The sequence below is a fragment of the Larus michahellis genome, chromosome Z (genome assembly GCF_964199755.1).
Source record: "Larus michahellis chromosome Z, bLarMic1.1, whole genome shotgun sequence".
In the NCBI taxonomy this organism is placed as follows: Eukaryota; Metazoa; Chordata; class Aves; order Charadriiformes; family Laridae; genus Larus; species Larus michahellis.
In genome coordinates, this window is record NC_133930.1 from 7457140 (window position 1) to 7529228 (window position 72089).

Genomic DNA, 72089 nt, shown 5'->3' on the forward strand with positions numbered 1-72089 from the left:
TAATGGATGTTGGATTTATTTCCTTTCTTATCCCTGTTGACTGCTGTCCTGATTGTGACAATCTTGTTTTTGTAGAATGAACCTAGAGATAGGGCCCCAGTCAGCTGTTCAAGGCATGGGGAGCAACTGTCTGTCCTCGGCACTCAATACATTCTTTTCCTCTCTCCACACACGTCTGAGGAAACAGGCAAAGACCTTAAGCCTTGCCAGAACCGTAGTTCAGCTCCCTCCGGTGCCCAGATAAACTGGTGTGTAGCAGTACTCTGTGCTAAGACTGCGTTTTGCAACTGACCAATTGCTCAACTCAGATTATTCAGAGGAAATTTCCTGAAACCACATAGGCATCTAGAAAATAACCTGACAGTGAAATGTGTATATATATGTATACATGTATTTGGGCACAGAAGGTTTGAGATTCCTTTTCTGAAGGTAAGAAAATGCTGCCCTGATCAATTTAGACTGAGAGTTCAGGGCAGTCTTACTTGCTGATATTACCTTGCAATTTATTTTTAATTACAGGCATTAGTGGGAATTCTTAAAGAAATTTACTAAAATACAGTTCTTTTAGAGCTTTTCTGTGCCAGTCCAGTTTTTCTTCTGTGTCTCCCTTTGTGACATCCCCCAAACAGGCGAGGTTGACATTTGTGATTACTGTTACCACCTCTTTACCTTTATACTATTGTCTTAAACAATCCCAGGGCTGAATTTCAGGCCAGTGTGCTTTCTATAGCGTCTCACCACCAGACAATCCCTCGGGGTATGATGCACAGAGCAGATTCCCCCCCCTCCCAGGACAGTAGGGTACACATTGTACTACCACACGACTGTTCCCTACCCAGAGATTCATTTTGCCCTGAACTCATTCATGCACTGGAGCAGAAAATAAGAACTAAAGAAAAAATATAAGTACATAAAAAAAAATAAAATTAGACTTACATATAGTGTAAATCAAAGTAATTCTACTCAAGTCAATACAGCTATGCTGATGTTCACTAGATGAGGGTTCAGCTTAAAATTTCTAGCTGTAGAAGCAGCCGTGTTTCAGCATTACCTGCAGCTTTCTCAGAGTACCAGTATTTTAAGCATGCAACAAAACAGCAAACCACAGTGTAGCCATTGCTTCCTTGTCACTGGTTGCTTATTTTAGACAGGAAGAAATCTGTTCCTTTCAAAATATAATGGAAAAGATTACTAACCACCAAATATACAGCAGCTGGAGATGCCAGTTTGAATGCAACACACAGATCAAAACACAAACATTTTTAACAGGTTCTAGTCCACAACCAAAAAAATTAAGAAACTGTATATAGACAGCAATGCACTTGTTCTATCCATGCTGTCTGCTTTCATGTGTTTTGATCATTTAAGGATATTTAAAAAAATAAATCTGATGAATGCATAAAAATAAAAGGATTCATTTTGCAATTGTAACCTAATCAGTTCCAAATCTCTGCAGGTTGTAGGACACACCACTGAGCTGAAGTCGTGTTGAAGAAACAGCTTAAAATGACTCACAGTCCCCTGTTTCTGGGAAGATTAGGTATTTGGAGGGAGAGGGAGAAAGGGCAGGTGCTTGGGATTTTTTGTCATTCTTTCCCCAAAACAGAAAGGAACAGCTCCAAATGCTACAAGCATCCTGTTTGAAAAGGTGACTTCAGAGTGCAGGACTACCTGGATTTATTTTCCCAGACATGGAAAGTGGCACTAGGTGGGCTGCGTGATCTCCTGGCAGTTGTGCTCTTTCTTTGTGAAATGCTTTGAGATTTCCAATTTCAAGCCACTGGTGCAAACAAAAAGTCTTAGCAAAATTAAGATAGAGGAATAAGTTTTCTATAGGATTTTTAAACCAATCTGAACAATTCTATTTGCAGGGATATTATTGTCCCTTCAGATTTATCATATGATGTGAAAATTCTACAGAAGGGGTAGCATCCATTATTAAATTAAGTGGCTATTTAGAGCAATTTCTATAGAATCCAATTTAATTTCTATAAACCCCTATAGGTTTCAAACCTTTTCCATTCTGTAGGATTTCTCCATAGGGACAGTTATTAGTGGCTGCAGGATTTGATTCACAGCAAAGTTGTTTTGTGGGAAGGAAAAATGGCTTCACTATGAAAGATCTCAGTGTAAAGGAGGGTCTGCTTTTGCAGACAACAGCCCTGGGCTGATGCAACTCCTGCAGCTGGAGTCAGGCTGGATACATCCATGGTGGTGATATAAAGCTATATAGGGGGTCAGGGACACTTCACCCAAGTGACATTTTGAGGGTTCAGCCCCCAGGCAGGTCACTCCCCCCCCCACCTTTTTCTTTATTTTTGAGGGAAACTTGTAGAGCTACCAGCTGAATGGGAAATCATACTGCTCATAGTGAGTAACTCAGGTATAAAAGCAAGTTCTTTCACAGGGGAAATGGCTCCTTAATCTGCCATTTGGTAGATGCTGGTAGTTTCTCAGCACCAAGTTACACTCTATCGGTCTAGCTGTGATCGTGTGCAGCTCTTATTGCCCTCCCCATTACCCGACTGCTTGCGAACCATTTGAGGCTGCATTTTATGAGGCAGCAATACACACAGTCTCCCTCAACACCGGTTCAGGACAAAGTGCAGAAGAGAAGCAACTCTGCCAGAAGCAATAGTTCCCCCACCCTAGCTCAGATGACTAGCTAGATAGAAAAAAACAGATTCACCATCTCTCTTAAACACTGAATCCCACTCTTGTGCCTAAAGTACTTTGCAAACACATGTTCCCAGTTGCCTTCCTAGCACACCGTGGCCCTTAGAATCAACAGCAGCGAGCAGCAGCGCAGACCGAGGGTTTCATTTTGCCAGCAGCCTGCAGCATTAAGAGCGTGCAAGTCGTACACACCTTAAGTTTTAACGGTTGCTATGGCGATGAAAGGAGGCATTACAAAATGCACAAGCTGTTGAACATGTTGCCGGAGCTGAGAGGAAGAGCTAAGAATAAACTTTCAGCTAATTCTCCGTAACAGCGCGCTCCAAGCAGCTGCTGCTCGGCCAGCATCACATCCCAGTCAAGCAGCTCGTTAATACGAGGCAGATTGGAGCAGGAGGGTGTCGCCCCGCCAAGAGCTCCCAGGGCCTGGTACCTCGCAGCCACACCGCTGCTTCCAGCGTGACGGCTGCAAATGGAGGCTTCTAAAGAAAGAAAGGGCTAATTTTATTATGATGATTATTATTACTATTTAATTCCTCATTTCCGTGGGGCTGACGGATAAAATCACGCCAGCTGCGTATGAATAACCCTTCTTTATTTTAATGCTAACTGCCAAAGTCCCCTCATGACGAAGGCTTTGGTGATCAGCTGGAACAATAGAAAAGGCGCCTGCCTGGCCCTACTGCCGAGAAAGGAGCAGGAGTTTCGAAGGGGGGACAAGGGGTGAATGTCACCCGTCATCATTTGTGTAGCCGTGCATGTGCACTCCCACCCGGGCGTACCCGAGGGGAAACATGTCAGGGGTCCTGGCCCCTAACACAGAGGCAAAGAAGGCTTCAGGGATTTTTTGCACGCAGAGTAGCCCTGCCTCCCGAAGCATCCTGCCGCACAGACACAGGATCTGAGTGAGGCCCAGCGAGCAGGTGACCGCTGCATGTGCTCCCCCAGAAAGCTTGCCTGGGGGGCAGTTTTTCCTTTTTCATTGCCCTCAAATGTGCGTCTCCACACTTGCTGATCTGAGGCTAAATTTTCTCAGCAGCCGAGGGTGGGAAGTCTGTTTCTCTGCCTGATAAATACCCACTAGATGGCAACATCCCTCGTTCCCTCACCCAGCACTGCAAGGGCCGGATCTCTCTTGGCGCAGGGGTGTGTGTATGGGGGGCGGCAGATAAGACACGGGGATCTGGGATGCTATCGTGCGCTGAGAATTTCCGAAGCACAAAGAAAAACAGATCATCAGAATATTCATTAGCAAACTTATCCTAGTTTTAAAAAGAAAATTAACTGTCAACAACAAAATCTGCATTACCTGTATCTGTTGAGGACATAGAGGGGTATTTCTGAGCACCTGTCCAGAAGCAATTTCAGGCCTTGTAACTCAAATAAACACCTCCATTAAAGATACAAAGAACCATAGTCTCCAACACAATTTGATCCCCATACTCCTTGCCCTCTGTTCTCCCAGACTTTTTCTGCTGCCTTGTCTTTCTCACAAGCATTGTCTTAAACTAGTTTTGATTAGAAGCATTTTGTGTATGTATCTGTTTACATATCTGTAAAGTGCTCGTCAAACTTTGAGTATAACATACAGAATGACAGTTAACTATCCAGGCTTCCTTGTGTACAGAATATATTCAGTCTCTCAGTCTCAAATCTACGTACATATATTCTCATGCATGCATACACATACTTGGAAGCACTAGACATGCACCTAAAAACATGGAGGGAAATAAAACTTGTTGCAGAAGACAGAAGACAGGATGGGATGGAACTTAAAAGAAGAAACAAAAAGTGGATATGCATTTCCACAGAGTGCTATAGTTATTCAGCATTAAAGGGGACAGTGCAATAATATCACCATCTGATGTGACAGCTCATCATGAAGTAGAAAAGATCAAGTTTTGAGTCTCCCGTGTAGGTCAATATATGGCAAGTTTCTCAGAGATATTACCCTAGCCCTGACACAGGTATCTGGTAGTGATGTCCTGGGTGATGAGGCACCTGTGATTCAATGCAGAGAACCAAGCACTCAACGCTATGACACCCCCAGCGCGGGCCTTGCTTCACAAACTGATAACCTTCAGTCTTCAGGTTTTATCCACCTTCTTAGTTTCAAAGGCAGGGCAGATGTGTCTCTCATGAGAAAATTAGCTTATTGGTATGTGTTGAATTTGGTTTGCTTGTTTCTGTTTCCTATTCATTTGAAATACATGGTGCTTTTGATATTACAGTTATAGAACTTTCCTATTTGTTTCCTGCAACATAAGCAAATATGACGTTCAAACCAAACCCGTCTGTTTAAAAAGGGACAAAGGAAGGAAGCTTGGGGAAGAAGTACTGCAACCATCTCTACAGAAACTGAGGCTGGGAATGAAAAAGATGTGAGGAACTATGAGATTTGACCTGTTGGCTTATGCTTTCAAGTAGGGACCTACTAGACAGAATGACATCCCCACCTGCCAAAACAGACGTGGGAAGTTGGGGAATGAGAGGAGGTTCCTTAAATACGGTGAACTAGAGTGTGCCTGGTACAGAAATGTTTGTAGCTAGATTGGCTGGAGCGCTGTAGTGTGAGGAAGACCATCTACATGACAGATAAAACCCAGAGGAAATATGCACAGTGCAAGAAATACTGGAACTGTGCTTTTGTAATGTTTAAAGCTAATGTAATAAGAAGGCCCTCAGCTTCAGTAACTCATCCGTAACGCTCCGGTGTAGCTCATTTCAAGTCTTACAAGAAACAAGAGACTGGTGATGTTTTATCTCATGCTGACCACTCTCATCTTTAATCAGCAAGTGAAATCTGTGCCATGGCAAATCATAGACTTACAGGAGCACAGGACACTTTGGCAATGGATTCAGATAATTTTCCTCAAGCTATTTAAGAATGGTCACTTAGGACATATGTACACTGAATGGCGAGGGAAATTAACACTGCCACATATTGGTTATCCACACCTACTCCTGAAACGAACATGTTTCCAATTAAAAGTGAAAGAGACAATTGTTGAAGTCACTTTGGCAGTGAGAACTCTCCAGCTGCCTCTAGATTCCTGAATAAGTGAAATGTTTGACACAGAAGCATATGTTTTTGGCAACGTTGTTTAATCGTTGTTTTAAAGGGAAAATTGAAATTCTACAAGGTGTGAAAAAAAAAAGATCACTGGAACATTTTCTGTTTGGAGTGACAGAGACTATGTCACCCTTCTACTCCTTTTCTCTGTAGACTTTCATTTTGCAAGAACTGCCTTACAAACGAACAGATAGGGAACACACAGGGTAGGCACACAGCAAGAAAAAATAAAGGTAGCTGCAGCCTCACATAACAGAGTCCTGCTCTGCAAAGTGCTGGAAAGGGTCTTGGAAGAAACAACACAGTCTGAATTTAAATATCAATGAAATCTCTTACAAGATTAAGCCACATTTTTAAAAATTCAGTCTTTATATCAGTTGTTGAAACTGAAGAGGTGGGGTGTGGATGACATAACCTATAAATATAAGCTGGTGAAGAGCTAATGGTTTACAGGCATGCCACAGCTCTGCCAAGGGTCTTACGTCTCCCAACCTGGCAACCAAACCTAGACTGTCTCTCACTTCATCAAACAAGAAACTTGCAGAAACAGCACCATCTGAGTCATCTAACATTGCCTACTGCTAACAACAGGTAGCCTCTAACTGGTAAAAGACCTAGAACTTTGTGGCTACTGCACATGTTCCCATAGTGCATAACAGGGTTTCGTTCTAGAAATGAACACTTGTCTAACTTCCTTTTTAAAATCTACCTTTACTTTGTGGAAATATAAGTATTTTTTCCATCTTTCAAATGTAACATTAATGGATAATTTTAATTTCATGGCACAAAAAAATTCAAGAAAGTATTTTCTCAATTAGCAACTGATAATAACAAGGAAAAAAAAAAACACCAAAAAACAAAGTAAAAGCACACCAAAACAGTAAAAACTGAGCACGTATCAAGTGTTCCTTCCAAGTCCTGCTTAAAACGAAGCTTTTATTCCCCTTCTTTGCATTCAGTTTCTTAGCCAGTCTTTGCCCCATTATAATGTGTTTTCCTTCGTATTCCATGACGGCTTAGTTTCCTTAACAGCCTTTTGTGAGAGAATTTCTCAAAAGCTTCTTGAAAGTCCTAATAGATTATGTCAGCCAGTTCTCCTTTATCCAGTATTTATTTGACACTTTCAAAGAATTCTAGTAAATTAAAGAAGCTTGAATTTCCTTTACACAACACACATTTCTTTGTCTGTAACATATCATGCTTATCTAGGATTTTTTATAATCCTACTTTTAATTATCATTGCAGTCCATTTGCTGAAGTAAGGCTCACTGGTGTGTAATTCCCAGGATCATCCCTAATGTCTTTTTAAAAGACAGATAAAACATCTCCAGTGGATGATGTTAATGAGATATTGTACATTTCTGTTAGCAGCCCAACCACTTCGTCCTTAAGTTCCCTCAGCATCTGGTCCAGGTGGCTTGTTACCCAGGTTGGAATCTAGCCAGGACAGAGGGGTTAACACCTCTACCCATGAGAAAAGTGCTTTGAAATCTTTAATGGCCAGATGCATCGAGAACATCAACCTCTATGTATCTGCTGATGTTCAGCTTTTCCAGGAGCACAGAGCCCCATGCTGGGAAAATATCATGGCTTTCATCTGTGGACTCAAAGGGCAGGATTTTCTTGCAGTTTTATAGACTAAAAAACTGATAGAACCATTTCAGCCATTTGTATACAAATATGCAGCAATTAGAGTGAATGAATGAAGCTCATTCCATAATTCCACTGAGCACTATAGTATCATGTAATCAGTTTATTCTACCTGCAACATAAAATTCTACTTAGTTACACAAGAGTACGTTTTATCAATTATTGATTTATGAACATCTAAGGCTTTCTTCAGTCACCATTTATGCTCCTGGTTTTATCATCTCTGCTGTGCTGAGAGTAGTGTCATACAGTGGCATAGTCTATACTGTTTAAAATTCCACATACTTCAGTAGATTACCCCATTAACCATTATGTTTTCCAGGCTGTATAGATTAAAGTAATTAAACTTGTCCTCAAAGACCTAGCTCTTTGATTATGGGATCATTCTACCGCCTGCAGCACATTTGAGGTGATTTGCAGTAATATTGTCTTTGGGAATTTAGTGACCATATTACACTGACAGCCGTGAGAGCTGGTGGCCTTTGCAAAAAAACAAATTTCATCTGTGCCCCTTAGAAAATATCTCACAGAGACATGTTGGGGCAAGGCCCAGTGCTATGGATGGCTGGACGGCTTTGGGAGACTGGCACTGGTCCGTGTAGCCCCCTAAATCAGGGTTTACTGTTTCAGGCTGTAATGAACTTGCAACTGTGCTCTGGTTGGAAGTGACTGAAAGAGGTTTTCGAAAGACTGTACATTGGCCCATGTGAAACGAGTTGGATAGCATCAGCAGAGAGAACAGGTGCCCACATCATACTTAAACCAAAGTATCCCACTCAACTCTCAGGATAATAATTTCAGCATCAAGGCCAAGGATAAAATGAGAATGGTGCCTAAACTGCTTTTCCCTCCCGCAGAGGTGTCCCTTCAGGTCAAATGAAGGCATGTTGGCCTGAAAATCTGAGGAAACCTGCATATTTTCTGACTATGCTTTATGTTTTCTACGGATAAAAGGGAGATTTAAGAATGTCAATCCTGCATCTTTCACTGGCATGAAATTTGCTAAAAAATGTGTAAAGGAGGCAAAAAAATTGATGCTTGCAGACAGGCTGCTGATGCATTGTGGAGAAATTTTCAAAACCATTCCCTTTAGAAATGATTCATCTTATGTGTCATATATTTTCTCTTTTTCTCTGTACTTTTTCCTTCTTACAAAAGACTGGAAAACAGGATCCTCGCTGCTTAAGAGTTAATCTGCTTTGGCTACCTATTTCTCACCTGCAGTCAATATTCTCCCTCTGTGACAACCATAGCTATGAATTTACTTATACAGCAGCAGTGCCCAGGGGGCCCAGTAGGGATCAGCATTTCATTTATAAGATGCAGCAAAACCCAGCACTGTCCCAGTGCTGACTTTTTTGCTTAATAAAGAAAGGATGAAAGATTGTAAGTAGTTATTCCCATTTTACAGATGGAGAACTGAAAACCAAAGAGATGAAAGGCAGATGCAGGAAAGGATTTAGACGATATACTGACTGCCACTGAGCCTACAACCCATTACCCTGTCTTGTGGCCATCTGCTTTTGGAATGATCTATATATATTTCATGGGTTCTTAAATTTTTGACTAAATTTACCTTGATACATGTATTTCTGCCATAATATAACCTAAGTCTGTACCTGCCCAGCAACTATTTCAAGCAAAAATTCCCAATGGGATTCAAAACCTAGTTTTCTTTGCTTAGCTCATCAGTGTGCCTACTGGATTGAGCCTCTCATAAAATAATGATGGTAGACCTCTTCTACACAAGAACAGGAACCTGGATGACTAATTCAGGGTGATGCTCTGTATTCCTTTTTTTGTTCCATGATTTCACATTAAATCGAGAATCTGGATGTAGGCTTGTGTCCAGTTTCGCCACTTAAGGGAAAGGTATAAAGGACTGATTTTAAGTCTATTGTTGTCCAGACAAGCCATGAGGAATTGAAATGATGGATCTTTGCTTACATCCCTGAATATAGCAGTTGGACACAATTCCCATGGTACAAAGGCCTATTTTTATTCAAACACTACCTTGAGAAATACACCTCAGAAATGGGGTTGGAATCAGACAGATATGGTATTGATTTAAACACAGTCTGTCTCATTTAGCACTGCTGATCCAGCATCATGGTCTAAGCTTACCTGAAACAGGACACACATGCTTTGAACTAGTAGAAATACTACTTCAGCAAGACCATTAGAAATTAATTCTACCAGCTTCAGACAGAAATTCTTGGAAGCGACAGTGGAAGGAGATAGCTGTAGGAGACTGCTGCATCTCCATTTGCTTTTCTCATTTTTGTCCCATGTAGCTGGGTTTACAAACTCTGCCACCTTTAGAAAGTTCCTAAATTTCACTCTGACCCTGGCTGCAGCTCTCAGTCTCTTGTTTTGCAATACACCATGAGGACACTGTCCCTGAGATTTACAAAGGGCTGACGGGTAAAACAATAGTTCCCAGCAATTCTACAGCTCATACCAGTGAAGATTATTTTCTTTATTTTATGAGTTCCTCTTCTCAGCAATTATCTGACTGTTGTCTTCTCCAGTGTAAAGAACAGTCTATGGTGTTACCTTTGATAATAAATTAATCAGTGTTCAGGAATGTTCCGAAGTATCAAAGCTCAAATACTATGAAAGAGTCTCTGATATGGTTAACTCAGGGAAAAATTACTTTTTCCCAGAATTCCTGGGCCTATTCAGGACTATTTAAGTACTAGAGACATTTCCAGTTAACAGGTTAGTTGTTGTCACCGATTCTTGGAGGCTAAAATAATTCAACCCCATGGAGACATGCTATTTTGTGCCATTTGGCCTCAGTACCAGCAAATAGTTCCAATACTAATATTACTATATTAGTATTGACTAATGACGTGGCTCCATGAGTCAGACTGTGAGTGAGACTTCTATTTTCCTCTAAGAAGTTCTTGGTTTTGCATAACTGTGCATTGTAACGGAGAACAAGATTTATATTGTTTTCTTGTATAAAGAATACCAATCTCTGAGCTACAGTAAATGTGCGTGCTTTCACTGAAATCCACAGGACCATGATTAAATTTGAACTACCGATTAAATCTTTTGCTCAGTTATCACCCAGGTTCTTAGTGCTTTGCAAGATCAAGCTGTAAGGGTCTAATCCAATTATCATTGCCAAAGGAAGGTTGACTTTGACTATGTGTTGCAGGACGAGTAACTGTGTATCATGATTTCAGCGCCATTATAACGAAACCCACCTTGTACTGCAATTATGCTGAGAACTTTCAAAAAGACATTTGATAAATGTTGCACTCCTGAGAGGAGTAATGGTCCTGAAGGTTGAAGTGTTTCATCTCGCCCCACAACAGACAAGGAGCAAGCAGCTGCAACACACGCTTTCTCAAAGCTGCACAAAATCGGCAACCCCATTTGTGGGACTCAGGGATTTGTTACGACATCGCTGTTTTCCTTTAGAGAAAATCTCTTCAAACTGGTTCAGGAAAAAAGGCTCGGAGAATTGTGCATCAGCAGTCTCCACTGAGTCCCAAACGTGTACAATACACAAGCGATTTTCTGCTTTCACTCCCTTGCACCTTTCCTCCCTTACTTTTCCCTCTCTGCTATGAGAGAGAGCTTTAGTCTTCTGCTTAATAACAGTGTGTGTTAGCCAGACAAGATAATTTAGTTCACAAAACTGCTGTGATCTGGTGACCAAAAAGGCAGCTAAAGCAACATCTTGAACAAACTAACATGAGTACAAGGTCTTGGAGAGCTAATAGGAATGTGTGCTGTCATTGTCTTTGTCCAGGTTGGAAAATTGAGTCACCATCAAAAAGAGAAGCTGAATTTGTAGGATTGTTGTATTTTCCTGCTTATGTCTTTTTTTTTTTTTTTTTTGATTTTTTTCTCACTCCCCTGCTTTACACATTTGCCTTGCTTTCCCTGAAAGGAAGAAAATTAGCAACAACAGCAGTCCTGGCCCTTCTCAGCTAACTTCTTAAGGATGTTTTTTTGTTTTTCTGTTCCAAAGAACATGTATTACTATCTTTAACACAGTGTTTCAGTGTGTTTAAGTATGATATTCTCTCTAGAGCTTTTTTCCTATAGCTAAAGGGGCTATAAGGGATATAGTTAAAGCCTCATTTAATAGTTCAAATTCTCCTGTTTCCACTTTTTTTCTTCATCCTCAAATGACTAAGCAGATTAACTCAGTGGTGCTAGACTGGGAGAAGCAGTGACATTAAACGTTGTTCAGTAAAAAGAAAAATCAGAAAATGCTGCTAGAGCAGGAATCAGCCTGCAAGTCTCTTCCATGGCTGATAAGTCTTCAGTCACTAGGGTGCATTAACCAAAGTCCACTGGTGCTACTGCCCACACACTTCATCACAACGAGCAGATCATATACTGTTGTAGACGTTCCTGGGAGTGGTGTAAGATTGAAATGTCTCTGTCAAAGACTGGATCCATGACACCCCGTACTGAACATGGCCATCCCAGAGATTGCACTAGTCTGTAGGCTACTGAATGTATGAAACAAGAAGTTGCAGCTTTTAAAATGTGTTTTAAAGCTTACTTGATTCCATTTATTTTTTCCTGAAAGCTACTATCTTCTGCCAGAACAAGACCACTGAATATTTGAGCTGAGGACATCTTCAACTCTGAAGTTCCACAGACATAAGAGACAGCTGGAATGCATTACACAATTACGCATGGTACAGTACCTCTAACACAGTTATTACGTATGTGACAGCTATTGTCCTACTCAAAGTTATGACTCCAACTTCTTCTTGAATTGTAAGAAAAATGTTAGGGATCTACAGGACTAGGCAGGATACTAGCAGAGACGTGCAGAACTGTACTTATGCATACCAACATTCACATTTTGGATGAAGAAAGCAAGGTTTATTGTTTCCAGAAAAGGTATCACTTATCTTCTTCTGGGGGATATTTTGCTCACAGTAATCAAAACCATACATACATTAGTAATACAATAGTGTACATGTCTAACAATGGAAATCTTTCATGCCCTTCAATCATATGCTTTCCATTTTTGGCTAAGCAGCTGAACGCATGTCTTCTATGATCCTTGGATTCCGTTTTTAACTCTATGGGCTGGAATCCATCACTTCCCACCATTTTCAAGTGTGAGAATTTGAAAGGTTTATTCTGATCATTAATCAGCCCCTCCAATTAAGCACAATTACACCCTATAATGATAGTTATAATTATTGATTGATTAATCTTTCAACTATTAATTAAGAATCTTAATTAAAGGAGTTTTTTCATGTTATTTAAACTGAAACATGACTAATTATTTTATAATTTACCCAGGATGTGCAAAAAATGCATTAGTTCTGTTATGTTTTCTCTGTTTCACTGCTGTATTGAAAAAGCTGGATTTAGATTTTCAAAAACAGCTAATGCCTCCATATTTGCACAACCAAGTTGAGACCTCTTTGTTTACCCACATTTTTAGAAAGGGCTGAATCTGAAACAGCTCTTACAATAGCAGCTACAAACTGGTCTCATTTGTTTAAATAGTTAATTTGAAAATTTTGGACTGTACCTGCAAACTGTCATGGATACTTGAATTATTCTTTAGCATTATATAAGGTATCTCACAATATGTAAGCTGAAGAAGTCTTTTACACTCCGGCATGAATGTAAGTGCAACTGAAGTTGTATTACATGAAGTATGACACGAAGTTCTAGTCTCTAAAAATTTCAAGTCTCTACTGTATTTATTTCGGCTATCACAAAACTAAGTACAGCTGCAGAGAATGGATTCATAAAGACAACAGAGAAAGTTTCATCTACAACATCATGATGAGGCACTCAGATATACCCATAGGCACAACTCTTCCTATTTGGAAGAAAATATGTGTCAACTACATGGCAAACTTACATAGAGCATCATTTTGAGAACTGCTTATTATAGTTTAAGTCAGCCTTCCACTTCTATTTCAGTAGACTGAACTTTGTATCTCAATGCTTCAAAATCATCATTTGGGGGAGCCTTATATTTCAAAATAACATAGGTTTTGGTTTGGTTTGATTTTTTTTTTACACAGATAGCCTATCTGTTTTATACTGTAGACATGGTAATGCTTAATTCCATTAAAAGTGATGGATACAAGGACAAGTTTTCAAAAACCTATAATAACTAAATTAGCCACTCCCTGTATAGTTGCTGGATAGAAATAAAAAAACCTAGGCTGTGATTTATTTCACTCTTAAATAGATCCTTAAAATGTCAGGCAAATGGTTCTCTCATACAGCTTATTTTTCTCTGTTGACTATAAAGGGAGGCAAAGATGACTTGTTCAGCTATATAACTCTAAAATTAAGTAAGATCAACCTCTCCCTGCGCGTCCAACTCTTGCACATGCTATTTAAAATTTTAAGTTCGGTCTGTGCCAAAAACTTTCTATGCTGGAATGCACATTCTGAGAATAATCATTTTATCAGCTGTTATGTTGAACATATAATGGGATTATTTGTGCGAACATAAATAAGGGTTGAAGAATCGTGTTGTTTAGTCCAATAATACAACTGAACTCAGTAGAATAGAGCATAAAGATATATGCACTTTTTATTAGGAAATTAATCAACAGGGGATATTGATTTACAAACTAATAGATTCTGTTAGAATAGATTCTCCTAACTATAAAACTTTCAGTCTGGAGAATGTTATTTTACTTTAAAAGCATCAAAATGAATTGTCCTCTGGTTATATTTTTAAAAGCTTTACCAGTACAGAGTAAAAGAAAGTTATGTCATTTCAAGTTAATCCCTTGCCATTTAAAAAAAAAGAAGCAGAAAAGAAGCTCATAAGAATCAGTCAATTGCATGTATGGCAGTGGCAGTGCATGTACCTCAGTCTACGAGTAATGGGTTTTCTTAATAGTATACATAAGTAAGTTGGAAACTCTCTAAAGGTCATGACATATTTTGGACAATATATGAACTTAACTGCCAGACAAGGCTGAAAAATTATGGAACTGTCTGCTTCATAAATTCGCTTGTATCAGACCCCGATGCACCTGTCCAAAATTGGCAGAGATCAATAGAGGCAGAAATCTTTGCACCAAGAGGATGCTAATCTCTGAGGACTGGCCTGTTTTTCAGATTGTGAGAAATCCTGCTTTTGTTTGTCGGGCTTTTTTGTTGTTTTTGTTTCGTTTCTTACCTAGCCTGACACCTGCAGATGACTAAAGCAGCACCTTGTCGAGGGAAGCCGTCTGGCTTAAATCACCCTGTGGTCTGTATCAGCAGTGGGATGAAAACACCACTTGGAATGGAACTTAAAGGCCTGAGATTTTCACTCAAGCCATGATGATGTCTGTACAAGAGAGATATTCAGGAATGAATACAATTCGTATTGTGTGAAGTGCTGGAAATGTCTTCAGGAAGCTTTTCACTGTAAGTTCTTCTGAGTCCTCATCAGAAATCCATTGTAGCCAACTGAAAGACTGTCCTTTTCTGTGAATTTTAGCTGGACTTGTCCAAAATGTCTAGTATGAGATTTATATTCTGAAAGTGCAGTAAATTCAGTCTGCCATAAAGTGGGGACTAAATTTTGATATAATTTCTGTATTATGTGACCAACTTCCTTTGACTTTTATTGAGTTTAGATGAAGTAAAAACTCAGCAGTAGCCTGTACAGTCTTCTTCACATTTTGAATATTGGTGACCTCTTTCTATCAATACCTATAAAGATACCAGTGCCTGCCAGTTCAGAAACCATTTATGAATGTAAATTTGCCTAAACTATGAATAATCTGCTTCCAAATAATCTGTGTGAAAATCAAGAAATTGAAAAGATATCTCTTACATTGTTTTTTCTTGTTTACCTTCTCTGATTTTGAGCATATCAAAATATGCTGTCCATGCTAATCTGTCAACTGATGAATAACAGACAGCTTTAAACACTCAAAGAATATATAACTAAAATAGGCTCTGATTTTCAAATCATGACTGGTTCACCTACAGCGTAGTCCAAGGCTTAAATTATCTATTCACTTCATATCACTGGGGACAATAAATATTGGCAATCACTAGTTTGGGTGCTTTTTCTATCTCATTCAAATTGTACCACAAGGTGAGTTCTCAGCGATGAACTGAATTTCCCTGAAGTTCACAGAGCTTTCGTTATCAGCATCTCTCCCTAGCACACAGGGCCTCGCGTTGCTCACACAGACAGCACCAAAATGCACTGCAGAGCTTTTAATGCATTCTGAATAGCTCTTGTCATTCAGGATCCTTCATTTCATGTTTCAGATTTTCCCAGGGGGCTTTGATGTTAATCCATTTCACACTTCTAACACATCTGTTCTTCTTCTGGCTTTCTTATCTCTTCTGAGCATTCAAATAAAAAAAAAAAAAAAAGAAAAAAAGAAAAAAAAGTTTTAGCTGTCATTGTGCAGTTTCTGAAGCAAGACTTTAATGATGAAGCATATTCTAGCTAACTTCATTGATACTTGGTTTTAGCCACACAAGGAGTTAGCTATGCACAATATTTCCGGGCCTAACTGTTTCCCCATTATTTTGAATTTCTCTCGACTCTTTATGCATTTAAGAAACAGCTGCCTGTCACAGTCCCTAGGAATGACACTGTGGTCCAGTGATTAATTTTCAAACATCAACAGTTCAGTTTTATAAGAAGAAGACATCCATCTCCAGCAACATTAATTAAGTAGTGACCAAAAAAACTTGCACATGTAGGTGTCAATATGAAGCAAAATTCTGAGCAAACATCCTGCAGTGGTCACTTCTGGTTGTAACAGGAGTTGCCAAAATTCAATGCCCTGATCCTTGTTGTAAGATCTCACTCAAGTTACCTTTTCTTCCATCAGAAGGCCAAGGTTTAAATTGGAAATAAGTAGTATTAATAAGAAACTCAGAGAATTCATTATTGTTTTCCATCACACTAGAAGTAGGATTTATCTCATGTACCTATAACAGCTTATGTATCTAGTCAGAACTAGATGCTCAGTCTCACTCCAGAGTCGGCGGTGAAATACTGGAAGCTCTAGGTGTGTGATTCATCCCATCCTAAGATTGCTGTCTAGATAGGTGGGATGAATCACCATCTCTAGGTGTCACTTTCCATTGACACACAAAGTTTCTGGATGACAGCTTAAACTAAAAGGTTAACATTCAGGTAGCTAGAGCCAAGTAAAAATAATCCTAACTTGTGATTTTACTTTGGAGAATAAAAGAACTATTATAAATGTCCTTAAAACTTTCCTTTTTATCCTTTTTTTCCGCTATGCCTGGTTAAAGCATTAAGGCTGTTAATGATCATCCCTATTTTAAATATGAAAATGCACTATTTCATGGTTAAACTTTACAAGAAATGTTCTATTGTACAGTTGCACCTTATTTGAGGCATGTTTTGTGGGACTGACCAAAACTGGTTGTTTAACAAAGGCAGTAACTTAATAATGCTGGAAAAGAATTGTATTCAAAGCATCTCTATAGACAGGAGGTTACCTAATAACATTCTATTGTAGGCCTGTCACTGTCTATGAAAGACATGTATTATCATATAAATGAAAAGACTGCTTTATTCCATCATCCATATCCTCACTCCCCCCTAGAAAAAAAAAAAAAAGGAAAAGAAAAGTCTGTTCAGACGAAATTCTAGCAACACTAAGTTCTTTGGAAATTCTTACCAACTCTTGACAGTTCTCAAGTACTTTTAAGCCACTTCAGAATGTAACTGAAAGCAAGGCGATTGTGACGTCTTATTACTTGATGGTCAATTAATATTAAAAAGCAGAGTGATCCAATAACAGCCTGTAGATCACAGCTTTCCAATGGGATGATCGCTTCTGGCTTACTTCCGTGTCTGATGCTGTCCCATTATTCCTACTTAGCACAGGGAGCCACTTAGTCCCAGAATTGCTTGCCTTGACCATATGAAAAAAGCAGAATGTTCGAATTTGGCCATTGCAGATGAGGGTCTGCAAAGATGGTTGAAGCATTAAAGATGATTTAGGCATTAAAAAGTTTGTCATAAACAGTCCAATCTCTAGTGAACAGGGAAGTGAAAGGATGCATACAAACAGGGAGGTAATGGATCTGCCTAGAAAATCTGATTAATATAACGAAATGTTATTCACATAATCAATCCCATTTTGTTCAAAAGAAATCAACTTCTGAGCAGTAATTACATTAAATCAAAGAGAACTTTTTTATGATGGAACAATTTTCTGTCAGAAATGCTGATTTTCCAAATGAAACTCTATACCAACAACAGTGTCACTGCTATTTTCACCAAAAACCTGGTTGAGATGATTTCTATGAAGTTTCCTGTCATTGGAATTACAGCATATGGTCAAAATGAAGCACTTTGTTTTATCAGTATTAAATGCATTAATAAGGTCATGTTTATGTCTTTTTGTCAGAACTTTAGTTTTGTGGATAATGTAGGTTGCTTGGACAGTTAATTGTAATTTAGGAAAAAGACATTTCAAAACAAGTGAACTTCTGGAGGAGAGAAATTTCAAGTTTCAGTGATGATTGGATTACTCTCTTGAAACAGGATTACAGACTTAGGCCTAGAACTACTAAATTCCCAATGCTTAGGAAATTTTGGACAGCTGCCCCAAAACATTTAAAAGCCCATGTCCAAAAGTAATGAATAGGTAGAAAAACTGGGTTTACTTCTCAAAGGGAGCTTTTTATCACTGAATTTTTTATTTCACCCCAAACTGACACAAAAAAGATTAAAAGGCATTCTGTGTATATATGTGTGTGTGTATGTATATATATTTGTAAAATTCTAAGAATTGGGAAAAAAAAGGAAATAGCAAAACAACGTGGTAAAATACAGTTGACTCAAACAGGAAAATGGTTTTTATTTTGTCATATGCAGTCAAAATCCTTCATATTTTTTTGATCAGATACTGAAGTAGTTTGCGAGTTCCGATTTAGACAGCTTATCCTATCCTTCAGGGCAGGAAGATGGTGAAGGGTCTGGAGCACAAGTCTTATGAGGAGCAGCTGAGGGAGCTGGGGGTGTTCAGCCTGGAGAAAAGGAGGCTGAGGGGAGACCCTCTCGCTCTCTAGAACTGCCTGAAAGGAGGGTGTAGCGAGGTGGGGGTCGGTCTCTTCTCCCAAGTAACAAGCAATAGGACGAGAGGAAACGGCCTCAAGTTGTGCTATGGGAGGTTTAGGATGGATATTAGGAAAAAATTCTTCTCAGAAAGGATTATCAAACATTGTAACAGGCTGCCCAGGAAGTGGCTGAATCACCATCCCTGGAGGTATTAAGGAAAGTGTAGACATGGTGCTGAGGGACATTGTTTAGTAGTAGTTTTGGCAGTGTTAGCTTAAAGGTTTGACTCGATCTTAAAGGTCGCTTCCAACCTAGACAATTCTATGATTCTATGATTCATGACATTAATTGTAATTTCACAATCAATGGAATTTTTTATCTCCATTTGTAACTGAACTCCTAATTAGAACATAGTTCTCATCACACATTTCAGTGGTAAACTCAGATAATGGGGAAACTCTGAGATAGGGTCCATCAGAAAAGCCTGATTAGGATGGAAAGGAGGGTAGCAGGTAGTCAGCCATACCCGCCATCAGGTAAGGTGGTGACAAATGAGTGTTTCTAACTTCAGTTTGATCATGCAAACTGATCTGATATGAATGTTTCTGTACTAAAATGAAATAGTCTGTGCTGATTTTTCCAATGAGAAACAAGGAATTTTTGACATTTTTTCGTGATGTCTTCAAGGTGATAATTGCTTGCTACTGCTGTTAGATAACAGAGTTGCTAGTCAAGTGTCAGAAATGTCTGGTTTGAAGCTATGTTCTTCACGCTGTAGATGGTGTGTGTGTGGAGGGACGTTTAGTGTTAAGTGTCTAAAGTGCTAGTCATTTTTCTTTAACACATCCCAAGTCACTTCCTAGTGAATTGAATGACTATTAAAAACAAAACCAAAACCTGCTTCTCTGACTTATATTGGTATTTTGTCCCAGAATGGAAAAAAAAAAAAAAAAGTGGCTAGGATGTCTATGTTATTAGAATTACAAACAAATTTGAAGAGTAACGATACCTGAAGTACCTCAGCAGTGCTGTCAGTCTCTTTTGACTCTATTTGAAGCTGAAGAAACATACCGTTTCTAAAAATCATCAAGTTTCAAAGTAAGGTCTTAACTCAGTTACCCAAATTACCAAGTTACCAGTTACCCATGTGCTGAACACAGGATGACGACTCAATTTTCGGAGGATGCTAAGTGAATTTCCAGCCTGGCAAGTGATATTCTGTTTTAGGAGGTGCGGACTTTATGGTCTAAATTGAAATTTATTGTCTCCAAACCAGACAGACAGACAGAAGTTCTTCTAGGTAATTTTGATTTTAGACCCCTCCATGCTAACTAGATACTACTCACTACCCTCAGATGTGGGACCTGACCACGACCTGTGTGTTGGAAATCATCTGAGAACACACTCACAGATGCACACGCGTATAAAGAAAACAAAATGAAAAACCCTCTCAAAACAAACCATTCCTTCCAGATGAGGGTGTTGTTTTTTAGATCAGGGACCTGCGGACAGGGGAAGCGTGTGGCTGAACAGAATTTAAACGCAACCCGCTGTGGAGTTTAAGCAAGCCATAAAGCAGAAAAGCTGGCACAGAGGGGACAACTGCCACTGGATGCTGGGAAGAGAGAAGGTTTCAAAAACATTGTGAAGGCAAAGGTTGTAGAGAGGAGGAGAAGGATAGAGGCACATATTTTAAAAGGACATTTTATCCTTTGAAAACCTGTTTGCTTTGGTCTGTTACTAAAAAATTAGGACAAGGATTATTGTCCTATTCATTTCACCCTGTTTCATGGAACATTGTCCTATAAAAATAAGTTACTGTTATTATCATGATAAATAAAGGACAGATCTGAACAGCACTATAAATTTTGGTAGTTTTAGATCTATTGCATGAATTTAAATGGATGTTTTTGTCACGGTTATCTATTCCCTTGACCACTCTTTTCAAAGAATTAAGGGTACAGAATTTTAATATTCAAATAAACTGCATTTTGCAGCATCATTTCTTCAGTATTTGGAAATGCAGCAGTGCTAATAATAATGATCATGCCAAAATATAAACACTCACTATAAATAATTGTTACTAGACACAAGCAAAACACAGAACTTAGATCTTTTCCTAATCAAGCTCTTTTATCCTTGTTCAGTGAGCTGTTGGATTAGGGTGAGGATGAAGACCTTGAAAATTCTGACTTTCCAAATGATACAAAATTGCAAAGGCCTGGAGATAAAACCAGGAATCAGAGAAACGCATCTGCAAAAGAGTGCTTAGATTTTGGGAAGAATTAAAAACACAGGCTGAAAACAGTATTTTAAGAAATAATTCAGAAATTATACTGACTACACCAAGGAAAGGAAGTAACATAAAGCATTGTTACTTAGAATGAGGGAAAATCTCTGGACAGATTGCTGAGGATGATGGAAAGCAAACTGGACATATTCTGCAATGGAATAGGGACTGAACATAATGGAAAAAGACCATAATCAGGGGCCAGAAGATCAGTACTCCATTTCACAGTCTCTGACATTCTCTGTCACACACAGACATTTAAATGGCTTCCTGGTTACCAGAATCTAGGGTAAAAAGGAGGAATATTTTTGAACAGTATCCCATAAATTCCATGTCAAGATGTGTAAGGTAAAATATCAAACCAAAGCAGTCGCTTATATGACTAACAGCTATCACAGAACTACCATAGTAATGGCATGTTCTAAAAGTTACTGCCTTCCAATGTCAAGACTTTCTTAAGAAGGGTCTTTAGACACCCTGCCATGCACTTCCAAAATTAGTTTAAAGGAAGTAAAACAAAAAAGGGAATAAAATCCAGACAAGTAGCTGATAACTGTTCATAGGGGAAATAGGGAATAAATATGATTATCCACACTAAACTATGCAATTTGTGTACTATGTGGTCTGCCTAGATTTGAGCCTCATCCAAGATACTACTGTGGATGAGAAGCTGGGAATATTTTGAAACAACATGGTTATGTTTTATTTATTTTAGAGGAAAGAGGGGACATAGTGGAAGTAGTTGGATTTGGTATGAAAATGCAGTCACACAGACCAAATGCTTCAATGAAGTAGCTGGTTCGTTTGTTTGGTTGGTTGGGTTTTTTTCTGCAACTTACACTGTCAAAGACTTCGTGAGTCTTAAATTTTTGTCAAAGTTAAAATAAAAAAGCAACCACACAGCTCAAGTTAGACGAGACTCCTCAGTAGGTTATTCATCTAAATTCAAATTATTGCTCTGTCCTCACAGAGTGTCAAACCCACTCACATGTTGTTAATCTTCAGTTGTGTCTTACATTCTTACAGTTAGAGCTATTCACTCCTTTTCAATGAGTATTCAGTAGAAGAGGGTCTTGTACTTGGACCCTCCACAACATAAGTCAGTTTGACTACCTTCATGTACTATTCCAGTGAAGGATGGAAAGAGCTGCAGGAGAAAAATACTTTTTGAAATAATACGGTGTTTTGTAGATGGAAACACCCTTTCTCATCCAGCTTCTGCTAAAAAAGATCCTTGATGTTTTAGGATTGTTTCCCCTTTTCATCCTCAAGTTCCAATTCTACGCAAAATTATGTGTTGTGGCTAGAATTAAGAACCTGATCTAAATTGGCTCTGTTTTAAATTGGAAGCTGAAACAGATGACCTCCAAAGGTCTTTTCCAACCAAAGTTATTGTCTTCCTAAGGCTACTGTTCAGTATCACTTTTCATAAGCGGCCAAAAAAAAACCAGAAAGCAAAAACACAACACGATGTCTAGACTTAAACAGTCATGTCTGGTGACATGCAGTCAGATTCTCATCCAAATATACTCAGTGCTTAATGCTATAAAGTCATAATGGAGCAGGTAGGTAACCCAGAAAAGATGAAATAAATATAATTGAGATTATAGGAATAAAAGTAACATGCTCACCTTTGAAAATTAGATAAGCAGAGTTGGAAACAGCTTTAAATAGAAACAAGAGGTGCAAATGTCATATATTCTTTTTTAACATATAGCTGACCTGCATAAAAAACACCTTCACTGAATGATTCTATGCTGCATCTAGAAAGGGGCGGAAGGTTGGAAGACCTGCTTAAAGTATACCTGAATAATCCAGAAATAACATAATCACCTCAACTGTAGAAATCTTTACTTGGGAATACTTTTGGGAGTGAGTGTATGTATGTATGTATGTATTTATTTATTTATGTATTTCTTTCTTCATTTTGGAAGCCTGTTCTTCCGAAATCAGTAGAAGTTATGCTGACATTTTAATTACTGATCAAAAATGAGGACAAGAACAAGGCAATGAAAAGAAGCAAAAAACTTTCTCAACAAATAAAACATAAACGAACCCCTCTGTACCCTTTGAAAACTATTTGTCCTGTTTTGTTTTGTTGTTTTTTTTCCGAAGAGAGGCTGAATTTTTCACGAGGCTGAATTCTTCACATAATATAATGAATAGCACACGCTAAGCATTGAACAAATAGGTCTGTAATTATACTACGGGGTCTTGGTGACACTGATAAAACATTCACCATCACCCTCTCATTGGAATTAGGCTAATTATGTACATAGTTGGGTGTCCATTAATCCTATTATTATTATTATTATTTAACAGTATTATTCATAATTTAAGTTTTCCTTCCTTTAATTTCAGCCCTGTAACAGACGAGAATGTTCCATGCTTAATTAACAACCAAAAGCTTGAAAGTACAGTATAATGGGACATTATGGGGGCTCTATAGTGAGTTAATGACATAGCAACCAGCTAATGAGAATGAGGAATTTTTACAATGGCATTCTAAAATGAACGGCACAAAAGCACAAGTTGTGTCAAATAACATCATTGCCAGTACCCTTATATAGTCTTCAGACACAAGATAGAGAAACAAGATTCATACATAACCTAGCAGTGGCTTTCTTTAGTAGGAGGAAAGTTAGCTTAGTAAAGCTTGTGCTACTGCATTAGCAGTGCTGTTCTCAGTTTCTCTGGGAGCCATTCTCTTAGGCCAAAAATCTATTTCATACCAGCAAATAAAAGCAGGTACAGGGGAGAAGAAAAAGCTAAGGCTGAAAGAGTCCAAAAACAAACACTTCTTTATCAAATTGCCTTTAATTCTGGGTCATATTAGGCTTGCTTGCAGGATGGCGTTGTTCTCTACACACCACAGAAAATGTGACTTCTAAAGAAGGATACTTTACTGAACGCAGTATAATACTGATATTTAAGGGGCCTGGATTTTATTCTTATTCAGGTACAAGTTCACTGAGTAATATGCAAGAGATCTGTATACCCCCTCCTCATATGTAAAAGGGTAATAATAGTATTTTCTGCAACAAGGTGTTGCAGGGACTGTCTTCCACAATGGTTTTATGGAGGACAATGAAGAAGAAGGATTTTCAGGTAACTGATCATTCTTTGACTGCACAACAATTAAAAGCCTAGTATTTTCCACGAAGTTTTGCAGTATTAGTGCTACTGCAATTCAACCTAAATAAAACTTACTGACGTAACTATATTTTTACATTAAGTGAGTACAGTAACATACACAGAATACTCTCTGTTCTACCTAATTTAGTAGAGGCTGAACTATGAATTACATCTTTCATCTGGGAATACTTCTCTGTGCTTGTTTAAGAACAGCCAGAATTGCAATCAGCCTAAGGTATTTCTCTCTAACAGACGAAATTACTTACTTTCCCAAAATGCTTCTCTCTCCTTTGACTCAAAATGAATCCCTTATAATCCCATGTTTTGCATCAGAGACCTAACTTCGAGATGGCTATGTTTAAATTATATGAGTTCTACCCCCATGTTTACCTGATTTGCAAACTATTCAGACTCTTACTATCACTAGAGACAAGTAGGTGTGACTGCAGCTCTCATCTGATAATCCTTCCTGTGCGTAATGGAAAACTGTGTAGGAAGCAGCAGCCAAAGTAGTAACCAGGCTCTGTTGAATCATTTCTAGCTCTATTCCTATAAGTTTGTGGTCTCAAAACCTGCTCCTGAATCAAAAGGACAGACTGTAAAGACAGCTCTGATTCAAGACATGTCAAAATGGTTTTCTGCTCAGTGAAAAAAAATTATGTATTTAACTTCGAGGAGGGGAGGGAAAATATGTAAAACTTTCACCTATCTACCCCAATAATACGTGGAAAAAATAAACAGAAACATGATTAATACAGAATTGTATAAACATGTAAGTGCAAAGAATTATTGCCTCATTTTTCTGTGGGCAAAGGTGAGCTATGGGTTTTAACATATGAATAAGGCTGGATGAGAGAAATCAAAAGGCACATCATCAAGTCATGGTGTCTCTATTGGAGAACACATGCCCCTTCTTTACTGTAAGGATGAAGATGCTACAAGCAGAAAAAAAAAAAAAAAGTTGTTTTTTTTTTTTCCAGCTGGTGCTGTGTTCCTGTCTTCCTGGCATTTGTTTCAGTAATTACATTTTTCCCTTGAAGTTTCTACACTGATTTTTATCTGAGCTGAACACAGGAAAGACAAATTTTGATTTGCTATAAAGGCCTGACAAGACATGTAATTGTTTACATTTGAGAACTTAACCCTAAAACCAAAATAAAACAAAATAAAATAATTTCTTATTCAAGTGTTACTGGTCCTGTACATATTCTGCATCAAGAGAAAAAGAATTACCGCCTCTCTCGTCCCTTTGTGTAAATCAGAAATGAAAACTAAATAACTGGGCATACCATGCCAAACACTCATAAATCAAATCTGCCCCCAAATAAGCAGTATTTATAATAAAGATATGCAAATAGCATTGACAGAAGCCATGCAAATCATTTCACAAGTAAATCAGGGTAAGTGGGCAGTAATAAATTGCAGTTTGACTGGAACAGCAGAAATTTAGGTGCATTAGTGAAAGGTGGGAATGTTTTACAAGCAGATGGAAAGATGGTAATCATTTGATCAAGTGCAGCTGGACACTGTAAATTATTCCATCTTTCACTTCAGGAAGAGATACACATGTGATATTAACTTCTTCCAGATTTATTTTGTAGATCTTTTGGGTGGGAATAAGAAATGTACAGAAGTATCAACAACATCATGTAATTGAATACAAACCTAATCCAATAAATATTAGAACTAGGGAAAAAAATTCTGTTCATTATTGTGGAGTTTAGATTAAGCTCCTTCCATAATGTGTGTAGAAGGGACTTTAAGATAAGGAGCAAACTCATATGTTCCTTTCAAAATATTAATTTCTTTCCTGGCTGCATTATAGAAGAGAAAGGGAAGCAACAAGGACAACCCTGAGCAACACAGACGCGGCAGCGATTGACAAAAGAGAGGATCACTTGCTGTCTCTTTGGACAACATTTATGCTATGTTAATTCTTATATCTGATGCCTAGAAACCAGGTAACAATTATGTTAGAAACTGGAAAGACAGATAAATGAGACAATTTGATGAGGCAGAACCATGAGTTTCAACGTCAGCAAGGCTCACATGCCCCAGGTACCTAGGCTGAACTCTGTCTTTTCACACACAGACCTTTAATCTCAAATACTAAACCACTATGTTATTTGCACACAACTGTCTCTGTGGTTGATATGTATATATTCTCCTTGTGTTAGAAATGTCACGATAGAAAGATTATAACCAGCAAGTTAAAGCTTGAGGTTCTCTATTTTGCAACTGAATCCATAGTCACAGACCTACAGTGAAGCCAAAGACTCTGTTTCTAGTTATTTGGCTAGAGTTTATGACATAATTTTTGAAGTTACTTGTCAAAAGAATAGGTGAACAGTTTTTTTCAAATAAGATCCATCCCATTAAAAATTCTGCAGGGAAATATTTAAAGTAAACTTCCTGAACAAGGAGTCAGTACTTCCTTCAGAAGAGATGCAGTTTAAGGCAGCAAAACTTCGTCAGAGCTTCATTTCTCCCATACCCTCAACTCCTTACCTATTGGAAAGATAATTTTTCACTAGCTTCCTTTTTTTTTTCCCTCTCTGCCTTTTTTTTCTTTTTTCCAAGGTATAAACTTTAGTCTAATTTCTTAGGTGACTGAGATGCTAATCAAGCAACTCAAGACTGAGAGGCTAGTGAAAATAATCAAATGTGAAACTGTCCAGGGGAAACACTCCACTTTCAAGTAAAAGAGAGGAAATTGTCATTTTGAAACCACTAGAGACAGCCTTCCAGTTACAAAGAAGACCCTGGGGAGTCACTACCTGATTTGCTCTTAGTCAGGCTGGCATCTCACTGACAGGGCAATTGTAATTAGGATGAATAAAATGAGAGATGTGCCAGCTCCCCAATTTGTAATTCAGTAAGAGACATTAAAGACACAGCATTTTGTTTAATTTTTTGAAGAATCAGGCACTGTGCTAACAGGTAGCAGTACTTCCCCCTATGGGGATGACTTACATAAAATCTGAATCTCTCTCCATGCAGAGAACAAATACGATACAGGCAATGAAGCCCAGATGGTTATGTACTTCTTGTTGGAATTTTAGACAATCTTTAGCAAAAGGTATGATAGAAAATCAAATGTCAGAATTTTTTTTTAATTTCTTTCTGTGTTCAGTTATGCAAGAGGAAAACAATGGAGTTTCATTAAGATAACTGGCATCAGAATGTGATCTTTCATCTTTTCATCCAGCTAATGAAAATTACAGGGTACAGATGCATCAAAGACAGTTCTTACTTTTGCCACTAGAATCAGTAACTCCAAAATAGAGTATTTTCAGTATCATTTAAAATTCATTGCCAGGTAAAAAATCACAGTTGGTCCAGTTACATATGTAAAAACTAAAAGTTCATATTTAAGAACCGGCCTCTATTCAAAACCTCTTTCAAAGTGAGAAACCATAAGTGACTCCAATAGAGAAACAGGCACATTGGGAAAGTTTGATGTCTCATCCCCAAACATGAACTAAAAAACTCAGATAGAAACAGCAACCTCTTTAAAACAAATAAACAAACAAAAATCAACCAAACAAAAAACCCTCACCCAGATATAAGCATGGGATTGCAAAGAATAAGTGAGGATAGTTGCAAAATAATCAGTTGTTGGCTCTATGTATAATGAAACATGATTCCTCAGAGGCTGAGCTCTGGCTTTGACTATTGCAAAGCTAAAAAGTTGAGGCAAAAGTTCCAGAAGTCCGGTGAAAATTTGTATTAGAACAATTCTTTGGTATGGTTGGCTGATCCTTTGAAATCTACATGCACTCAGAAAAGCCTTCATGTCTTCAGATTTTTTTTCAAAACAAATACAAGCTTTAAGGCAGGATTTGTGTGACTGCTGGTGGGTCCATCAGCATTGCAGGGGCCACAAGCCCAAAACAATCAAGTCCTCCTCTGGCATAACAGATCAGGATGGTAAATACAACTTTAGCCATGCTCTGTCACTGAGCTTAAAACTTGGCCGTGTCCAATTTGTAGTAATGCCCGAATCTAATCCTAGTGAAGTTCCTGTCTATACTACAGATTGAAGCAGGTTTGTAAACAGGTGGGTCAGGAGACAACCCTACTGTAATTGGTCCCTCTGGCAGTTCTGCATTTGTAATGCAGTTGGACTGTCAGGGTTACCTGAAGATTTCTCTTTTCTTGGACTGTCAGTCCACTCTGTGTCACAACCATTAAATTCTGTTGATAATATCATTTTTCAAAGGGAAGGTACCTTCCTTTCTGACTTGCTCCAGCTGCCTCCATCACCTTTTTCTGTCAAGAAAGTCTGAAGAAGCCAACTGCCATATATTTCTATTACTTCCAGTTCTATGTTTACCAAATTAAATTCTGTGTGCAGCTGTGTAGGTGCCACCTATCTACCTACATACCTTACCTATCTATCTATCTATCTAGTTTTTCCCTGACTCTGGAAAATTAGCAATCCCAAACTCTGACATTAAGTCTCAGAAGTGCTGTCACCTGACTCCAGCCTCATCACAATTACATCAGGGGGTGTAAAACCAAACAAAAACAAAAACCAAAACAAAAACCAAAACAAAAACCAAAACAAAAACCAAAACAAAAACCAAAACAAAAAACCCCAAACAAAAAACCCCAAACAAAAAACCCCAAACAAAAAACCCCAAACAAAAAATCCCAAACAAAAAACCCCAAACAAAAAACCCCAAACAAAAAACCCCAAACAAAAACAACAACAACAAAAAAAGTGGACCCCTGCACCGGACATTCCCACAGTCTAAAAGGAAATTAGGAAGAGTAGATCTGTGCCTTCTGAGGGGAAAGAAGATGATGCTTTACATTTAAGCAAATGAAAAGATAACCAGAAGCTAAATCAGATGATTTCTATTAACAACAGAGGATGAAGAAAAGCTCCTTGGCTATCATATCTCAGCCCCAAATAAGTAATTCTGTTTGCAATATAATCTTTTGAGACTTTGCAGTTTGAAAATCAGGATTTAAGACATAAGAGCAAAAAATTTTTACTTCTAGTCTAGTGTCCCTCCATTACTTCATTCTTCAGAAATCAATCAAGCTGGCTAAAATCCCCTGGCAATATCCCAAGCTCTCTGCTTTTAAATCCCCCCAGTCTTGTCACCCCCTTTCACTCAGCTGAATCCTAGCAACAGTTTTGTTTCCAGTTTTTATCAACAACATGGTTAACTTTTCTACTGGAACAGGGTCTCGCAGCTCTCCTTTTAATAGCCCAGCAACCATACAAGTGTAAAATCTATTTAAGGTTTGATAGGAAATAATAATAACAGCAAATAAATAAGGCATCGCAAATTACTGCTAGCCAAAGAAGCTAGGGAGAATAAGAAGACTTGTATGAATACATCCATGGAAACTGGCTAGAGAGCAGTTAGTCCTGTTTTAATGAGCAAAAGGACAAGCTAATGATGGCTGGAAAGTAATGGGAACATTGAATTCAACACAATTCATTGTGTTCAAATGAAACCCATCTTCAACAAAATCTTTTAAAAAAATCAGTAAATAAAAGTAAAATCTTGTTAATATTACTAGACAATGAGAAAACTCCAGCAAAAACTTGACAAACTGTAAATAGTATTACCTCAGACGTGAGGAATTCTGGGTATTACGAGGAATAACGAAGTAGGACAGGAAGGCGATATTAAACACATGTAAAGGGGAGGTGAATGATTGACTTTCTAAGTGACACGATATGGGCAGATGGATGCTAAAATCTAACTTGTATACTTGACAGTTGGAGCTAACGTATATGCAGTCCTAAGTCATTAATGAATTATGAAAGATACAAGGCCATTAATCCCATTATATTTTGGATCGGTAGATAGGAGCCAGCATTTCACTCCACATGAGCACAGGATGCCAAAAGCGAGCTTGAGTCTATAAAAATACACATACATCTGCCCACTTCTGTAACTGCCCAAGAGTTTGAAGACACATTTGGACTGCATCCAGAGCTTCCCATGGAAGGATAAATAACTAACTAGGCCAAGTTACCTTCTCCACTAGATTTGAAATGCTAATTGATGCTCAAAGTTGTGTCCAAAAATCACTCTGCATCCATGTTATGCTAGCCTGCTCCTAGGTGTAGCTTTGAGTACACATCTAGGAAATGGTGATGGAGAATCTTCAGGTTCAAACCTCCACTGAAAAACAGAACCTACCTGCAACGCATATTGAGCCTGTCTTGGCCATTTGCACCCTTGGCCATTTGCATTGGTGACTGTGTCTGAATCACATGAGTTCAGGGTACCCCTTCACGGACAAAAATATCCTGTGGTGGAAGAAAAGATGTTTTTTTTAATGAGCTTGATCTTGGGGAGCCAACAGATAAATAAAGGATGCATGGGTCTGGGATCACACCAAGCCTAAGTATGATTCTTGGCCCCGAATGGTAAAGTCAATGTAGATAGCCATAAATGCTACCCACTGCCTTATTTAGAGAATCCGGCTTGTAAAAGTAATCCATTCTGTAGGGGATTACACCTGTGTACTAAGCCATGAGGATGAAAAGCTTTCCACTATTCGAATATAAATCTGGTTATTGTGTGCACAGGCTAGACACAGAACCAAGCTACTAATGTGCTTAAAATTCAGGCTCCTGATTCCAATCAGATACATCAGTTCTATTTCAAAGTATAAGAGAATAGGCTCATTTTTACCCCTGGCATAAGAATATGCAGGGGTGTAACAAATCTGGCTCCCAGTAGAGCTGGAGAATTCTGTGAAATATCTGATAAATATTTGTTCAAATGCTTTGGTCCCTGACCCAGCAAAGCATGTGTACAGATGAAAAGCAGATGAGTACACTCAGCAAAATGAAAGGAGTATCTGTAGAATTATTCACAGGTTGAAATTAAGCACACACTGAAACATTTTCCTGGGTGACACTGGTTTATGGCTGGTATGAGCATGGACTCTACACACACATAACTACTGGTACAATTTATTTCAGACAGCGAGGAATCATTGCTATTATTGTTATTACTGATACTTTGCAGCCCTTATAGTGGGTGCACTTTGACTTCTTTAATGTTTTTCCTTGATCCTAGTGTGGCTTGTTCCCATTCCCATGTATCACAAAGCAGTTTATGCTGGCATAACTGCATCTACAATAGGCACTTTTGCTGGTATTTCTGTAACAGCACATCAGGAACTGATGAGAAATAAATAAATAACAACAACAACAAAATCCTTCTTCTCCTATACGGAACATCCACACCAAACATGGAGTGCGTTCTGTCATGTCTTCCTTTTGCTTCTCAGAACGAATAAAACAACCATCAGAAAGATGCAGGCAAGACTGAACATACAAAACTGCTTCCAGACAAGAAGAGATTAAATAGACCAAAGATCTTTACCTCAGACAAAAAAGGTCTGAAAGGATTGAGAGAGGTCTCTAAATTTTGAAGAAGAATAGCAAATGAGTATTTATTGTTTCTCATGGCACAAAAATTATAGGTAGTCAAACAGAATTATCAGATGGAAAGTTCTAAAAGCAAACAAAGGAAAGCACTACTACATAAAACAATTAATTGTGTAACTTGTTGCCACAGTAACTTGCGGATGCCAACTGCATCAAGCAGATTCAAAAGACGATTAGACAAATTAATGAAAGGAAAGTTCTTTCTAAAGGATAGACAAAGATGTAAACACTCTAGGTCTCACGGCTGTGCATGGACTGAAGATGAGGAATAATGGGAAAGTATTAATCTGTGCATGCAATCTGCTTCTGAACCCTTCCAGGTCATTGTCTGTAGGATATTGGGGTTAGATTGCAGAAAGGTTTAGATCCCAGGATAAGCATGGAAACATAATTTGGCATGGCAGGCAAACATGGATAGACCTTGTCATTCTCACACTGATCTCTTTTGCAGCTATGCCTACAGCATCTTAATTTACTGTGGTTTTTAACCTGTTCTGTGACTTCACAGGACCAGTGCAAATAGGTCAGACTAAACTACAGCCCTCTGAATATTTTTTGTTTAGCCCAAATGGAGTTGGAGAGAGGTTCTGGCACTAGATGACATCTCAGCACGGATATCTAAGACAGTCCTAAAGGGAACTCTGTTCGAGGACCCCAGCTACAGTTACAGCTTAGTTCTGCCCTCCTGTGTCATATCTATTGCTTTATGGCCACCCACACCTTGGTGAAGGGATGCAAAAATACAAAGGTTTGATTTACTGTCAAAAATAGGTTCAGTGAATAGTAGCCAAATTTCCTAGAGAGCACCTCTATCTAGGTTTAGAGGACTGACATTTTAATTTCAAGTATCTTAGTTTTCCATAGGTGCCAAATTAGGAGCTACCTTACAAATCCCAACCTACTACAGTCTTTAACCTGTCCAAACTTGCCAGTATAAATGATTTAGGTTTATATTTGTAAAGGTATCTAGGTGCCATCTCAGATCCAAAATAAGCACACTCACATTCCTGACCTTTTATGCCTTTTGGTTAACATCATGGAGGAAAACACTGCCTAGAAAACCTCTGTGAAGCTGACTTCTACAGTCAAACAGCCTTCTCTTGCAAACATCTGAGAGCTTTCCAGTCTCCTTAGTTGTGATTAATGGGTCTATTCATGTGTGTAAAGTTATTAACAGAAATATTCATAGAACCAGATACTAAACCAATGAGGAATGAATTAACAGGTTAAAATGGGTGTACAGAGCTGATCAGGTTATGCTCCAGCATAACTTCTTTGTAGTGACCTAAATTATTTCTTTACAGCCTACAAAGAAAAAATAACCCCATGCAGAAAACCTTACCGCTGAGAACCCTATCTGGCTCATTGCTGGCATTTTTTTTCTCCCCCTTGTCTTGAGTTCACGTCGGCTAACAGGCAAACTCCCACTCAGCTGCTCACTCGCTTCCCCCCACACCCATCAGAAAGACAGGAGCAGGAAACAGGAAAACAAGAAACCTTGTGGGCTGAGATAAAAACAGGGAGATCACTTACCAATTACTGTCATGGTCAAAACAGATGGGAAAATGAACCAAATTTATTGCCAATTAAAACAGATATGGGTAGTGAGAAACGAAACAAACAAAACAAAACAAAAAAAAAAGACAAACCTTAAAGCAGTATCTTTCCTCTCGCTTTCCCAGAGTCTCCAGACTCCTCTACCCACCGTGCGCTGCCCAGGGAGGCAGTGAGTATGGTCAGTACCTAGCTGTTTCTCTCTGCTGCTCTTTCCCTCTCGTACTTTCCCCCTGCTCCAACGTGGGCTCTCCAGAGGCCTCAGCTCCTTCAGGAATATCGACCAGCTCTGGCACAGGATCCCCTGTGGGCTGCCGTGTGGGTACCTGCTCCAGAGCCATCTTCTCCCCAGGCTGCAGGGGGGGTCTCTGCCCTGGTCCTGGCGCACCTCCTCCCCCTCCTCCTCCTCCGGTGTTCGCGGGGCTGTTGCTCACTCTAGTTCTTCCCTCCTCCTCTCCAACTGGTGTCTTTTTTTTGCCATTTCTTAAGCATGTTTCCACAGAGGCACCGCCAGCCTCGCTGACAGGCTCAGCTGTGCCGTGTGGTGCAGCCGTTGCAGAGCCGGCTGGAACCGCCTAGACCCGGCTGGAACCGGCGGTGTGCAGTACGGGGCAGCGCCGGCCTCTCCTCACAGACACCATCCCTGCAGCCCTCCCCGCCTGCCAGCAGCCGGGCACGGCTGCCTGGTGCATTTGTGAATGCTTGCTTTCGCTGAAACTGGGAGGAAATGCCACAGAAATCCGAATCGTGACAGCACCAAGGGTAAGCACGTTAGGAAACGTTCACGCGGGAAATGTGGTTGTACCAGGCTGCCTCCACACTGCTGTGAGGGGCGCTCCGCGGGCACTGACCAGTTCACGTCTCCTACCACAAAGCAAAAGACAGTGAAAGAATACCATCACGGACACACACCAAAAAATACACTTTTGCTTCATGGTAGGTGTTTAAGGTGGAAGGAAGCCATCGGTACACAACGACCGAGGGTTTGACAACATGGCCTAACAAATAGTCTGAAATCAGACATCACGGTTCGGCTCTGGGTGAGACTAAACCAGCTCCAGAAGAAACTGCCTCTCTAGGGATATAATTGTCCACTGCTTCTTCTGAAGCAACGGGTAATCTTGGACAGAAATTACCACTAGAGGGACCACTGGTCTGATCTCTCTGAAGAAATCCAGAGTTTCTGTGCTCCCAAATGTCAGCCCAACCCCACGTGTGATCATGGTGCCTTTCTTGATGTGGTTGTCATTGGTGAAGCTGTCTCATGTGTAATTAGGCAGCCCCATCTTGCCTTCATCTATAGGTCCCTGTTTCACAGCTAGGTGATGGGGAGCAGAGAGCAAACTGCACCTTTCTTAAGGGATGTATGAAAAGATAGGACAACTTTTTCTGTGTTTCTCAACAAGGACAGAAAGGGACATTGTCCACTACACTTCAGCAGAAAACCTATAGGTTAAATATGAAGAAAAGCTTATACAGCCTCAGAGGAACAGTTCAGGCAATGGAATAAAATGACAGAAGAGCTTGTGTAAATGGGGAAATGATATTCAAGGCAGGATGTGATACCCAATTATTAGGGATGGAAAAAGTCTATGAAATCAATCCTGCCACTATGCAGGAGGATGGGGTAGCTGGCCAGAGGCCTCCATTCCAGCCTTAATAAATGTGTATAGCAGAAGACTGCATTAGCACTTAAAGGAGACACCAAGGGTGCAAGCACAGAGCCATGATATTAAAGGGCAGAGACAACACTCTATTTACAATAAAATAAACATCATTTACACATGTGTTACCCATTTAAGTGAGAAGATAGGAAATGGAAGCAGGCACTGTCAGGCTACATTTAGAAGAGATGTGTTTGATGGAACATTTCAACGTGCTTCAATTGAGACCCCTGCTACTTCCCTTTTGAAAATTGCAGAGTAAAATGTGCTGGTGAATTGTAAAGGTTTCATCCCCCTTGATGTATTTTTATTGAACACGACTTGCAGGCTTCAAATTTTAATATTCTGTCCCTAGACTGCTGTCACTCACCATATCACACTTCTCAATTCACAGGGGTTAGGGTTTGGGGGAAAACAGCCCAGACATAGTCATTAGGACACTTTGTTTATCATAGGACTATATTGTCAAAATGTAAATTTATATTTTGTAATTTCCATGGGAAATAAAAAGATAGCATTTAAAAGCAAAAACATAAAAGAATCTGTTTGTTTTTTTTTTCACTAACTGCCATGCTCTATCAAAAATACGAAGTATTTTCTGATTATATTCCATCTATTTCCCAAGTGCTTCTCCTTCTTAAGAACTTTTTCATCAGGGTTTCAGAATAATTTCATGCCTTTCTTTCCCCCCTAAGCCATCCAGTGTGTAAACCTACAGATGGCAGCGTCCTTCTCAGACGTCATTTTCATTGCTACTAACTTCTGTGCCTCTGGAGGAGGCCAGCTTATGGTACTGTTATGCCACTAATGAGTCTCCCATCTCTTCAGCAGTAAACAGTCTTTTTACTAGTCAATATTTGTGCTGCATTGTGCACACAACGCCCTATGAATCTTGCCCCTGCTAGTGAGCACATTTTATGAATCTGAATAGTTTTTTTGTTGTCTTCCAGAGACTCAGGATTACTGGCCTTTTTTTTGTATATCTGCAACATTTTTTGTACTTAGATCATAAATTTTCAATGATAAATGCATGCTTGTGGCAGTGGGCAATCTAACTATCTATATTATTTATTCAGTCTCTCTGGAGCAAAAGCTAAATATATTGGCTTTTGACTGGTTAGGCGTGCTCAGTCCCTGTGATTCTACCTAGAATAAAACACATAGTTAGGTGATTTGGAAAGCATGAGCTTTTCCAGGAAAAACTCAAATTTGATATCACTTAGTACACCCACTGGGCTGCACTGTAAAAAAATGAATGAAATGGGTTAAGTGAAGCACTAATTAGCTATATTAGTACTCCGTGAATGTGGGAGCATGGTACAGACACAATAAGTCTCTTAATTTATATTTGTTGCTAAATAGGATAACCAGGTAAAACTAAATAGAATAATATCTTGGCAATGCCCTAAGGAAATAAACAAACATTTTTTTCCCAAGCATATAACCTGGAATATAAGTTATAATTAGTTGCAGGAAGGTCTTATGAGCTAAATAAAATTGCCATAAGTGAGAGCCACCACTTCTGTCTATGCCCATTCCTGCGGTGGAATTTTCAGAGAGGTGCCAGAACTGGTCTGTTGAGCTGCACTGAGATGTCTGGTTGCAGTGGAGCTGTTCTTGGTTTATTACGATGTACCTCAAACGAGAATTGGACTTTGATCAGCAGAGTCAAACCCCCTGAAAGAAACCATGAGTTCAGAAAATTTCAGGCTAGAAGATTTGAAATTGTATTTGAATCACAGTTGAAATGGAAGGTGTACATTGTATTATCCATTACCAGAATTCTTCTTGCAAAAAATGAAAAATGCTTTAGCAGTATCCTTAACTGTTGGATGAGCTGCAGTTTCCTAGGAAGGCCCTAATGATTGCACCAGCCAGGAATTCTGACTAAGTGACTTCGGTCATGCCTCACAACCTCACTTGCCAACATATGATACCGCTACAGTTCTGCCAAATCTTGGAATATTTGAACCTAAGATTGTTCTGCAGCTCTGTTGCTGACTATTCAAGGAACTAGAATCATAGAATTGTCTGGGTTGGAAGGGACCTTAAAGATCATCTAGTTCCAACCCCCCTGCCATGGGCAGGGACATCTCCCACTAGATCAGGTTGCTCAGAGCCCCATCCAGCCTGGCCTTAAAAACTTCCAGGGATGGGGCTTCCACCACCTCTCTGGGCAACCACCCTCATGATGAAGAGCTGCTTCCTAACGTCCAGTCTGAATCGTCCCATCTGTAGTTTTAATCCATTCCCTCTAGGCCTACCATTGCCTGACATCCTAAAAAGTCCCTCACCAGCTTTCTTTTAGGCTCCCTTAAGGTACTGGTAGGCCACTATAAGGTCTCCTTGGAGCCTTCTTTTCTTCAGACTGAACAACCCCTACTCCCTCAGTCTGTCCTCATAGGAGAGGTGCTCCAGCCCTCTGATCATCCTCGTGGCCCTTCTCTGGACACATTCCAGCACGTCCATATCTTTCTTGTAGTAGGGGCTTCAGAATTGGACGCAGTACTCCAGGTGGGGTCTCATGAGAGTGGAGGGGGAGAATCACCTCCCTCGACCTGCTGGCCACGCTTCTGCTAATGTGGCCCAGGATACGATTGACTTTCTGGGCTGCTAGTGCACACTGACGGCTCACGTTGAGCCTCTTGTCTACCAGCACCCCCAAGTCCTTTTCTTCATGGCTGCTCTCAAGCCAGTCACTGCCCAGCCTATATCAGTGCTTGGGATTGCCCCAACCCAGATGGAGGACCTTGCACTTGGTCTTGTTGAACTTCCTGAGGTTGGCACGGGCCCGCCTCTCCAGCCTGTCAAGGTCCCTCTGGATGGCATCCCTTCCCTCCAGCGTGTCAGCCGCCCCACACAGCTTGGTGTCGTCAGCAAACTTGCTGAGGGTGCACTCTATGCCACTGTCCATGTCGCTGACGAAGATGTTAAACAAGACCAGTCCCAGTACTGATCCTTGAGGGACTCCACTTGTCACTGGCCTCCACTTGGACATGGACCCATTGACAGCCACTCTTTGGGTACGGCCGTCAAGCCAGTTCTTTTTCCACTGAATTGTCAGTCCCTCAAACCCGTATTTTATCAGCTTGGAGACCAGGATGTCATGCAGGACAGTGTCAAAGGCTTTGTTCAGGTCGAGATAAATGTCAGTTGCTCTCCCCTTCTCTATCTATGTTGCCACCTTCTCATAGAAGGCCACCAGGTTTGTCAGGCATGAGTTGCCCTTGGTGAAGCCGTGTTGGTTGTATTTAATCACCTCTTCGTTATTCTTCTGCCTCAGCAGTGCCTCCAGGAGGATCTGCTCCATAATCTTACCAGGCACGGAGGTAAGACTGACTGGACTCTAGTTCCCTGATTCCTCCTTCTTTCCCTTTTTGAAAATGGGGATTATTTTTCCCCTTTTCCAGTCAGTGGGGACTTCACCAGACTGCGATGACTTTTGGAATATAATAGAGAGTGGTTTAGCAACTTCATCTGCCAGTCCCTTCGGTACCTGTGGGTGTATCCCATCAGGTCTCATGGACTTTTTCACTTTCAGATTCGTCAGATGGTCACGAACCTGATCTTCTCTTGCGATGGGCAGTTCTGTCCAACCCCAGCCATTGTATTCTGTGACTCCGGGAGTGTGGCTGGAGCCCTTGCCAGTGAAGACTGAGGAAAAGAAGTTGTTGAGAACCTCGATCTTCTCCGTATCACTTGTCACCAGCTCCCACTGTTTCCTTTCTGTGGGGCCCCACACCCTCCCTAGTCTTCTTTTTACCATTAATGAACCTATAGAAATTTTTGCTGTTTCCCTGATCTCCTTGGCTAGATTTAATTCTAACTGAACTTTAGCTTCTCTCACCAGGTCTGTTGCTGTTTGGACAGCTTCCTTATATGCCGCCCATCCTAGCTGTCCTTTCTTCCACTCCTTATAAAGTTTCTTTTTGTGTGACAGTGTGTCCAGGAGCTCCCTGTTCATCCAGGCAAGTCTCCTAGCATTCTTTCCTGCCTTCCTCTTTGTAAGTATAGTTTTCTCCTGGACATGGAGAAGGTGATCCTTGAATACTGACGAGCTGTCCTGGGCCCCCTTCCCTCTAGAGTTTTGTCCCACGGCACTTTGGCCAGCAGATCCCTGAAGCGATCAAAGTCTGCATGCCTAAAGTCCATGGTCGTAAGCTTGGAATACATCCTCCTAGTTGCCCTGAGGATCTTAAATTCTATCGCTTCGTGGTCACTGCAGCCAAGGTTATCCCTGAGCCTCACATTGGTCACCAGCCCTTCCCTGTTGGTGAGAACGAGGTCCAGCATAGCACCTTTTCTTGTTGGTTCCTCTACCATTTGGAGGAGGAAGTTGTCATCAATGCATTCCAGGAGCACCCTGGATTGCTGGTGCCTTGCTGTGTTGTCCTTCCAGCAGATGTCAGGGTGGTTGAAATCCCCCATGAGGACCAGGGCTTGTGAACGTGATGCCACTTCTATCTGCCTATGGAGGGCCTCATCTGCGTGGCTCTGCTGGTCAGGTGGCCTGTAGCAGACCCCTACTATAACATCACCTTCCCCTGTCATCCCTTTATTCTTAACCCATACACTCTCAGCGAGCTCCTCGTCCTTCCCCATATGGAGCTCCATCGAATCTAGCCGGTCACTGATGTAGAGGGCAGCACCTCCTCCTCTCCTACCCTCCCTGTCCTTCCTAAAGAACTTGTATAACTAGGATATGCTGAAATCATTTTAACACAGAAAGCTTCCAAAATCCTAGGGAAACAGGGTTTCGCCAGCTTCCCTTTCCTGCTTGCTGCATTCTTCATTCTAGATATCTTGATAGGCAGCAAATATTATAAGGACCCCCAGACTACACACTAGTCAGAAATCCTATAGGGCTGGAGGCTCTTTAGCCAACCTCTCACTTGCATCTGCCATCCTGTCTGCATCACAGAATCATAGTATCATATAACGGTTTGGGTTGGAAGGGACCTTAAAGATCATCTAGTTCCAACTCCCCTTCTGTGGGCAGGGACACCTCCCATCATCATGTGGATGAAAACTTGAAAATAGGAATTAAAACTCAACAAACTCACATTCAATTAGTATTATTCATATTATTAATGCTTGCCATTGTGGGACTTATCAGGAGATAATTGACCTTGTCAGTGTTATGCACCCTCTGCATTACTTTAAGATCCTTCCACTCCCCTCATGCTTAATTATAACTTGATAAAGCCAAAAGGAAGTTTATTTTCTCCTTCTCTGCCTTAACCATAGAATGTGAAAGAAAGGGAGGGGGGACAGGAGGAGGAGGGACGGATCTCCTAAAACATGTAATCTGCTCAATTAATAAAGTGAAAAGTGAATCTAATGGAGTTGCTCCCTGGGGCCTGACAAATGCACCTGTCGCCATCACCAGACAACTGATACAAAGTACGTGTCCAGACACTTTCCCCCTCCACCACTCTATATATATGTATTTTAAGAAAATAAATCTCTAATTAGAGCCAATGGGGGAGTGGGCTGACCTGTTTTTTATGCAAAACCATGATTCGCCGCAACACTCATGCTGCTCAGCTGACAAAAGTTAGCACAGCAAATGCAGGATTTTTTACAAATGTATTAAATGGAAGAAGGAATATATGTACACTTAAAGAACAGACATTCTCTCTCCCATCTGCTGGCTTTTTAACTATGATTTTGTACATCAGCCTTGAGCTGTCATTCCAGCAGATTTAAGACTCACGTGATTGGAACATTGATAAGGAAGTGATGCAGGTACTCCCGTGTGTGCAAACTGGTGGCTGTGCCCTGGTGATTAGAGAGGAGATGAAAACATTCAGTCCTCCTGCTGTCATTGACGTATTCATCCCTAAACGCAGTGGCTAACTTCATCTCCCTGAAGATCCCTTTAAACAGTCAACACAGGGATTGAGTGCTACATGCAGGATGAAGAAAGCCTTCTGCCCTTTGGATTTCACCTTGTGTGACCTTCAGCACAGCCATTTAACCCCTTGAGTGGCTCTTTGTTTTTTCCAGACAGTAAAAGGGGCAGAGTAGTCCCTTAAAGAACTGATTTACTTATGTCTTTCTATGACTGTCAGAGCATAAGGAGAGGATTTTGCAAATGAGGTGTTAGTGTCTAGCTACCTATTTAATAAACAAGGTATCCATGGAGATTAAAAATGTTTACTATGAGTCTTAAATTTTATCTTCTTGGGTCCTAAGAAATAGCTTCTCTAAAATTGCTACCATGGATTTGGATTTACCTCATACAGCTGGTCAGGAATATTTCGTTGTTGGAGTGATATTTGACTCACTGTTCCAGTGCTCAGAACTGGCTGTACTTTAAGTGAAGCCAACTATTCCCTTTCTTTCTTATTTTTCCTTTGGTGTTTGCAGTGCAGTAGGAGTTGGGGATCAAGGAGAAGCTCATCCAATTTTATTTGTTTTCCTTCTCTCCAGGGGTCCGGCTATTTTGCCCTTTGAAAGAGCTGAGTACTTTTGCCTTTGGACTGAGCCAATGAGGAAGGTCCTCTTCTGTCTCTGTGTTTGGTGAGCTTCATGGCTGTAGGTTGCACTCCCACAAAATGTTGTATTTGGCGTTTGCCTTTTTGCCATGTGGGATGACAGCTTCAGAAGGATTTTCCTAGGTAGTCCTATTGGGTTTATCCTGAATTTTTTTCTGAAGGGTGTCTTAGGTGGAGTACTTTCCAGATTCATCACATTGCTCAGACAGCAGGGCCTCCAATTCAGCAAATTTTAGAAGTGGGCTCAGTTCATTTTAAAATTAGTTATCTTCTGTCAATGGAGGTTTTCTATATTCTTGTTTGTGCGATCAAGTGGGTTAATCTGTAGGAGAAAGCTTGGAGAAGTGTTTCTCAAAACATTTGAGTCGTCTGCAGATAGGGATGTTCCATAATTAAATTCTCTTATACAAGAAAATTACAAATTAGAAAAGATTATAGAACTTCTTAATTCTCCCAAAATGCTTGATACAAAATTCATTATTTCTGTAGAATTCTTTAAGAAAAATAAAAACAAATCTGGAGGTTTACAAGGCCGTCATTCTAGTCAGCCATCCTCCACTGATTTTAATACTCATGTTCTCAGGCTTAAATTAGACATACTTTCACAGATTTTAACAAATCAAATTACGAAGTTCATAGGTGCTTTTTTTTTTTGGCTTTATATTTTCTGTTAAAAGCAGGGAACGTGCAAAATGCCTATTTAATGCAAGTAAACTCCAAATTCCTAGTAACTCTACTGCTTTCAGGTAGCAAGATATATTTGCTTACATTCACATGACAGCATAGGTTAGACACAATGAACAGACCATAACATTTTTGTCTATCTGCAGCTAATGAAAGCAGAAAAAGTCCCAGATACAATGAGCTGAACTTCAAGTAAAGGAAAAATCCAATGTAAGGTTCTGCTGTTCTTCTACTGCAAGGATGTCATTACCCTACTACTTCTCCCACTCTTTCCATGCAGGTCTGTGTTTCCATACTCTGACTTCAGACTTGTTTTCTTTACAGCGATGAAGCAGTCTAAGCACCCAAATTGAGAAGACTGGATAAATAAAGGGCACAAATGCTTGCATCTTGTCATCTTCGAGCTGGTTATACAATCTCACAGTACCATAAAATGCATCCTTTCAGGCTTAAATACTTTCAGTGTGTCCTGAGGTGATCACTGGGCCAAGGAAGAATGGAATAACATTCAAAGCAGTTCTTTGGTCACATTCCCAGCATAAGCCATCCTGAACATCATTGCACAGGACCTTGTCCTGAGCTGAGGCTGCTGCAGATCCTGTCCTAAACCAGGTCTATCTGATCTGTACACCAAAGGAACCTGCATGGTTTAGGAAGTAGAACTGGATTTTGTACGTGTTGTGATTTGGGCCAGACTGGCCACTGAAATGCCCCAAAATGCCTGGTTCAGGCTCTACGACATACCATATGAAAGCCTGTATGTATAATGCCTTTTAATGAAAAAGGCCCAAATCTGGTTTTAAGTTACAGATTAAATATGTGTACACTCAGTTCACTGGCAAATAGGCAGGAAGCTGTTGGAATTATCAATCAGGATGTTAACATTTAATCTTGGTTCAACACAATTTTTTTATATGCCTTTGCCTCCACCTTCCTCTCCAGTGACAGTAATCCTTAAAAAGTAAATTTATGCCTTAAGAGCATGAAGCAGCTTGAGATATTATGAAATCTAGAGTATTGCAGTAGGGTAAGCTCTTTTGTGCTTTGTGAAGACAAGGGATGCAATGCTTAAAGTGCTGGCATAGATTGCAAGGTACTTTGTTGGGTTTTTTTGTTGGTGTTTTTTTTTTTTTTTTCCGTTTCTTTGCTACTAGATTTCCTTCCCGCCCAATCTTGGCCAAGTTCACTTGAATTTGTGGGTTAAATTTAAAAAGGAAAGAGTGACACTGCCCCACCTCACAGCGATAGAGGGGATGATATTTAGGTTCTTTACTATAAGAGTGGCAAAGGCACCCTAGACAGCTGAATGGTAAATTGAAGAAATATCGCTAATAAGCCCCAACAAATTAACAACTAGCCCATAAGCCAGTACCTTTGTGTCCTCTATATCGAATTCACCGTGCATAATCCTTTCTTGCACTGAGCTCTGCTGATAAAGGAAGGATTTTTAAAAATTATTTAGCACTATTCATTATGGAAGACATACAGGGCTCCTGCTTGTCAGCAGAGGTTTCAAGAACCAGTCTGAAGACTTTGGAAAAAAATATAAAAAATCTCTCACTTTATTAAAAGGAAGGGATTGGGGGTGGCGGGGGAAGAGCATTTTTCTGCACCTTAGTAGGAGCTTTAAGAAGCCAGTTTGGTTTTCAATAGTGTTCCTGTGAATAGAACCCAGATGGTCTTTAAACCAGCATTTCCCCCACCATTTTAGCCATGAAAGCCACTACTCTGATGGAGCTGCAAGAAGGAGAGATAGGGATGGGAGGATACAGGCAGCACACAAAGGAGAAATAAGAAATCCTTTAAACGGGGAATGAAACACACTGTTTGACAGCTAGAAAAGGGGGGAGTGTCAGGAAGGTAAAAGGGCAGGCTCCATAGGGGTAAGCAGAAATAATGGAGTGTAGAGTAACGGGATGTGAAGGGGTTATAATGATCATGGTAGCCAAGTGTGTAATTTGCAGTGAATAATTGATCCAGTGCCTTTATCTTTTTTTTTATTATTATTTTTTTTACTGTTTCTCATCAAGAAGATCACAATTTTCTTGCATCTGTTCCATCCTGATGATTCAGTGAGTGATTTCTGCAATTGAAGCTTGGTCTGTATACTGAACATAAGCAAAAATTCATTGTGAATATACAATATCAGAAATCCTAGTTCAGTGTTGATGGAACACATAAATCACACGGTATTTTGTATTTTCTCTAATTAGTGAATGTAACTCTAACAATTGCTGTGACATTTCTCCCAATTATGTATTCAGAATGTTTTTCATGAGTATTCTTTTAAAATGGACTTTCTCTCCAAATGCTTATAGCAGTAAACTCATTGACAAGAATATTACTGCATTTTTTTGACAATTTAGGGACTTAAAATTCCATGGTACTTTTTTGTTAAAGGGGAAGAGACTACATGAGATACCAGCCCAAATTCCAGCATATATAATTACTCTCCCTACATGAAAATATCTGATATGGTCTTCATTAAATGAAATTGGTCTCCATGCCTCTGCTTGCCTCTCACTGTGGAGACATTGGTGTATGTGTGACTGAAAGTAAATGTCCAGATTTCTCTGATATGGGATGGTCTGAAAATACCTCCAAACCAGAAAATCCCTACATCCCCAGAAAAGCCCATCATGGAAGCCAGAGGGAGAACTACATGCTCAATAAGTAAGTAAACGTGTGTTTGTAATGCTATGAAGACAATCTCAATGCACTATTCTGCAGCAATGAAAAAAATAAAAAACAATAAAAAAAAATGATTGTGGTCTTATTTCATGACAAAATCATAAAATTCCAGAGGGTAGAGTTCTGTCTAGTGAGACCCACAGAAAGGACAGGAAAGCAATTAACACACAAAAAATATCATCCAGAGATAGAAACAACAGACAGCAAAGAAAATGGAGTCAGGCTCTTTGCGGTGGTGCCCCGTGACAGAACAAGAGGCAATGAGCACCAACTGGAACACAGGAGGTTCCTCCTGGCAGTCAGGAAACGCGTCTTTACTGTGAGAGTGATTGAGCACTGGTCTTCCTTGAGCAGGGGCTTGCATTAGGGGACCTCCTATTCTGGGATCTCTGGGGCAAATCCTTCTCCTGTGACAGCCCTCAGAGGAGCCAAGTAAGGGCCCTCTTTTTACACCAAGGAGGTCATCTGTGTTCCTCCGCCGGCATTGCTGCATTGCCCGTTGCCGGGTCTTTGGGCTCAGAACCACTAGCCTCTCATAAGAGCACCTGTCCACCCTGAGGTTAAACTGCCCCCATGAGACCATGAGAAGATGACGAACACAAAGCAGGCTTTTCCCACTTTGGTGTGTCTGCTTCCCTGCCTGGGTGGCAGTTGGGGGGCAGCCCCAGAGACTCCTGTGGTGACACTGGGCAGTGATTCTGACTTTCCTGACTTCACTGACGCCTAGCATGTATTCAGGTGCATTCGGTTCAGGGCTCCTCTGAGTTCATGCGCGTGGCATGATAGCTCCAACAGGGCTCAGGTCTTTGAGTGCCTTTGAGGAGAATCTTAGATGGTGGGGGTGTTGTGGATCCTGCACAGCGACTGTCCCGGGTCTGCCGGCATAAGGAGGGTGCCAGGGCCATTGGCACCACTGAAGACTCCCAGGTGGTTCCTGCGCTTTCCCTGAGCACCTCCTGCGGGTACCCTGTGCTAGCTCAACTGGTGGTGGTTGTCTGGGAGAGCCACAGAGCTCGGGGCTGTCTTGGGCTGGAGGGCAGCATGCCTGGGGTAAGCTGAGGCAGGTGTGGAGGGCAGCCCTTGAGGCTTGAGCCCTTGAAGCTGCTGCTGCTGCTGGTTTCCAGCCCTTATGGATGGCCCTTTGGGAAGCCCTCATGTCCCCTCTGCCACCACTTTCTTCTGCTTGCTTTGCTCTCATGTTCCTAGTGTGACTAAAGCACAGGCACTTTGCACATCTTTACATCTTTCTTGGCAGGTCATGGCGTCGGGGGCCGAAGAGGGTCCGGAGCAGAGCAGCTCTGCAGTGAGGGCTGGCCCCAGCCAGGTGCAGCAGGCAGGGCAGTTGGAGGCAGCGGCAGAAGACCTGTGCCCCATCTGCATGAACATCATACGCAAGGCAACCCATGTGCCCGGGTGCTTCCACTGCTTCTGCTTTGGTTGCATCCATCAGTGGGCCAGGAGGAGATCTACATGCCCAGTCTGCAGGCAGCCTTTCGACCACGTCCTGCACGTGGTGAGACTAGATGATGGCTACCAGGAGCGTGCGGTCAGCACGTCCGCCCGCCGACAGAGGAGTGCAGCCAGGAACGAGGTGCGGAGCAGATCCCCACAGCGACGCTACAACCTGTGCCCAAGGCCCACCAACAGCGGCCAGGGAGCAGGGAGAAGGCAACCTGAGAGGAGGAACCAAGTGGTGAGAGGGGACGCAGCTTCAGGGTTCCCCAATGTCCCTGCCCAGCAGGCTGCAGGGGAACGCCCAGACAGCCCCCCCGTTAGGCACTCCCTCCGCACCGTCCTGGTGCTGGTGGCGCAATCTCAGCCTACTTGGCTTCCTGAGAGGAGACGCCAATAAACGTCGGGATCCTTCTCGGCACCGGGGCACTCCGGTCCAAGCCCTTTGACCAGCAGCCGGGCAGTGGGTGCTAAAGACCTGCTTATTCAAAGGCAATGAATGAGAGCTGTATCCCTGCTGGGTCCTCCTGCAAGTGCCTCCACACACCCCTGGTGTCTGGTCCATCAGTGGCCCAGCTTCTCGCCTTCCCAAGGTTGGGCATATGCCAAAGCAGCTTTGCAGGAGTGTCCCCAGTATCCTTAGAACAGCGAGCTGCACAGGACCGGGAAGAACTTCCAGAGGTTCCATCTTTTGGTGTACTCATACGGCTTCTTGACATGGTCCTGAGGAACCTGCTCTACGTCACCCATCTTGAGCAGTGGCATGGGACAAGAAGACACCCAGAGGACCCTTCCAGCTTCCACATTTTTTCTTGGTTTCTTTAAAGTTTGTTTTAAAAACAGGTTAATAAAACAGTTTCTGAAGTGAAAAAAGATGTACCAATCATGATAAAAAGTAATTTATTAAAAAAATGAGATATTTGATTAAGCTTTCCCCAAGAGGTAAATGCTTTTCCAACCAACTAGGCACCTCCTTGTAGCTTGGCTTCAGTTGAGCTGGAGCCCTGGCCTCTATGGCTATTTTACTGTGAGGGATGTCAGCTCTCTAAAGCACGAAAGTGGTTCTGTCCATAATGCGGACAGCACCCCATGAGCCCTCTGAGACCCTATGGCAGGTCTGATGGAGGCCCCTGCTTCTGCGTGCAGCTGGAGCCAATTCCACTCCCCCGCCTCTGGGCCTTCCCCAAGATGGCTCTTCATCAGCCTCACACATTCCCACAAGCCTCCGAACAGCATTCCCTTGTAATGTCTGGGCACCTCCAAAGGCTCTTGCCCTGCATCCTTCAAGTACCTCCCCCCCCAGCGCCACCCCAGCCCTGGAGATGGTGACTGCGTGCGTGCACCCTGCAAAAAAGGCGTGGGGGTCCTGGTGGACACCCAATCGCACCAGCAATGTGCTCTTGATCCAAAGAGGGCTTGTGGTATCATGTGCTGCATGAGGGGGGATGTTGACTGTGCTTCTCTGAGTGCAATGTGTTGGAACAGTCTTAGTTGTAAAGGACCTCTTGAAATCCTTCAGTATAACCTCTTGCTTTGCACATGCCCCGCTGTTGTTTTAGAACAGGTTGTTCAAGGCCTTGGGTTTTTTATGACTACCTTCAAGTATGGCAACTACCATGTCTGTGAAAAAAGATAATTCTTTTATTCAATTTTTTCCTTGCTGCCACTTTTGTCTATTGACTTATCTTTTCTCTGTGTACCTCCAAGAAGATTCTGGTCCATCTTTTCTATAAATCCATTAGGCAGTTGAAGACAGTAACATGATGCCTGTTCCTCTTCTGACTGAAAAACCTCTGATCTCTCATCCACTCCTCATATATCATGGTCTTCTCCAAACATTTTAATGTCCCTCTGCTATGCTCTCGCTGCTCTCCCCTCCTCTATTATGCCAGCATCTTACATAGGTGATCAGTTTAATCAGACATGATCTGACCTTGGTGTTTGCTATTCCCAGTTGCCTCTTGTCCTTCCTGTGCCTGGACAGGGCTTCCAGGTTTATTTGTTCCATAGTCTTCCTGAACAGTGAGGTAAGACTCACTAGGCTGCAGTTTCCTAGATCAATCTAAGCTTTTGCCTTTCTTCAAAGTGTTTTTGATGTTTGTCCCTTTTCAGGCCTCAGACACCTTCCATGAACACCGTAACCTTTTGAAAATGCCATAAAATGGCTTTTTCCACCTTTCTCAGGACCTCCAGGTGTGTCCCATCTGCTTCCATGGATGTGTGTTTGTCAAATTTGCCTAAGTGACTCCCAGCTTGATTTTTCTGTGTAGTGTATGGTATTACAATCCTTTAAATTCTGCTGCTAGGCATGGGATCTGGAAAGCTGGAGAGCAGACTCTGCCACTGAGGACTGAGCAAAGGAAGGTACTGACCTTCTTCCGTGTCATTTGTCACTAAGTCACTGATCTCATTCATCAGTGAACACAAATTTTCTTTAGTCCTTCTTTTGCTGCAAATACGCAAATAAAAGTCCTTTATGTTGCTTTTCATATCCATTACCAGTTTCAAATCCAAGTGAACTTTTAATTACCTAATTTTGTCACTGCAAGCTCAGGCAAAATTTTTATATTCCTTCTAGTGGACCATGGGGTTTTTCACCTTCTACCCACTAATTATTTGTGTTTGAACGCAGTCAACCAAGTCATCCTCTTGCCAGAGCTCCTCAACATCCTTCACATTGGAACAGATCTTTCTTTTGCTCTGATTTTGTCCTTGATGAGCTATCCCACACCTTTCTGCCCTTCAGGGCAACATCCCATGAGATCTCACAACCAGCTCCCTAAACAAGTGGGTCTGCTCTCCTGAAGGCAAGAGTCGTTCATTATTCTGCTGGTTGCTTTCCTCATTTCCCTCAGGATCTTTACCTCCACTATTTCATCTCAGTGAAGTTATGCACAAACATGGAAATGAGATTTGAGGGTAGGTACAGTGCTGACCATATGACCTTGTCTGGAGGGAGGAAATTTCGGAAATTAAGTACACTCTTAACACTGGTAAAAAACATACAACACTTGCTGACAGATTTTGATGAATATTATTTCCCCTATCCAAGTAAGGCCATAGCACTAACTTATTGCTGTTACTATTTTTAACTTGAACTAACAAATATGAAGATGAAACAAATATTTATCATACAGAGCTTAGAATTCAGGAATCCACAAGTAACTGAAGAAGCGTTTAAGATTGCTGCATTAAAAACTATGTTATTACTTCAGTATAATTTAGCCATTTCAAAGATGGTGCATGGAAAGAAATAGTTCTAATCTTGGTGAAAGACCTGCAGATGAGAAAAGGCAGATATGTACACCACAAGGCAGATACGTCAAGTCTCACCTGCAGAGAAGTGAGACTCATCTAATTGCCTCCTGTCTCACTCTCTTTCCCTCCTAGAGAGGCGCGCATTTCACTCATTTTCAGCACAGCGTCAGAACCTTCTTTTTAGTTCTTGACCACCACATGCCTGAGGTGGTTGAACAGCAGCAGTCTCACCTGGGATGTGGTGATGCCCATGTTTTACTCCTGAGGTCGCGAAGCAGGAGAGAGGACGGAGACTGCAGTGCCATCCAGTACTGCCATGCATCCCCTATGACCACTCACCTTTATTAAGAGGCAATTTACCAGAGAGACAACTTTCCCAGAACTGTGGGATTTATACAGCTTTCTTCTCTACGGGTTCTCTGCTGTCTACAAAAATGTGAGGTGATATTCAGTGGCACTTCTGTAGGGCTTTTGTGTTTCCTACCCAAACATTTATTTTCAGTGAAATTCTAGGAATTAATTTTTAGGCCTAGCTTTCCTTGTCAACTTTACTTGAAAGTGGCAAGCATATCAAAAGCTTTTTTGGAGGGATATGGGGGGAAAATCATATAAATATAGGAATCATAATTGCAAATACCTTCTTTCTTAAGGAAACCATTATATATATATTTTAAAAAAAGAAAAAAGAAAAACAAGAAAAACAGAACATGGCGTGTCAACAGCACCATAGAAGAGGAAGGTACCTGGAGTTCTAACATTATCACATCCAAAGTCTTTCACAATTTACAAAGAAAAAAAACTGTCAGACGTATTTGCAACAATTTGAATTTGTTTCTTCATAGACTATGTAGCCGCCTGCTGTGTAGTCCCAGTAATATGGATGACTGTGTTCATTAGACTGGAACAATATGGCCAAATGTTACAAATACTAACATCATTCTGAGGCAAGATTAAAATGCAGATAGCTGTTAAAAATGATGTCTAAGATATAACTTGCAGTTATCAGTTTACACAGGTAAACCAGTGTACTGATTCTCCTGAGATACCGGGCAGGGCAAGGCAAGCCAAGCCAGAGAACTGAAGCCTGTAGCACATCATACCATATCTTGTGTGAGGAATGCAGTCACCATAGGCTCTGCGCAGTATTGTTGGAGAATACATGGACAGCTTTTCAGAGAGAGAGACATTTATAAGCAAAGCCAAAGTTTGAAATAGGTTTGCGTGTGCTGCTTATAAGATTCTTATAACAGAGAGCTCCATAATCCTGCAGGACCACTATGGAATAAAATGATGACCTGACATCAACTGATGACCCAAGACCAAATGGGCCAACGTTTTATCCAGGTTAAACATGCAGCAGCATTTTAAAAGGGGTGTGGGGGTGTGTGTGTGTGTGTGTGGTGGTGTCAAGGAAGTAAATGAGAATCTGTAATTATCCCAAACCAATTAAGACCATGAAATACATTATTTGCTCATTAATGTTTACAACATGGCACTTCTTTTTTCCAAGACAAAAGAGTGCAATACTTGAGATATTTGTGTGCAAAGGAGCCATACATAATCCATAAAACCACCTGGCAAATTTAGCTACAATTTTAGAATTCTGGTTAAGAAGTCTTTCAGGATTTACTGATATGTGCACAAGAGCAGCACCTCCTAAAATTGAGGACTAGTAACACTTCCTATATTGAATATATGTCTGCCAAGTTGATTGTTCTAGTCATCAAGTAAGGACTCCAGTTTGACCCAGAAAAATGGAGATTATTAAAGTAATACAAAGATTCTGGGTTGTGAAGGCAGTCTACTAATTATTTGCAGAGTTTACCAGCTGTCTTTTTAGAATTTGTGTACAGCTAGCTAGTAGAGAGATGCTATTTGGTTGAGGAAAGGATAAGTTCAGATGTAGTCAAGAAGTTTGTCTTTTAGCTATTATGTAGTCTGTTTCATAATTTGTATCATTTTCTTCAAATAGTCCTTACAACAAAGATCCGCTCTACTTTAATAAACAGGGAATTACATCATTTTATTACTCAGCATGTTGTAAAAGATATAATGTTCCTTCCCTTTACTCTGAGCTTGCCTAATTTCCAAAAAGAACACCCAAACTTCAAAGCTGGAACCAATCAATGAAAATTACTGGATTTGAACTGCTACAGGATATATTCTGCCTTTGCAAGCACATCTCGTTTGCCTTTATATCTGTCTTTTATTTGTTCTTGTAGTAGGCCAGAAGTCCATGCCACCCACAGGAGTACTAAACCTTTGAAGAAGTGTTATGTTACTTAACTGTATATTCAATTTACTTGCTACAGCAAATATAATTTTCAAAACACAGATGAATAAACAGGCTGGGGAATTTTCCCCTCCTTTTCAAATAATGGTAGAAATGGGAGGAAACGTGACATCCTAAAGTGCTCTGTTATAGCAAATAGCATGTAGTATGAACTCTTTCACTTTCCATATTACAATTGATCAGGATTTTTTGCTTCCAGGTCTCTGGTTGGTAGGTTTGTAGTTTCTCTAATGAATGAGAATATTCTTCCACTTTCTAGTTTAAATTTATTTTCAGCACTTTATACCCATTTTCTCTTGTGCAAACATTGCCCATTCACTTAAATAGGCCCTTTCCTTCTCTCATGTTGCCATTAAAACTTCCCTAATGTTATTTTAGACAGCAATCAAATGTTCTCTCCTATCACTTTCATTTTGAAAGGCTCAACAAACCAAGCTTTCTAGACTGATAAGAAAGCTTGTCCATTCCCTTGACCCGCTAAGTAGCCCTTTTCAGCATTTGTTTCACTTTGTGTTTTATATCTGGGATTTCATGGTCATTTATATTAAAACTTTACATGGAATTGGCAAATATACATAGGAATATCTTTTTTCTGCACTTAAAGGGAAGAACCATGTTGAAGGTTAGAAAATAGACCATTGGTAGTGCTCTTGATGTTTCTGATCTCTGCTTGTGACAAGCTGTAATTTTGGGGACTGAGTTGTTTTGGGTTTTTTTGTTATGGAACTATTTTAATTTGCTTTAAAATGTAGGGAAATTATATGCTGGTTATGAGACACACAGAGTTGACCTCTACAGAATAAACTTCAAGTGCATATTTGCCTATGAATTCGGAATGGAACTTTGATGACAGAGCAACCCCATTCCTCTTCCCTCCTCCCAAACCACCTCTAGTGCCAGGGAATTTTATCCTCTTATTTGGAAGTGTTGTTGAGTGTATTGCTGTTCTTCCAAATAAGCATAAGACCTGTTGCCAGATCCAATAAGTGTGGCACAGACAACACTATGACTTCTCAACCTCCCACATGCTTGGATAGCATAGGATTCTCAGTGAGACAGCACCAACTAGGAGCTTCAGCCAGGCTGAAGAGGGTGTTATATCAAGTGAGGAACATTACTGTCAAGAAACTACAACCTCAACATTGACATAAATGTTGACAGCACCATTTCCACTGATAGTGGCATCAGAGCAGATTATTATTCACACAAGACTTCCCAAAGAGTGATGATTTAGATTAAATGCTCCCAAAAAAGAAAAAAAGATCTGAAAAGAAAACTGCAGATGACAAGGATTTTATCAGGCCACTGCTGAGAGGGAGCACACTTTCTCTTCTCAGAAGCATCCTGCCTGTAGAGATAAACTAACAATAATGAAATCTCTTTCTCCACCCATTCCTTTCTTGATGGCAGCGAGAGGCATGAGAGTAGGGCATGATAAATCCTGGGTGGTGACTGAGGGTGTGCAGCTGCAAAAAACGTCATCTTTCAAATACGTTCCTACAAAGCTTTGAGAGACTCAGGACCAAATCTGTTACTAGTGTGGCCTGAACTAAGCCAGTAAAGAGGTTTGAGGAATCAGGATGGCTCATAATTTCCAAATGCAACATTTGGATTTTTTCAGTCTAATAAAGAGTAAATGGATGTGTCAAACACTCAGAATTTACTGCAGTGTAGAATTTGCAAGGTGTGGGGCAGTTGTGTCTGTGGTCCTCTGTGACCACCCCCCCCCTTCTTTCCTATTTCATACATATTCACAACTCTCACTATTTCACTTTCTCTCATCCCTAAATCAAAAACAGAAAAGAAAAGGAATGTGTTCATAACTAGCGTGTATGAGCAGTAAAGTAAACAGGGATCACTTCAACCTGTAATCCCTGAGGGGAAATGAAGTGTATGTTTAAGACCATGCAAGAATGCTGCAGATGGGGTGAGAAGAAAAATACTGAGCTAAAATAGCATAGGAGGATGTGGCAGTCATAGTGATACTGGTATATCAGTGATAGTCTGTTGATGTAAATTGGTGATTTTTTGTAGGGACAAGCAATATTTCTTAACAAACTTTCTAATACAGTTGGAAGAAAACTACACTTTTTTGATGATGGAAACTTTTTTTGTTCCCCCCCCCCCCCCCAAAAAAAAATTGGACATAGAAATGATAATTTGGAAATCTAAATAGAAAAGGCAGTTGATATTGGGATAAAAAGGTGAGATGATAATAATCTACAGCCTGTCCAGGGACATCAGGCACACTGATTCTCCTGCTCTGAAAAATTTATGAACAGCTTCTTTAAAACTACATGTGGTGAAGAATTCTCTGAGTCAGACTAGCAGATAGCTCCATTGAAAACAAGCCTATTATGAGGCATTGGGTCTACACAGAAGTGTGTGCAGAAGTCCAATTTTGAGGGTGGATTAACATGACTGTCACTGCTTCATATTTGCTCTGTGGCCACAATAGAAGGTAACATGCTTGTATAATTAGTAGGAACAACATGTAGAATATACAGTTGAAGAATGATATTATAATGTGCGTTTTCTGACATTAAGGTCTATGTTGTGTCCCGTAAAAAAGACTTTCTACTGATCAGAGATGTTCTTGGCACCAAGCAATAGACCTTAATCTGGTAATACCAGGAAGGCAAAGATTGACTACTGGCCCTATGGCTTATTATATTGTTGAATTTACATGTATATTTAACAGAAATGAAAAAATTGCTGGAAAGATCAATGGACAACCACCAAAATTTTTCAGAAGTGTAAATAAATCTCATTTTGTTTAAAGGACAGTATTTGGTAGCATTCCTTACTTCAGTTTTTAAGAAAGGTAGAATTTGTTTCTCATGGTACTTTGAGTTGAATAGTGGAACTCCAAAATTTAGATTGAGGATGTAGAAATCACAGGAAGAACACAGTGATGAACAAATACAGGACTTTTCCCACCACAAATAAGTTTCAGCTGATCATATTCCATAGTATGATCACCCTGAAGGCAATCTCTAATGTTAGTATAGCTGGGTGTAAAATAAGGAAAACTTATATGATTGACTTTAAACATAGAATTGAAATAGCTTATATAGATTAAAGCTGACAAGTAACTTGCAACTTTACTCAATATATTTTGGTATTACTCTCTACTTTTCAGTTCCTTTCCAGAATCTTAGCTTCCCTTATTTCTTGCAAAATGTCAAACACTGTATTATGTCAAATGAACTTCCATTCTGTTTATTTGCAGGCACCTAGTGGATTTACCTGCAGGTGAAACACAGAAATTCAGAGCTGATTATCAGTATCCTGCAAAACAGTGCCCATATATCTATGTGTTTTAATTTATGTATGCAAAACTCCCAATCTGTTAAATAGACCCTAATCAAATATTTAGTACTCATAATACTCAAAGATTTAAAAATTTAAATACTCATAAAGCTATCCTGAAGTCATCAACAAGTATACTTACTGGGAAATTGTCCTCTGATCTGAAAAGTGGATGAACAGCTCTGAGTCCAGGAGACAAGTTTGCATGTAAGTTAGAACTGGACAAAATTATGATTAGGTCACGGCTTTTATCCTCCAACTTCAGGTGGCCCTCAAGCAGTATTAAAAAATTGTCTGACATTTTTGTCACAAAGATCTTTCTGTATATGTAACCGTGTGTGTACAGCCAAATTTGATCTTTTCTACTTTGCAGTATCTTATGAAATGTAACTTCATTTTATTCCGTATCCCTCATTTCTACTTACATAAATTTTAACAGGTTTATGATCTCATCTTCTAATCTGCCTAGGCTGTGTTCAGCATTCAGAGGGCCTTAAGTAATTCCTTTCTTGTTCTCTGGTCTTGGCAGGGACCATGTCTGCTCTATATACAACAATTTTTAGGCTACTCAAAGTAACATTGCTAAAAAAATCCATGATAGACTAATCAGCTTTCCTGCCCATGTTCTTAATCACCCATATAATCCATTCTCTGTTGACTAGAGATGAGGTATTTGAGAAACTATCCTGTATTTTTCTTAAAGAAATGGCATTTTTCACTGCAGGCCTTTAAAAAAGTAGAGAGTTATTTAACAAATCTACTCACCTTTATTTCTTCTTTGAGATAAAAAAGAAAGGAAATGCCAACATAGCACATGTTGATTCCTTGTGAATGTGTATCCTGTATTTTAAAACCATTGCCGTTTTAGCAGGCTGCTTTGGGGAAGCTAGAGAGTGATGCAGGGGTTTGAGAACAGGATAGGAGACATGGGGAGAGCTTGCTGGAATATAAATGTTGCAATACAGTAATTATTTTTAAGAGCCAGATTTAGAGGGAAAGAGGAAAGACAATGAAAATTGGAAAGAGGGAAACAAAGAAGAAAGGGAGAAGGTAAACAAGAAGGAAGGAAAACAAATTGAAAGGTGAAGAGAAAAAAAGGGGGGTATGAAGGAGGAATAAGAAGAATAAGGAATTAGAAGAAGGGTTGTTACTCTTTAATCCTGTAATACCCTATTGCCATTGCTAATAGAAGGCCACAGGATTTGATATGAGTTTACAAGGCCTCAGGTCTTGCACTGGCTGAACTTTTCTTGGCCTGCCTTCAGCTTTGTTTCATGTGATTTAGCTGTAACTGCAATTTTTCTAATTACAAGGTGACTATGACTGGTTTGCTTCACTTTTGTTTATCTTTGTGTGATACAACCACAACTATATAGAGATGGCAATAATAAGCGGTTATTCTGCATAGAAGAAAATATTTGTGACTCTAACACAATGACAGTGTAAGGAAATACAGACCTGATATCACAGCAGGAGCCTTGAGAAGTCGGAACATGGGATGCTGTGTAGGTGCAGGGTGATAATAGGTGAGTTGCAGCCTGGGCCTGGAGACCCCAGAGCTATAAACAACTCATCCATGGTCAGTTACAGAAACACAGACTTGGAGCTGGATGAAGCTGCTTTTAGGCGTAACAAAGAGAACAAAGAAATAGTATCTAACATTCAAAAAAGGGAGCATCTGTAGTACATTCGGGTGTAATGTGGATGTGCAGACCAATGAAGACAGAACAAGGTGCAAATGCGTGTTTGGAAACATGTAAAAATGACCCCAAGTGGATCCTAGCGAGAGGAGGAAGAAACCATCAACATCAGCATGATGTTCTTACTGGCCAAGGGCTCCAGATGCTAACAAGTTACAGTAATCCCCTGCCACCACCACCAGAAAAAAACTTTGGGGCACAGAGGAGTAAGGGAAGGGTGAGCATAATAGCAGGGCAAGGGGTAGAAACTAAAAAGTATGCATATTACAGTTTTAATCCTATTATTATTATTGTTTATTTTCTGTAGTAATATGGTGTTGACTAATGATGATTCTTGGATTAGACTGTTAAAATTTCAACTGTACGAAGTTTGTATCTTCATATATAAGAGGTGATTCTCCTTTATCCATAAAACAAGATTTTGATTTTAACAGGGGAAGGAGAAAAATGGGGAAGGAGAAAAAAGGGGAATGGGAAAGGGAAAGCAGAACTGGAAAGAGAAATCAGAAGGGGAAAGTGAAAGGAAAGGAGAAGAGGAAGCAGGTTATAACATTTATTGCTAAGTAAAAAAAAAAAACAACCCTGTTTATTATTAGCTGCAAATTGCTTTAAACATACAACTACTTACATTGTAAAGTGCTTCAAGTAAGTGTTCAGCTTTATCTGCCTGCACTATGTCCTAGCATAATGACCAGCTTTGGAAAGACTTGAAAGATCTTTCCTGTCTTTTTCCAACTAACTTTAGTGGCCTGGTCCTAGGAATATTACCTACACAGCAGAGAAATGAAAATTGCGCTCTTTTTTATTATTATTTGTTTTCAGAGCAGAGAATTGTGTGTTGGAATTTATTGCTGATACAGAAGGAAGTACAAATGACCTGTAGCAGTGGTCTGTTCCTTCAGACCTCCAAAGGCACTTGGCTTTGGGCTGCAAATATACAAAAGCCTCTATAAGGTGACTCCTGCTGTTTTTCACCACTGGGGTCTGTAGGCAGCTACACTGCAATGTAAAGACAGATAAAGCAAAATAAAGGAAGAAGATTTCATTTGTTGTAAAATGACTTTGGTGGAGTCATGTCAGCGTACACTGATGGAAGATCTGTTCCAAGAACTCTGCAGAGCTGACCTTACCTTCTTCTCTAGGCAAGCATTGCATTGACTTTGCTAAGAATCTGTTTCCATCTTTCTGCATTTTATTCAAGTTTGCAATACTTGGAGGGTGGTGGTTTGGTTTTTTTGGGGGGTTGGATTCCCCCCCCCCCCCCGTTTGGTTGTATTTCTAAGCTCCAACACTTGAAGTAAAGTGATTACAGAAAACAAAAATCTGTTTTATTTATTGACTGAAGCTCATAGTACAGAGAAGGGTTCTGTGATCATAATGAGCAAGCCATTACTTAAATTCCCCAAACCAGAAGAAAAAAAAAAAATCCACATCCTTGAATATATATTCCAGTAATAGAGAAAGAAAGATGAAGGGAAGAAACATTAGAGATCTTTTTAAGCCAACATCATTTTTAGCGACATAGCTATATTTTATAGGAGATTTATCAAGTGATTACCAAAATTTAATGGTAGGAATGTCAGATACTCCACAGTGTTACAGTGTCATTCATTTCAGCAGATTTATAGAGATGATGTGGAAGACACAAGAAGTAAAGCTGTGTCAAGAGTTTTTATTTTGAGAAGATGAACTGCAACAGAATCATGCCTCCTCTTTGGCAGTGACTGGCATTATGTGTGTGTGTTCACATGCATGCCTATAGATGTTGGATGCATGATTCCTGTGTGTGACTGTCATTCATCAGACAAGCTTTTAATTCATATTACAGTATTGAAAATTCCTGAGGGGTGAGTCTTGCTGGCTTCAAATCCTGTCTTCCTCTCAAACCTGTACTCGTTTGAATTTTAAATAAAAGAGAGAAGAAAGGGATAGCTAATACGTATGTGTGGGGGAAAATGCAGCACACCTTTCACTTTCATGCTCTAGCAGTAGCAAAGACAGTACCATGCTTACCCGCCTTGTTAAATTTTTAACTCCTACATACACTATCTCATCATGGGAATGGAGCAGCAGCTATTTTGTTTGGATTTCAGTAAGCAGCTTGGTAGAGTGATTCAACAGAGGGGAAATAAAGGAAAAATTAAAGATTAAAAAGGAAAATAATCCAATTCCCATCTACCTGCATTAAAAAAAAAAAAAAAAAAGACTAACAACTTTTATCAATTTAATATTAGAATTTAATAATGAATTAAATACAAGCTGAATCAAAGTGGAGGCTAGAATTAATGTATATTTGAATAGCTTAACTAAGAGCATCTATTTGCTGATTTCTGTCAGCCAGGAGTCTAATCATGCATGATTTTTTTTTTTTTCCCTGAACATTTTCAGATTCAGGCATTTTCCAGTATTCATTCCTTTGGGCTGTAACTCTCACAAGATGGAGTTCTCTCCACGTAGCAGCCAATGTGCAATTGCTTAAGAATTTCTGGGGCCTACTGCTGTGTCTCTTACTTTGGCTTATTTTTTGGAACTAAATTTAGTTGTATCTCAATTTAACTGTGGATAAAATAGTTGTAAATGTGTTTATTTCTCATAGGGTTTGGAGAAGTTATTTCTTATGTTTTCTCTCTCACTCACTTTTATTGTTCTTTCACTCTTACTTAATGTTTCCCTAGCTGGCTTATAACTAGCCATTAGAGCAGAATTCATCCTCTCTTGAAGTCAACAGTAAATGTCCCCGACTTTGTTATTATATATATATAATTGTAATATCTTTGGAAAAGACACTGTGCTTTCAGTGAGATTCTGATCTATGCCACCCACTTCATCTAAAAGTTAGAAGACCCTAAGCCAGTCATCTTGGCTTCTTCTGTGGCTAGAAACACTTCTGGAGCAGGGCTCATCCACTCAAAAGAAAGATGTCCGAGTAATGTGAAAAGAATTTCCCTCAGGAGGCACTTATTTTTCTCCATAGACTATAGAGGGACTCTAGGCAACTAGCTCAGATGAGGTGCCTATTTTTCAGAGTGATAAACTTAGTTGAAAAGAATGGGAAGAATTCATCTCACTTAGGTTAAGACATCTAAGTTAGGCATTTCAGTATGAACTAGTCATTTTAAACTCCTTTTATAAGTAAAGGAGAGATATAAGCACTTTTGCTTATTCCTCAGGGCTGTTCATTTCATCCTAATATGACTTGTTAAAATAGGTCAGATGACTTCATGCTTCCAAAACTGAGAGAGATGAATCTGACCTATATGCTCAAAAGTACTCAGCACAAAAAGACTTTGATTTTAGTCATATTCTATACCATCAGTATAATGAAAATTATAAATAATCACTCTAATATTTGATGGGAGTTTTTAGAAAAGGAGAAGAAATAATAACCTTGAATTATTCTCATTACCTTATTCATGTGACTGTCTGATTTTCCTCTGCTTCTTCATTTTACTTCTATCGTTAGAGATTGCTTGTTTAGAGATTCGTAGTTCCTTTTTCTCCTGCCATATCTTCATCCAACAGAGCAAGCCTTGAAGTGAATGGGGGTATGGTGAAGAAGGAAAACTTAGTTACACACCTGTCGTTTTGTGTCTGTTTTCCAATACAGACAGGTTGTGGGAATCTCACGCAAATGTCTCGTTAGACAGGGAGATGGATGCCCAGACAAAAAAATGAGGTGTGCTATTTGCATTCGTAGAACAAACTATGGAACCTGTGTAACACTCTCACCACTGAGAGTTTCAGATACTTTCTTGTAAATAAGCTATTTTCTACTCTCTCCCAAACTATTAATGTTAATCAGCACAATCAACATTTACTTTGTTTGATTGTATGTTTTTGATTTACTTTTGTTTCAGTAGGGAAGGCTAAAATGCTGAATTTAGAAGGAGCTTTCATTTTGTGTCCCAGAAGGATGAAATTTCATGCTTTTTTCAGATCCCTTTGGCAACTGTCAAGACATTTTGGTCTCAAACTCTTGTCTAACCAAGATGGCTCCATCTCCTCTGTTTCTATCATGTTATGCTTCCAGAGGTCAAGAGGGTATCTGTACTAGATCAGACCAATTCTATGAAAAGTTGTGGAAATTAGGACCAAACTCTTGACCTTAACCTTGGATTCATTGATTTGGTTGCAGGAATGATGTACTGTTTGCTGTAACTCATTGCTCCTTCAGAAGACTGTTTTATTTTGCACCCAGGGAAGTTAATTTAACATATTTCCATCCATTTATTGTTATTACTATTGGAGGCATGAAGTGTTATTAAGAGCATTTGTCTGGCATCCATCAAGGACCCCAAACGTGGATAAACCTGAGCTCAAATTTTACTTTAGTATGACAAATGCTCCCTGGCATAATCTTCTGTAGTCTAGTTATTTACTTTTTTCATCTAGAGAGTTGGTTTTGCCAAGCCCTGGAACAGTCAAAAGATGAGTTTAGTTCTGCAAAATAAGTGTATTCTTGATTGTTATTAGTCTTGATAACTATTGCTGAGAGTATCTTCAGCTTACCATGCACGACAGCTGCTTGTCACAGTTGCTGTTGAAAAAAATGGGAGACTGGATTAGCCTTGATGGGCACTTTACACTAAAAAGACACTAAAGAAAAGTTTGGGGTTGAGTATGAAAGAATTTATTACCGTCCAATGTGTACATATGCACCTGCAGCTCCTTTAACATAAAACAACAGTCTTTGTGAGCAGCTGTGTAAAATTCCATAAAGAAATCCAGCAAGTAAATTCAGCCGTTGCATACCTAGCACATATTTCAGATGGATACAAGAAACTGGACAGAGTGAACTATCAGCTGCTTTTACCTGCTTTTTTAAAGCAGCTCCAGAACAGGTAAAGGCAATCCATGCAGTGTACTTGAGAACTATTTTTATAAGCTTCAGATCATGGATAACTTACCACCTATCCTCAAGATACGTTTCTCTTTTAGTATTATTTCTGTATGTTGCAATACCCAAGCGCTACTTCAGTGTTACTACTACTTCTGAAAGATTGAAACTGTCATTCCCAATGAGATGGAGTTATGACTGTTCATGCTATGTAATCCCTTTCATAAAGTCATTGTTATGGCACTGTAATGTTTTTTATTTTAGTGGCTATTCAGATTGATTCTGAAGGGGAGGTTATGAACTTATATCGGGTTGTCTGTCTAAAGTCTGTATAATATTGTCAAAGTGTGATACAATAACATAGTTAAAGTGAAATTTTTGTTTCTTTGTTTGTCTGCTTCTGCCTTTTTGGTTGTTTGAATTTGTATTGTTATTTTTATGCCCTTAAGGAAAGGGTAAAAAGAAATAATGTACTGGTTAGGAGAAAAAAAGAAGATTAAGAATCTACTTAGTTGTTTGTTCATCAGCCATACTACCTATATTTTCTGCTGAATGATTTTTACTCGACAGTGTAATGAATATATCCTTCTCAGTTCTGTCTTTTGGGAAAAAAACCTTTTGCTTCTCCAAATGAAGAATGTCAGGGAGTTAACTTATTGTTTCCCCACATTAATGGCCTTGACATTGGGATGTATAGGATTTCTTCTTTCTTCTTTTTTTGTTGTTTTTGTTTGTTTGGGTTTTTTTGTTTGTTTGAATGTGTGCTGCCTGGATGAGTGAAGTGTTTCAGCTGTGTTGTGCATAGTCAGTTAGCAAATCCATTCCATGTTTAATATTCTATATGTTTTAGCATCTATGGGTCAACATTGGGAAAAGCAACAGCCGGTGCCTGGATTTTCCATTAATTCTGATAGTTTAGCAATCTGCAAGCAGAACTCTGACCTCAGTTGCAGTGGATGTGGATCAAAAGAAATTCTGTTGTTTCTATTGGAGCAACACCCTGCTTATACTAGTGTAATGTAACTGAAGATGTCCCTTTAAAAAAACAAAACACAACACCAAAACAAAAAAACCCCAAACACAAACCCACTTTTTTTTTCCTTATGCATATTTTTTGTTTCATATTATGTTCATTCATGAGGTAACCTGTTTTAATTTCAATATGAAAAACCTGTATTGAAAGTAAGACTCAGTAGGGCGATGGCTTGCAGAGACAGTCACCCCGAAGTCACTTGCTCAAATCCAGCACAGATCAGTAGCAATGAAGCTTCTTTGGCAGATATAAAAACTCTTCAGTGGACTTCAATCCATGCAAAAGAGAGAAATTCCTCTGGAGAAGTGTCAAGGAGTCGGAACTTGCCCTTCACTGAAGTAAATTGCTGAAGTAAATTGTTGATAGCTGTGGCTACATTTCATAGGCAATGACGAGAAAGAAACATTCTATTTTGTAGATAAACCAAATCATTCACTGCTGTGAACGTTCAGTGCAGCACTTTTTCCCATCACTAACCATAATTAAAATAGCATTCAGTGAGGAATTCTCTGTTCACCCTCGTTTGTATCAGGCAGGTGATTGTGTCCATATTCTTATGTACACCCTGCTTATAAATGCTTTTTGCTTTATATGAGAGGCTAATAAAGTAAGATTGTTCCAGAAGGATAAGAAATATGTAAAGTTGAAGGTGAGTAATTTTTATATTTTTCATAATTTTACACTTCTTTCATCACAGTTGCTCAATTTCTGCTCTTTTTTAATCTGATCTTCAATGTTAGACTGAAAGATAAAGACATAAAAGCCAAGAACAAATTACCCAGACATGAGCATATTTCTGCTTGAGAGTTGGTGAACTTAAAACAAAATTAAACAAAAATGGATTCTTCTGGAGAAAAGAAAAAAAACCCACCAAAACCAAACCCCAAAACTTACAGTGGGGGAAAAGAATAGTAAGGAACTATCAAAACACCTTTAAGTGTGTGGAGAAAAAACAATCCACTGCTTAAAAGCGACGCTTTCTGAATATGACGTACTTGCACATAGCTCTTTGCCTAGTCTTAAATTCTGCTACTTCTCTTTCATCCCTGACAAAAAGATTTTTGTTCTAGAGTCACCATCCCCCCATATATAGCAATTGCACTAATAAAACAGAGCAAGTCTACATGTAAACTTTGTCTTATATATGTCTTTAAGAGCATTAGGAACATGTACTACCACATAACTGTGGGTTACATGTCAAAGTGGATTTATTTTTTTTTTTGAGAAAAAAAAAGAAACAAAAACAATGCCAGAAAGACTAGCAATCCAGATACCTCACCTGTGATATTCTCAGGAATGTAAATATTTTTCTGCATTTACTTTGGCTATGTGCAGATCTCTGGTGTCATGGCTACACCAATTCTAATAAATTAAACAGTTTCATGGAATATTTCTGGATACTAGAAGTCAGTTGGCTGTAAAACTAAGTTGTAATAGTGGTCTGTAACACACTTTTGAACCACCTGACTTGAGATATCCCAATTTACAGGTGTTATGGGCTTAGCACAAGCCAGGGACCAGCTTTCACACATCCACCTTCTTTGGAAGGTGAAAAACATTTAATAATATGGACATAGCCTTTTCCTTGCTGTTTCGCCTCAGTGCCAGAAAACAGTGCGGGGCACACTTAAACTGACAATTTCTGTGTTTATTTTCAACTCCACCTGCTTAAAAATCCATAAATATTTATTTTCTGCCATTGCTAACAAATAAAAGAATCATGGAGCAGTTTAGGCTGGAAGAGATTGCTGGAGATCATCTTGCCCAACCTCTCACTAAGAAAAGGGCCAGCTGAAGCTGTTCAGGACCTTGTTTGGTCAAACTTTGAATACGTCCAGGACAGAGATCCCACAAGTCCTCTAGGAACCTGTTCCAGTGTTGGACCACCCTCATGGCAGAAAGATTTTGGCCCATATCTAATCAGAATTTCCATTCCATTATGGCTCTGAGTCCACACTGTGAAATTACCAGCAATTAAATTTGTGCCAGTGCTGGTTATGTGCTGCACAAACCATAGAGAGTTAACTGCTGGGGACCTAAGCAAGAGCATTGCAAGTGAACTCTACTAGACAGTGCAGTGGTGAGCACCTTCTGCCTTGGTTCCCCTGGAGGGAATCGGCTCAGATTGCACCAGCAGTGCTCTCAGCTTTCTACATCAAGAATCCAAGTACTGACACGAAGCACATTCATATCACTAGCTTACCAAATTGTGAAGGTAGATTCACCTCATATTTTCCCTTGAGAGTCCCTCGATATATTCCCTTGAATATCTCCCATATTCAGAGGAGAGCATCGGACATTTCCAGGGGATTATTCAGAGCTCAGGCAGGCAACAGCAAGCTGATGACCAGCCTTGTCACTGCATTGTTCTTCAAATGCTCCTTCTACCTTAGCTGTCAGCTAAGCTAACTTTCTTTGTTGACAGCTGTAGGTATGGAGATCATGGTGTCTTCTGGCATTAGTCAAACAGTGGGACAGTAGCCATTTTAGTATCTTTGGTAATCTTGTGCCCTAAGCAACTATTTTGCTTATGCTTTGAGTCAGTCTTATGCTTCTTTCTTTAATAAATACGTCTGCTTTTCTTAAATCTCTTTGAAAAGAAGTTATATGCTGATGTTTCTGAATGTGTGTGTACTGAAACCCACTAAATAATGTAATGAGATAAAAGAAAGCAAATAGGGCATTTTAATCTTTGCCAATACAGCGAAAGGAAAGCAGAGCGTAGAGAGCATAATCTGCTAAACATGACAAGGAAAAAAGCAGGCAATTAGAGTGAAGTTATATTTTCTGTAATGTGTGTGCATCCATATGGAGACTAAGTATGTGAGTGTGTGCACATACAGCAATAAACATATATACAAATGCAAACATGTATATGAATGCACACATGATGAATTTATAATTAAGATGAGAACAACATTCAAGCCTAGACTCAAAAGTTATCAGAGGCCTTGCAGAGATTCCCCCTGGAGTTTCTGAGAGCTGGGTTTAGTAGCCAGTAATTTCCAATTTCTTAGATAGCGTGTAGGACCATGGTGCTGATTAGCCCTTAAATCACACTCTCCCTGGAAAAGTAAAGTCTTTAATTTCTTTAATGGTTAAAAACATGTCTCTGCTTTTCTCTTTTTCACCTTCAGAAGCTCTTGGTTAATTGCGACCTGGCCTCAATATTTATTTTTGGGTGCTGGGGATAAGGAAGTGTAGCCCTGCTGAAGGAAAACGTAAAGGGGTCTCATATTTGGGGAATTGCTTTCTCTAGTGGAGAACGGATACATCATTTTAATTCCTGCATTTTTAAAGTGATGCCTGGGGTTTTTAATCTTGAGTCTCCCTTTGACATTAATGGGAGTCATGTTGCTGAAATGAGCACGTGATGCTTTGATAATTGAAAGGGACCATGTGTGATAGAATCATATGCGTTGGAGAGGTAAAATACCTGTTCCACTAGGAAATCCTGACAGTTTTCCTTCTAACTCAGGAAATGGAGATATTTACAGCTCATTTATTAATGTATTGTTCAGTCCATCTATAAATGCATCAGAATAGCTGCATTCACTTCATTCATTGGAAGATTTTTGTACAGGATAAATAGACTTTATCAAGTGGAAATGTCCCCTTCCCTAATCTCATCCCATCACTTGTTATTGTTTTTGTGACCCCTGAGTAATCCCTCTCACCCAACATACTTTACATTTTTTTGGATATTTTCAGAACGTTACCCTGCTTTCTTCTAGGCCCTGTTTAATTGATTTAAACGGATTTCATTATTTTAATCTACTGATTTCATAAATCAAGCCTTAAAGTCCCCACAGGGATTTTGTCTATTTCTTTTCCCTGAATTCTCTGGACTTTTGAGGTCTTTTAACAGGAAAAACTTCTAGCATTGCTGCTGAGGAATCCATTAACAATGCAGTGTGAAGGTGTCTCAGAGATGATCTGAAGACCATGTTGGAGAACAAAGGTATTTATTCCCCCTTTTTATGAAGACCATATAATCAGTGGAAGAAGTGTGCATACCCTTCTTCCGGAAACAGATTTTTCATTTCCAGTTAGCATTTCAGAAAGTGACATCAAAGATTTTTGTAGATAATAAGTTCCTTGACCCCATCAGAGTCCATTACTATGTATAGTGCAAGAAAGAAGGAACTGAGAATCAAGATCTTGTCGTTTAAATATTGCTTATGTTATCTGTTGTTTTATCAGTTTACTCTATTCTTACCCTGTCTAATGTAAAGGCATGACAATTTCTCATCAGTAACACAAAACATCGTTATATATATTTACTCTCCCTATTCATCCTCTGAAAAAATCTTGTACATATTTAAGTGGGAAGAAGGAAGACAAATGAAGATAATATACCCTTTTACGATTTGTACAAGGCAAAACAAAAGGAATTTACTGCAGTAACATTTCTGCAGTTCACTGTGTTGAAAACACAACAGGGACTTCAGAAAAGAAAATGAAAAACCAATCAAAATTTAAGCATGTATTTTTAAAGCATAGCAAAAATATCTAAGGAAATTAATTGGGTAAAATAGTCATTAAAGCACAGTTGAGGTTGCTACCACAAATCATTTAAACATCAAAAGCAAAACTTTCAGTCTTTTAATGTTCATTTTCTCCTGCACCCTATGAAGAGTATTTTCTGGTTGCTGCTTTATAACATTTGCATCAAAAGGCCATGTAGGTATCTTAAGCATCCTGGCAGTGGAAGCTGAAATGGAGACATTTTGCATGAAAAAAATATGAGAATTTTCATGTGCTTAATCCAGTTAATTATTAAGTAGGCAAACAGCCCTGTGAATCTGATGGGAACATACATACTTGCTTTACAGTTATGGGCATTCAGGTTTTAAAGGAATGAGCTATTGTGAGGGCAAAAGCAGGAATGGATACAATTAACTTGTCTAAGACTAATCTCAGAAACACTGATTCAGAATAATATTATTTCTCTTAAGTACCAGCAATCTACCCGGAGTCCAAGTCATAGTCCTGATCCTGAGAGGTGTGTGGGCATTCTCACCTCTGTTGATTTCTGCATGTTAACCACGGTATCTTCTTTAACAGCAAAATACAATCAACTGATACAAATACAAAATACAACACAATTGGTATTGGAATCGTCCAGCTCCAGCTTTCAGTAAGAGTACGGAGCAAGGTGTACTTGCCAAAGAAAAAGGAAGTCTGGCTTCATGTCCCTTTTTATTTCAAAGGATTCAAAACTTCATCTCCAGTTTCCCTTGCAAGTAACCTACCTAGCAAATTACAGGGTGCAGTGGCCGGTGAGATAGGAGGGTGATAGAACATCCTGAGATTGAGCTGCTTTTCAGATGAGAAAACAAATCCAGGATGATGGGAATGTGTTTTCCATTCCTGAATGTTCGATTACACACTTGGAAAGAGAGCTATGTTCTAGGAACTGCTCCTCAAATATTTCCCTCTGTATGTCTAAATATAAATAAGCAGAAAAATGTAATCCTGTGTGCTGGAAGTGCAGGCAGTTTCCAACGTGTATCTAACATAAAATTCCTTAACCGTAAAAGAAACTGGGGCTCAAGCACCCTACCCAGCATAGTGTTGTAGCCATCAGTCTCCACCCCTAAGCTCCATCTTGCAATTCTTCATGCCACAGTCTCTACTTTCCTGTCTGAACAGCAGCCCATTTTCAGCAAGACAGACAGATTGCTTCATGGGGAATATTGCCAGTGGTATAAGAGTGGAACTTCAATAGATCTTTTAATGACCAATCTACGCTACAAAAGTTGAACTCTACTCTCCTGTATTGTTTGGATTAGAGAACTCTACTCAGTTTAGTATTGGTTCCTGCATGGGCAGAAGTGCTTAAATTCACATAGATAATGATAATTGTTTCCTATTATCTAATCCTAAGAAACACTCCAATCAGCATGCAAGTGCTTGGGGATCCCCTGGGTGACTCACATCACTTTCTTTCATTGCATTAATCAACATTGTAAGCACCCAGTCTCTTATTCACTGTATGGTGACTTAGGTGTTTGGAACCACCTCTTTGTAGCAGACAAACATATGAAATGTTTATTATGGTTGAAATATCCATAGTAAAACAGTGGAACAGTTTATGGAAGTTTTAGCCTAAATAATTGGGTACAGGGAGATGGGAAGACAGAGGCAGAGCTGTGGTTAAACCTCAGCCATTGTTATTCCCAGTTGTCCCTGACATAAACATTAGTGAGAACAAAAGCGGTTCTGGTACCGCAATGACAGAACATGTAATCCTTAGACTATATAATAATGTTCTTTTATAGCTGTGTCAATGCAATTTTCTTTTGGTGAAGTTTCAAAGCTTGCACATTAAATATGAGGCTCTGAACACCTCCAATATTGAAGCTTTAGCTCAGTAAAAATAATAGCATGAAAATATCAAGCCCATTCTCTTGAGTTTTCATGGTCTATTTCTTTGCTTGCAGCAAAGTTGGGTAAAAGTATTTACCTCTTAAATGTTTACCTAATACAGTATGGAGTGTTGACCTTAAATGGTCTTTACAGCTCTTAGACCATAAAAATAAAATTATGAATGAGCAATTTTTACTCCGCCAAAGCCAATGACTATAGCAAACTATGTTTTTTCCTATTCTTATCCTAAGAATACAAGTAATATCATCTTGTACAATTACTACCATTCACAGATGTCAATGGTCACTTTTTGACTTAACTGTAAAGCCAAAGGCATCAATACTGGTAGACAGGAGGAAAGGCTGAAGTTATTAGATAGTGTCTTTTCGTAATCACTGCTAGAGTCAGTGAGCAAGACCTAGATTCTTCTGATAAGAAAACATGGAACTTGCCTCAGCCAGTTAGATCAGACCATCTAGGCAGTGACCAAAAGAGACTATAGACAAAGAAGCCCTGATGTTTCCAGTTCCGATCAAGCTGTTAAGTGCAAAGCAGAAAACTCTCCCTTGGAGTTGTGCAATAACTCATTTCTCAGCATAATCTCAGCTCTGTGTTTAACACTGTTCATATCAAATAAGCATTAAGAGAATCCATCTGTGGGCTCAAAGCAAGCAACTCCTGCAAGCAGGTTTTTTCCCCTTCCTTACCCTCACAAAAAGTTAACTTATTTACAGAGCCAAACTGCCCTAGGCAACATTTCAAATCTAACAGCGTTTTCTCTGCTGTCTTGTTTGATTGCTCCCACACTCCACCTAAGCCTTCTCCCAGATTCCTCTGCAGCACATTCCCTACAAACTCTGCATTGCTGAATTCAACAACCATGTGCCTGCAACACATTTCACACCAGATGGGTAGGCATCGCTTCACCTTTTAACTAACAGGCTATACACCCAGGGTTTGGCTTTTTTCTCTCCTTCCATGTTAAACTCTGGACTAGCATACAGTCCACCCACAACTCGCAGAGACATGCTGGGATGGGGACTGCAGCCCATGGGTGACCCATAACAGGGCAGGGACACCCTCGAGGGGCGGAAACCATGGATCACTCCTCCTTTATTCTTTCAAGAAATGCACATTTTCTAATATATCTGACTTTACAATTTTTCTCTTTCTCTTCTTTGACTTTCAAGTGCCTTTTCAGAAAAGTCAGTAATTTCTAATAAGCAGCAAACACATATGTATCCACTTATATATATTTCTTAAGTAAAAAAAAAAAATAAAATTATACTATATTCACACAATGTGATGTTGCTCTCTTAGGGTTTGTGATGAGAATCCATTACCAAGAGAAAAACTACAGTGCACTTGAAAAGCATTTTTTTCCCCCCCTTTCACGGCTGGTCCTTTGATCTCCTCTTCTCATGTTTCTGGTTTTTTTTTGTTTTGTTTTGTTTTGTTATGCTTTGTTTTCCCTTCCCCTTTCAACCTGAGGCATGAGTGATGAATACTGATGTAAGAGAGTTTGGTCCTATTCAAAAATCCAGAACACTGACATACAAACCTGTCCAAGTTGTTTATGATTTGTAGGTCAGGAAATCTGTCTAAGATATTTAATTATTTTGTGAGGCAAGAGTTATGCTTTTGGTCACTGGATAGCAGGTTAAATAACTTCTGCAATGCCCCCAGTTTTAATACAAGTCACTGTGAGACTTTATGCAAGCAGCTTTTTCTGATATTATTGAAGTGTATTCACATTTTGGCAAAAATATTAACAAATACAACTTTAAAAGGATTGAAACCTTTCTCATATCCATAGTTCAGCTGGACTGCTGCTAATTCAGTGTAGTTTCTTCTGAAATACTTAACTTTGTGTGTTTGGCTGTATGGATAGATACAATAATGTAAAGTGAAGAATCTGTTCATTTTTAGAGATTACCCTCTCAAAATGAGAATATTGAACAATCTTGCAGAACAACTTTGTTTATGAAAATGTATTAAATTTGGGGAGTCATCTTAAACCATATTCAGGCTAAAATTCCATGTTTTTGGTGTAACATCTTTAAGGTTCACCTGAGATATTAATAGGGCATTGAAGCTATAGAGTTTCACTTCACACACTCTGTTGTGTGTTATTTAAATTGGGAGATTGCTTGCCTGTAAAAAAGCTGTTGATTACAAAAGAAACAGCACTGCAAATGCTTCAGGACATTAAAAATCAGGTAAAAAAGATATCATACTGAGCTCCTCACTTCCAGATGTAATAAAATTGGGTAAACTATTCACCGTGACTAATTTATTCAAAAGTTGCCCCTTCTTGGGCTCATGAATTTATATTCAAACAGGTTTGGATTTCTACAGATTTGTTAGTCAATGTCACAATTACAGAAATAGCTGTACTTTTAATCCTTTCTTTGGACTTTCTCTTTTCACAGTCTTCAAGTCTTACATTGTGCATGTGGCTTTCAGAGGATATGAGTTACATGGAGATATTGCCATGGGGTAGTGACGATGGGTCTTTATAGGATTACTCTTTCATAGCTGTCCTTGTGCATACTAATACTCTGCAGTAAATGCAAATTGTAGGTAACATTATCAGACTGTATACTAAATTGCCGTATAGTAATTTGTTCAGGAATGCACAGTTTGAGAAAAGAATCACCAAATCACCAAGTTCTCACTTTCAGATGAGGTTTTGGCTATAAGATGTGGCTCATCTGTAATTTACTGACTTATCATAATGAATCAAGGTCCATGCAACTCTCTTTCTTAAGAACTAGCACTCATAGAATGAACTAAAGCATCCTGTGATAGGTACTATATACCTTTAAAGTAGGACAAAAGCCTAATATGGAAATCATTGAAGTATTTCACACTGTGCACACACGTGCATTATTAACGTTAGGTCTCAAAGCCAGGGCAGATTGATGGGAGAACCTCAGCAGCTAAGGTAGCTGGACTCAAAGCAATTCCAGTTCACAGGATGGGTGGCCTGATTTATGGAAGGTTCAACAACAGATAAAATAAGCCATTTCTCAGAAAGATTCAATACCTCAGGTTGGACATTATAGTAAAATGGCTTTATGACCATCAGACTAGAAGTTACTTGAATCTGATGTACTCTAAGTACAGAAAACCTTCTTTCAGTTTGTCTTATTGTACCCTTAAAAAAAACCCCTAAGATGGCCTCCCTGATCCTGCATTCTTACAGCGTGGTGTTGTGGTCTGAGTCTCACAAAGCATTTCCAATTATTTCTTTAACACTGGCTTGACTCTCTGTCTTCTGCCCCCTCCTCCTGCCATTATTTTCAGCTCCTCAAGAACTGAACTATATTCTAGAAAAATACTTGGGCAAAACTCAGGGAAGGTCTGATAGAGGACATCTCTGTAAAAGATCTCTGTATGGTGTGGAGAGTATACCAAGATATGTATATGAGAAATCCCTTCTCAACTTTCCTGAGTG

At 39.7% G+C, this 72089-nt stretch overlaps 1 long non-coding RNA gene across 1 annotated transcript; it reads right to left on the reverse strand.

Annotated features, from left to right (window-relative positions):
- Positions 1–13925: 13925 nt before the first annotated feature.
- LOC141736038 (uncharacterized) lies at positions 13926–33406 on the reverse strand. Its single transcript, XR_012584888.1, has 3 exons — positions 32929–33406; positions 30018–30127; positions 13926–15715 (listed from the first exon to the last, which is right to left on the reverse strand). It is a non-coding gene; the product is annotated as an uncharacterized LOC141736038 (long non-coding RNA).
- Positions 33407–72089: the final 38683 nt, after the last annotated feature.